General features: G+C 43.1%; 1 annotated feature.

Annotated features, from left to right (window-relative positions):
• Nucleotides 66,633-67,832: an enhancer, noted in NCBI's record as "CDK7 strongly-dependent group 2 enhancer chr2:134575595-134576794 (GRCh37/hg19 assembly coordinates)". NCBI's record gives its function as "activates an origin of replication core promoter dependent on BRD2, BRD4, P300/CBP, MED14 and CDK7 cofactors, with strong dependence on CDK7, by STARR-seq in HCT116 cells {active_cell/tissue: HCT116}" and the evidence as "EXISTENCE:reporter gene assay evidence [ECO:0000049][PMID:35650434]".

Genomic DNA, 72,089 nt, shown 5'->3' with positions numbered 1-72,089 from the left:
CAAACTGGGTGGCTTAGAACAATAGAAATGTCTTCTTTCGCAGTTCTGGAGCCAGAAGTCCAAAACCGAGCTGCTGGCAGGGCCCTGTTCCACCAGAGTCTCTACTGAGAATCTATTCCTGCCTCTTCCAGCTTCTGGTAGTACTGGGTGTTCTTGGGTTTGTGGCCATGTGGTTCCAACCTCTGCCTCTCAAGTCACATGGCTTTGTCGTCACTCCTATGCAGTGATGTAGGGCCCACAGGATAATGGTCTCATCACGAATCCTTAATTTCGTCACATCTGCAAAGACCCTTTCTCCGAATAAGGTCACCTCTACACGTTCCAGGGATGAGGGCTTGACATTTTAGGGGGCCGGTATGTAGGGTACCTTATTTCTTATTTTCTCCTCTAGTCTGAATTTATTAGATTTCCTGGCTTTTTTTTCTAGTTGTCTTTTCCTTAAACCTACTTTGTGTTTTTCTCATTCTCCTGGACTATTGTTTCTCCCCCCACCACCTCCAGGCTCTTTCCTTTTCTCTGGTAAGAATTGAGGTGGTAGCAGTTTTTCCAGGAAAGGAGCTGTTGGGTTTGCCAGGCCTTTGGTGCTATGTGGCCCGTACTGGGGACTCTACTCTCTTCCCTCCTTTTCTCCTTCCTTTTCCTAGACCACTTCCTTCCCACTCTATACCACCCACCCCGTGTGTCCTCATCACCCACTCATCCTTCACTCCCACTCAGCACCAGCACAGCCTCTTCTGGGAATCCTCCTTGACCAGCTTCCCCTTCTCTAGGAGTTCTGCTAGGTCCCCCTCCTAGGGACCCCCATGGCTGCTGCTTTGACTACATGTCCACTGAGGACTTTCTGGCAGCTCTGTTCAAACTTATGTCTTCAGGACCCAGGCTGACAGGAGGTTTATTTTAATATTTGTTTCTAGCACAATACTGACACCTAAAGCCTCCACCTAGAAATGACACACATCACTTCTCATGATTTACTTATTTATGAATGAGATGGGGGTCTTTCTATGTTGTCCAGGCTGGGCTCAAGCTGTCCTCCCACCTCTGCTTCTCAAGTAGCTGGGATTACAGGTACACATTGGCTAATTAAAAAAAGGTTTTTAAAGAAGTGACAGTCTAGCTATGTTGCTCAGAGTGGTCTCAAAATTCTGGGTTCTAGCAATCCTCCTGCCTCAGCCTCCTGAGTAGCTGGGATTACAGGCATGATGCCACCATGCCCTGCTTTCTGCTCACATTTTATTGATCAAAGCAAGCTACATGGCCATTCTTATATTTAAAGGGGCTAGAGAAGTGCAATCATACCCGTGCCCAGAAGAAGACCTGGCAATATTTGGTAGATGACACAGCTGACCAGCTCAAAGATGAACCTTCTGTAGAGTTCAAGTCCAACTCAGGGAGGACAGCCTCTCCTCTGTTCAGGTAACCCTGGGCTTAGTCCATTTCAGTATGTAGGAATTTGTACCAACTTCATAAATTCAGGAGAGATGCAGATGGGGAGGGGGTGGGGGTCCGTGATTGCCCTTGAATGCACCTATTTGATTCCTGGGAAGCAGGGTGGGGTAAGGGAAGGAGAAGCCCACCCACAGGCTTAAGTTAGGTTCGGAATGGGCAGAGGAGTTGCATGGCCACATCCAAAGGATGTGCCTCAGCTTCCCCCTGAACCTGTCTCTGCTGGAGAGATTCAGGTAACCGGGGAAAATGGGTAACTTTGTGCCAACCCAGGCTCTATGGCCTCCCCAAGAAGCTCCAAGAATGCATGGGAGCAAACTCTGCTATGCCCAGACAGAGTGGGCCCAGGAGAAGGGATTAGGGTCTTTCTGGCTCATGGGTGAAGAACATGCCTGCGGACTCCAGATGTGAGCACTGGGGTCCCTCCGGGGCTGCTCGGGGGTTCCCCAGCTTGCCTTTTGTCTCTCACTGAGAGCAAAGTGAAACTTTGGACTTGGTGTTTTTTCAGGGTGTTCAGTTTCCTTAGTGGCAGAAGCGAGCTCCACTTTAAGGACACTAGCCATATGAAACTATAGATAAATTAGGGACTGGCTTTGTGCTCTGCGAAAGGGTTCTTTGATGTAGAAAAAGGATTTGTCATAAAATTTAATAGACTTGAAATATCTGACTACAGAAACTCAGTTTGTGTACAACATTACATGGACACATGTCTTTCTTATCTAAAGCTTATCTGCATATTGGAATCTGAAGTACAGGGAACCATTAAAATAAAAAAATATAGAAACTGCCTGCTTATTCAGAGAGGGAAAAATGCCAGACTTTGGAGCATGCAGATGGGGTATCAAACCCTGTCTCTGTCATTTATGAATAGTCAAGTAGTATTAGGGAAGATGCAAATCTGAGTTTCATTGATGAGCGTGAAACAATATATCTCACGGGGCTATGCGATGAGCTAACAGGTGCATAGCTGCAGCTCAGCGCCCTGCACTGAATTGGCTCTTGGTAAAATTTCATGTTTTCTGTTTCCTGTGGAGGTGATCACGATTTTATCCTCATGGTGAATATGCTGTGTGTAGATCTGGAAACAGAATTGTTCATCTTCAGACTTTACGGGAGCAGGGTAAGAGGCTGGGTTTCAGGCTGTAGGGGTCTGGCCGTCTCTGGTCTCCAGCCCAAGGCTGAGTGAAACCACAGTGAGTGCAATTGCTTGGGTTTCTTTCCAAGTTGCTTCTCAGAGGGTCCAAGGTTTCTTCCTCCGAAAACCTCAGAGTAGAGGAAAATAACTACTCATGAGGCAGAAACATTAGTAGGTTATAAGTTGCTAATATTTAGTGGCCAGAAATTTCCATTTGGGATTGGACTGTGCACAGAGCTAAATGGGAAAGTGCCTCTTGTTCTAGGTCAGGTAGATGAGGGAGGAAGGGTCACCAGAAGTGGCACAGGCTTCTGCTGCCTACCTCTCCAGCATCCTGGATTCATGGGCCTCATCTGACTGCTTCCCATCCTTCTTTGGAAAAAAGACAGAGAAACCAGCAGCAGTGTTCCCAGACAGGTACAGATCATTCTCTGCTGATGTGGCATGAATACATTTTCCTCTCCTTCTTCCTCCCCATCCTCTCTTCCCTATCCTCTCCTCTTTCTCTTTTTCTTCTTACTCCTCTTTTCCTCCTGCTCCTCCTTCTCCTTTTCTTCCTTCTCCACTTCTTCTCCTTCCTCCTATTTAATTCTTTTTTTTTATTGTTATACTTTAAGTTCTGGGATACATGTGCAGAATGTGCAGGTTTGTTACATAGGTATACACATGCCATGGTGGTTTGCTGCACCCGTCAACCCATCATCTACATCAGGTATTCCTCCTAATGCTATCCCTCCACCAGCTCCCCACCGCCTGACAGGCCTGGTGTGTGATGTTCCCCTCCCTGTGTCCATGTGTTCTCATTGTTCAATTCCCACTTATGAGTGAGAACATGTGGTGTTTTGTTTTCTGTTCCTGTGTTAGTTCGCTGAGAATGATGGTTTCCAGCTTCATGTCCCTGCAAAAGACATGAACTCATCCTTTTTTATGGCTGCATAGTACTCCATGGTGTATATGTGCCACATTTTCTTTATGTAGTCTATCACTGACGGGCATTTGGGTTGGTTCTAAGTCTTTGCTATTGTGAACAGTGCCGCAATAAACAGACCTGTGCATGTGTCCTTACAGTAGAATGATTTATAATCCTTTGGGTATACACCCAGTAATGTGATTGCTGGGTCAAACGGTATTATATTAAATGGTTCTAGATCCTTGAAGAATTGCCACACTGTCTTCCACAATGGTTGAACTAATTTACAGTCCCACCAACAGTGTAAAAGCATTCCTTTTTCTCCACATCCTTTCCAGCATCTGTTGTTTCCTGATTTTGTAATGATCGCTATTCTAACTGGAGTGAGATGGTATCTCATTGTGGTTTTGATTTGCATTGAATTTTTTTTCCAGAGGTGATTATTCCCTTCTGAGATTATTTTATCCACTGGATTTGGATGCACTGATTTTTCTTGTCCCTCTTCCTACCTCTCTAACTGTCCCTGCTCAGCCTCCTCTGTGGACTGACTCCTTCACTCCTGAATTGCAAGGCCCCTCTATTTTCCCTTCATATTTGCTCGCCTCTCCCCAGGCAATTAAACCTTCTCCTATAGCTTCAGGAGATGCCCCCTCAAGACTCCTAAATCCTTATTTCTGGATGAGATCTAAGCTCAGCTGCCAAACATGCATCATCAGTGAGGTGTCCCACTGATACCTCAAGTTCAGCTGCCTTTGACTGAGCTCACATCCTGGATCCTACCTACCTAGCTTCTCCATCCAGAGACCTGCATATTAATTTTACTGCTTTCTTTCCATCAACCCTCAAAGACAGTCAATGACTATTGTCCTACTTTCATTTCTTCTTGTTACTTCCCTGGTTCAGGCTCCGGTCTCTGTTACCTGCATTATACCCCTGATAAGCCTGTGGCCTTCCATCTTGACAATGTGTTCTACATGAAACCCTCAAGGTCAATTTCTAAAAACACAAATTGGGACATTTCTTTAATTAAATTTTAGTGGCTCTCATCATCCATAGGATAAGCTTCATTCTCCCTTGTGAGTCAAGCAAGGTCCTCTGAAGTCTAGTTCCTGGCTTCCCCTCCAGCTTTATTTTCCCCACTGCCACACTGTTACCATCAGTCATCTTATGGGTCCCCAAGCGGGCCACACTACTTCAAACTTCTCAGTTTCTGAAAAGTCCTTTGCTCTGCCATATACTTGGTGAATTTGAAGACGTCCTTTGATTTTTACTTTTTTTCTCTAGAGTTGTCTCTGACTTTCCACACTGAATTAATCACTCCCCGCTTTGGGCAATCGCTGTATCTCATACCATTACACCTCTGTTCTTGCACTCGAAATTGCTTTTTATGAGTTCATCGTTCCCATTAGACTGAATGCTTGAGGTCAGGGACTGAGTCGTATTCATCTTTTTATCATCAAGTTTGGGCCCAAGGCCATATCGTCAATATTAAATAGACACTCTGGTTCAGACCTTGAGTGTTTTATAAGAGCCTTTCTGTGCATTTAGTAGGGAAGGATACAGAAAATCATCTGCCCAGCTGTCACGTGGCCCTCCCACATGGCTCCAAGAATTGCCCTGCCACCCAAGAGCTGCTAGGGATCCCCTGTACCTCCTCCCAACCACTGCGTCCCTTTCAGCTCTATAAACTTTCTGAACTCTTCTTTCTTCCCAAACTGTGCTCTTTTGTTTTCCAATGTGATAGATACACTAACTTGGTTAATTTAGACAAAAGTATTGATGGCCAAAGGTAATGATATATATAGGCAGTTTATATTTATATAAGATAATTGCTTCTCATGTTATTTGTTTTAGTAAAAGTTTCTACCATTTGAATTTCTTTTTAAAAATTTGAGCTTATAGTTTGCATGTTATTAAACTAAAAATATCATTATTGATATGAATGAAGAAAAAGAATCTCAATTGCTGAACTTTAGCTGAATGTTTCTTCCAGCATGAGATATTGAAATATTGGTGTCTTGAAAAGCCTTTTTCAATTCATAAAGCAGATTATGAAAAACTGCCAGGAATGAGAGTCATTACGTTTGTTTAACTGTTTCAACTTCAGGCTGTGTCTATTGACGTCCTTGTTATAATTTTGTTCTGGTGTCTCCCTCCTGTAAGTGTACTAATGAATTTGTGACCATTATGATAGTCTCATCCACATAGAGATTGGATTAAGAGTGATCATGTAATTCAGTTCTGGCAATAAAATGTGAGGGAGGGTCTGCAGGAGAGACTTAATTTTTTTTACTCTAATTCTACTGGACACTATCACATCCACATAGATTCCTGCAGTTGTGGCAGCTTTGGGGAGGAGGTAAGCAAGGACTAAGCCAACAAGATAATCACAGGGCAGACACACAGAAGTAACCTGGATTCTCCTTGACATCTCAGCTGCTGAGTTAACTCACCCAGAGCTTCTCCGCATTGGATATTCTTGCAATGTGAGTCAGTAAATCTTCCTTCTTGTTTATGCTAGTGGTTCTTTGAAAAGATGAACAAAATAGACCTTTGGCTAGACAAAATAAGAAGAAAAAAGATGACTCAAATTACTAAAATTGGGAATGAAAGAGGGCATTACTACTGACTTTATGGAAATAAAAAGGATTATAAAGCTATGATTGCAAATTAGTATTTTGCAAATTAAAATTCTGAAAATTAAAATTTTACAAATTGCAACTTAAAAGTTTCTACAAATTTTTAGAAAACTGTGATAAAATAGAAAAATTCATTGAAAGAACAAAACTACCAAAACTTGACTCAAGAAACAATGGAACATCTATAACAAATAATGAGATTGAATTAGTAATCAAAAATGTTCCCCCAAAGAAAAGCTCAGGACCAGATGGTTTCACTAGTGAATTCTACCAACCATTTAAAGGAAAACTAACACTTATCTTTCACAAAGTCTTAAAAAAAAATAGAAGAAAAGGGAATACTTCTCAACTCATTATAAAACAAGATGAAGATAACATACCCAAAAAAACCATCTCTTATATAGACCAAAAATCCCCTATAAAATGCTAGCAAATCATTCCAGCAATATGAAAAGAAATTTATACGTTGGGACCAACTGGGATTTATCCCAGGAATGCAAGGTATGTTTAGAATACAAAAATTAATCAATGTATTATTAGAATAAGGGACAAAAATTACCTTACACCAAATAAAAAATTAATTCAGAATAGATCATAGGCTAAAAGTAAGAGTCAAAACCATAAAACTCTTATAAGAAAACACACAGGAATAAACTTTTGTGAGCTTGTATCAAGCAATACCTTCTTAGAAATGACACAAAAGCACAAGCAACAAAAGAAAAAGATGAGACTCCATCAAAATTAGAAACTTTTGTGTTTCAAAGAACTCGTTTCAAGAAAGTGAAAACCAACCCACAGAATGGGAGACATATTTGCATATTATATATCTGGACAAGGGACTTATATTCAGACTACAAGAAGCACACCTACAACTCAACAACAAAAATTGGACAAAGGGGAGAGTGATTTGAGTAATGATAACTCTGGTCTCCCACACAGCTGGCTCTGCATGAATTACACTTTATTGCAATTACTCCGTCTTGATAAATTGGCTCTGTCTAGGCAGCGGGCAAGGTGAACCCATTGGGAGTTTACAAATTTGTGGGCTTATTTGGTGTTGGCCTTGTGGCTAGCTGCCCTTGGTTCAGTAGCCCCCTTCCGGCGATGGATCCAGAGGCCAGCCCAAGCAGTTGCCTAGTTCTCTTGTACTGGGTGCCGACTCTGGTAGTCTCTTTACTTGTGGGGCGCTGTTGACCCAATGTGTGTGGATTTAATTGCAATAGAGAAATAGTCCTGGGAGATGTCCCATAACTGTAGCCCTGTCACATGTGTCTGTCTGTAGCCCCATTGTGGGGTGTCTGGGTTGGTGAGTATCCTAGGCACTGTGAATACCTCCTTTCTTCTCCTGCCTGGTTCTGTATCTCCATGGTGGGGTGTCTTTCTGTAGCTCCACCATGGGGTATCTGTCTCAGTTTGGCTCCTAGGGAGTCTTGGTTGCCTCTTCCTAACTAGTAGGAAGAGTCTTGGTTTGGGAGACTTCTCAATCAGGAAGATTTTGGAGAGATTTCTCAGATGGAGAATAGGAAGATGGTTTGGAAAGGATAACCTTGGAGTTCTTGGTTAGGGATCTGATTTGGAAGGCCTTCTGTCTGTCTCATCTTTTATGTGTTTGTGGATGTGGAGGAGATCTCAGAAGGAATTGCTGACAGAAGTCCAGCAGGCCTAACTCAGAGAACCCTCCTTATTTGTCTGATCACATTCAGTGAGCCCTGAAGAAAGCTCGAGAAGCCTGTCTCAGGGTGACTATCCACTCTTTGCCTTGCCCAGAGACCACCCATTGTGAATTGCTATTCATAGGTGACCCTCCCCACCTGGAGTGGATGAAAAACAATAGAGACCAACAAGGAGAAAGTTTGAGCTTTGCCAGGTTGATACTGGGTACTGAACAAGGTGACTAGTATCTGTTTTATGTGTATTTTGCTCAGATGGGAAAATCTTAATTCAGTTCCCTATGCAACCTGTTGGGCAACATCTTGCAAACTTGAGAATCTCTTGCCTATGGTTCTATAAAACATAAAAGGGTGATTTTATTTTATACAGTGGCTTGACCCCCACAGAAATGAGCAGAGTCATCAAAAGCCACTTTCTTCTTCTGGAAGGTATAGAGAAAGGGAACCCAGAAACCCAGTATGCCAGCAAAAAGGGTAAGATTACCAGCCAAATTTCTGGTCAGTATGTGTGTGTGTAAATGGTAAATGTCACTATTTGTCTCTTCTTCAAGGGTTTGATTAATAGAAAAAAGGATTTGTGAGACTAGTCTTAGGCTGTAGCAAATCTGGTGTACTTTGTGCTAATAATTTGTCTTTCTTTGTTGTTATGTAATGGAGAGAAGGATATCACAGAATAAAACATGGGTTTAAGACCCATATAAACCTGCTTTTTAAGCCAGCCAGGAAGGCTGGTCATTTACAAATGTTGCTACAGGTCCCTGAAATCAATACTAGATGAAATTTCTCTGTCTTGTTTTGTGTCCTTAAGAGCATAACCTTGTGACTGTGTGGGGATACTTTCTCTTGGTTTCTGCCATCCAGAGGACGGGAATTTTGGGGTTCATGTCATAGTCCTAAAAATTATTTTGAGCAGTTGAAAGCCTTTGCAAGGTTGAAATTGGCTGCTTTAGACTTGTGGGGAAAGCAATAGGAGCTGCTTAATGCTGTGTAGCTCAGTAGCTAAGGCTTTGCCTTTTGACAATGGCAGGCTAGGTTCAATGTTTGGCTTCTGAATGATTCCTTTCTGGTTTGTTATTTGTGTTACTGCCATTTATTGAGAGTTCTACCCATCCCCCTGTCCAGCCATGGAGAACTTCTGATTTCCTATCTTGAATTTTCCTTGCTCTGAACTACCCTTGGGGAGATTCTAAATCTTGTTAAAAACAAAAAACAGAAACAAAAAAAAAAAACACTGCTTACCATCTCTTTGAGACACCTTATGTGTCCATGGTTAAGTTATAACCTTAGTTAAAACTTACTATATTCGTGTGGGATGTTACCTGTCATAGAACTCAAAAGCCAGAAATATTGGCTGTCCTGGCTAGAGTTTGGTAATAAAAAATTTAAAAAGATTTCTTTTTTAAACAAAGGAACTCTATGGTTAAAATCAGCTTAATTAAAAACAGATATCCAAACTATATGTATTTAAAAGGGCTATCTTTTTCTTCTTCTGGAATCATGTTTTTCTGAAAAGTGTTTCTTCTTGGTCGACTGAACTGTTTTTCTCCGTTTTTGTCTTCTTGCCACTGTTGATGCCCACGTGAGAGAACCTAAGATAATTACTAACAGCCTGAGACGCCTGGGGAAAAACAGAGGAGGCACCACAGACCCCATTCTGGGAAAACCTCTGTTTTCCTCATGGAACCCCAGGAATGGAAAGAAAATAGATCTCTCTCAAAATCTAAGACTCTGTTCTATTTTGCATTGTGATGGTTTTGACTTTTGGGGGTATCAAAATTGCTTTGCATTATGGGAGAGCTTTTAGTCTTGGTGTGTAATAACTAGATAAGAAATATACTTTAAGGGATGGCTAATGGCAGTTACGGAGGGATACTCGGCTCTTTGCACACTTGGTTCAGAGAAGCATGCTCTAGGCCATCTGGAAGGTGTGGAAACATCCCCAATCCCCATTGAGAGATGAGACTTGCATGGGGGATGGGGCTGATTACAAAATGGGCTGATTGACTTCGGGTTGCCTTGCAATGAAATGCACAGTGGAAGCGCAGCACTATCTTCTCCAGTAGTATTTCCCTCCTTATTGGGGATCCAGGATCCAGTATAAAATGGTACCCTTAATTTTGGGGATCTGTGTTAGCCTTCCAGTTTTGCCTCATTAGGTCCTAGAAACTGCATGCTTTCCTGGCCCTGTTCCTCCAAGGGCTCCACTCTGAAACCAGTCATCCAATTAAGAAACTGGCAAATGAAAAATCTTACAACTACTGGATCTTCTGTCTGTGTATTTATATGTGTTGTGTACATGATGTTTATATATAAAAGTGCTCTGATTAATTGGCTTAGGAAAATAAGCACTTAAATCATATTTTGTCAGAAAAATAGAAACACTAATGCCTTTTGTTCATATGACTTTAGTAATCTTTCAGAAATAAAGACAGTTTTAATGATCATTGGTAAATAAAACTATCTTCAAAATTTAGATATTGGGCCTAAATTTAGGTCAGATATCAGATTTGCTAAATGGTTTAAGGTCATAAACTACTTTGACTTTTGAAAGCCATTCAGTTTACCTACTTTGGAGCATGAGATTCTAGATAAGGTCTGGGAATATATGGAGTTAGCCATGCCCCCTAGCTATGCTAGGAAGAGTAAGACCTTATCTGCACTTCTGATGTCCTAGGCTTCATATCTAGTACTTAATTAAAAATCGCATACTTACCAGGTTTTTCTCCAAAAATAAAAGTTGCTAAGAGTTAACATTGTAATATATAATTGAGACGACTGGAGAAACAGTTTTACATACAAGGTGTGTAAGCAAAGTAGAATGTGTTTTGGCAAAAGATTATAAGAAGACAATGTGTTTTTGTGCCTAGTTTAGAGGGTTAAAGGACCGTTTTAAGTTAAAATAAAGGGTTCATGAGGGGTTGACCTTGTACAGAAAGTTCTGTGGATATGAGCAAGTTGGCTAAGATTTGAAGGAGATTTATTTAGTTTTTTTTTTTTCCTGTAGGTCGAACATTCAAATGAAAGCACACTGATGCAGGTCCAGAATCTGGGCCCAAGTGCCCGAATAACAGGGTTTGCTTAGAAAATTAATCTGTTGTTTAATGGAAAATTGTAAAGCATTCTAAAAAGTTTATGAAAATCTTACCTTATGATCAAACTAATTTAAAACTGGATAGATTTATAAAATTTTATTTAAAAACTAGTTTTAGCATTAAAGACGCACTAGTGCAAGCATGAACTTTTGTTTCCTCTTCTGAAAAATTTTTGTGTAATATTGAGAGACAATGAAAGATTTTTGTTTGCCTTTTGAGTAAAACACATGCACACACACACACACACACACACACACACACACACACACACACACACACAAAATGGAGGGGAGAGAGAAGAGACAGATTGATTTGGCCTCATGCTATCTTCATCGAGTCTTGTTGTTTGGAAAGTTAAGTCCTCTATCAGAATAAAGGTTTTCATTGTTTAAAATTTTGGAGTTATCATTTTGGCCAAATGAATGACTAATGGTTACCTGGGATTCTATTTTGTGGTATCCAGTGTTTTACAGCTTTTGATATTTAACAAATGTTCCAAAATCAAATTACAAAGTATGTCTTTTTCTGACCTAGTTAATCTTTTAGATATTATATCCCCTAAAGTCCAAAAATGACACATTTGGCTTATTTGGCATAAAAATCATACAGGAAGCATTGTCAAATATGAAATAGTGTAGCTTTCTTTGGGCTATATTTGTATAAATATGTTATTGGCATGTGTTCCAAAATTACGGGAAATGCCTATAATTCTCACGTGACTTAGTGTATATTGTTAATAGTTATAATTGTTTTGTAAAGTTGTATGCCACAGAAGTAACCAAAATTCCTAGTCAATTGTGGCTTTAATGGTGGTTGCCCTAAGACTTTTTGTCATACACAGACAATTGTTGTCTTCTTTTGATTCTCTTCAAAAGGTGGTTTGTAATCAGCTGTAGGACTTTGACAGGTGCTCTTGAATGCAGATTTCTAATAACTTTGGATAATATGACATTAGAATAGAGAAAAAACTTTTGGGACTCTTATGGAAACCTGAAGTGTTCATGAATATCAAGCAGAACAGGAGTTAACTGAGTGGACTGAACTAATAGAAAACCAAAGTAATATTTTTTTGACTTCTATGGTTAAAACCTCGCTGAACCTTTTTGTTTTCCAGAGCCAGGAAAACTTTTCTTTTGAGCTATTTATAGCTTTTAACAACTGAGTAAAATATACTCCTGTGAAAAAAATTTGGAGCATATTTGTTTCTCTCTACCTGATTTCTCCAGAATTCTCCAGAATTTGGAAACTATTTGTGAATATTCTCAACTTATGGCAGTATACTTATTTGCATAAGTGCAATAAGAATTTGTTTTCTTCTGTAACAAGACACAATTGGAGAAACTGGTTATCTTACTAAGGCTTTGACTGGAATGGCATGCTTTCCTTAAAGAATCAAGGTTGACTTGTAGAGCCAATAGAAGTCCCTTGGGAAATCTTGCCCCATACCTTGTCTACACAGTCCCTGTAGAAGGTTCCTGACCTGTGGTAAGTAAGGAACGTCGCTTTCTAATAGGCCCAGGAGCCCCAAGTTGTCTTGTGACCTCAAGAGGAGAGGAATTTACCCAACTGATAGTATTTGAGGGTACAAACCCATGGCTGGGCTTGGCTTTAAAAAAGTCTTGGCTGAGATTGATTATGGAACAGAGTTTCATCAAAGCCAATTTAAAAAGCCTATGTGAAGAATAATTATTCTTGCTGTGCTTTATGTAAATAAGCAGGCCAAGTACAATAAGACTAAAGTTTATTTTGTAAACAAATCAGTTCTATCATGATTTGTTTTTAATAAAAATGGGGCCTGGAGAGAGAAAAATAATGCTTCAAAAGAATAGCTATAGTATAACTGTTGTTAGCTGTTCTTGAGGTTTTTTATTTTTATTTTTTGGAATTTGGACTAAATTCTAAATTCTTTGTGGGCTACAAGTCCCCAAACTAATGCTTTCAAATCTTTACTTTTAAAACTGGGAATTTCACTCCTTACCCTAGTACTTATTATTTTCCTTATAATACACTGTTCCCTTAAATGCAGTACTAAAACTATACATGACAATACTAATTCCTTTGCCATGCAAGACTTGGAACCTCAGCCAGGCCTGCGTGAGTACACTCAGACGGTTGCAAAGTGGTTCCACTCCTCTCACCTTGGGGTCAACACCTACTGCTACTATGCCCCTGATCAGCAGGAGGAAGTTAGTGGTCTTCACTCCTTTTCTATCTTCATTAGCCAACACCTTAAGATCAAGGTGCTATAAAACCCAAAAGGAGGGATTGAAACCGCCATTGCAAAATTATAACTGAGACACTGAAAGAGATCTGACCTAAACAACTCCATCTTACTTCTAACCACCAAACTGTCCTTGTTCATTCCTGGGCATAGGCTGAACTAATTTAGGGAGGAACTTAGTTTCTAAGTTTATTATAGTTTAAAACAAAGACAAGGGGCTTGGCATGGTGGCTCACACCTATAATCCCAGCACTTTGGGAGACAGAGGCGTGTCGATCATTTGAGGTTAGGAGTTTGAGACCAGCCTGGCCGATACAGTGAAACCCTGTCTCTACTAAAAATTCAAAAATTAGCCGAGCGTTGCGGTGGGTGACTGTAATCCAGCTACTCGGGGGGCTGAGGCAGGAGAATTGCTTGAACCCAGAAGGCAGAAGCTGCAGTGAGCTGAGATTGTGACACCGTGCTCCTGCCTGGGTGAGAGAGCGAGGCTCCATCTCAAAAAAAGACAATAATAGTCCTTCCAAAACAAACCTCCTTCTTGCCTGTGGACTAGACTGCCTTAGTAGGACTAACAAATTAGCCATAAGACTATGAGATTCTGACCCTCCCAAAACTGCTTCTCAGATCAGTGCTTGAGATATTTTACAGACCTTATTTACACTTGATGGATCAGCTGGCACCACCCAGATCAATTAAACTGGCTCGTCAGATTTTGTGGCCCTCATCCAGGAACTGACTCAGTGCAAGATGACAGCTTCAGTTCCCCGTGATTTCATCTTTAACCCAACCAATCAGCACTTTTGACTCACTGGCCTTCCCCTACCCATCAAATTATCCTTAAAAACTCTGATCCCTGAATGCTTAGGGAGGTTGATTTGAGTAATAATAAAACTCTGGTCTCCCGCAAAAAAAGGCAAAGGATTTGAATAGATATTCCTCTAAACAAGATATGCAGATGTCCAATAAACACATGAAAAGTTATAAACATTAGTCACTAGGGAAATGCAAATCAAATTATAATGAGTTACCACTTTACACACACTAAGATGGCTAGAATAATAGACTATTGTAATAATAAGAACAGACTATTATAAGTTGACAAAAACGTGGAGAAATCAGAACCCCCATATATTGTGGTAGAAATGTAAAATGGTTCAGCCTTTTTGGAAAGCAATTTGGCAGTTTTCTTCAAAAGGTTACCTGTAGCATTGTCATATGATCCAGCAATTCCACTCCTAAGAATATACCCAAAATAATTGAAAACATGTGTCTGCCTAACTACCTTGGTTAGAACCTATAGTACAATGTCAAATATAAGTGGTGAGAGTACACATCCTTGTCTTGTTCTGTATCTCATAGGAATGATCTTAGTCTTTAAGTATTAAATATGATGTTGGATTTTTCATAGATGCCCTTTATGAGATTGAGAAAGTTCCCTTCTATTCCTAGTTTGTGGAAATTTTTTTAAAATCATAAATGGGAGTTTAATTTTGCCAAATGCTTCTCCTGCATCTATTGCTTTACATTCTTGTTTACACTTCTGTGTAGGTTATGTTTGGCTTTTTAATTCTACCATGTTAAAAATTATACCAGGCTAGGCGTGGTGGCTCATGCCTGCAATCCCAGCACTTTGGGAGGCCAAGGGAGTGTGGATCACGAGGTCAGGAGTTCGAGACCAGCCTGGCCAATATGGTGAAACTCCATCTCTACTAAAAATACAAAAATTAGCCGGGTGTGGCAGTGTGCGCCTGTAATTCCAGCTACTTAGGAGGCTGAGGCAGAAGAATCTCTTGAACCTGAGCGGCGGAGGTTGCAGTGAGCTGAGCTGAGATCATGCTGTTTCACTCCAGCCTGGGTGACAAACGGAGACTCTGTCTCAAAAAAAAAAAAAAGTTATACCAGTGGTAGCTTATTGTAGTTGTAATATGCATTTTCTTTAATGAATCTGGCCACATTTTCATGTTGATTGGTCATTTGGATACTCATTTATGTGAAGTGCCTATTCAAATGTCTTTCCTATTTCTGTATAAGCTTGTCTGTCTTTTTCTTATTTATTGGTAGGAGTTTTCATATTGTCTAGATATGTGTCCCTTCTAGTTATTTATATTATAAAAATCTCCCATTCTTTGGCTGTCTTTTCATACTCCTAATAGTATCTTTTGATGAATGCAAGTTTTTATTTTTAAATTAGCCTAATTTATCACCTTTTCCTTTATGTTAGTAGATTTTGTGTCCTTTTCAGAAATCTATGCCAAGGGCATAAAAATATTCTACTCCTTATTATCTTTTAGAAGATTAATCATTTATATTTCATATGTAGATATGCAATCTGTGTGGAATTAAGTATTTCATATGGTGTGAGGTAGGAATCAGATTTTTATGTCTTTAAATATGGCTGTCTAATTGATCAGCAATACCTATTGACAAGACTATCTTTTCCCATGCTTTCAGTGCCACATGTGTCATGAATCAAGTGTCCATACTGCATGGGTCTGTTTCTGAAATTTCTATTCCATTCTTTTTAACTGTATTTTCTTGCACCAGTACCACACTGATGTTTTTTAGTTTATTTTTAACTTTTTATCATGCCAGTTGTGCTTCCTCCAAATAGTTTTTTTTCTTTGCACATTCTTTTTTTTTTTTTCCAATAGGTTTTCGGGAACAGGTGGTATTTGGTTACATGGATAAGTTCTTTAGTGGTGATTTCTGAGATTTTGGTGCACCTATCACTTGAGCAGTAAACACTGCACCCAATATGTAGTCTTTTATCCCTCACCCTGCTCCCACCCTTTCCCTTGAGTCCCCAAAGTCCATCATATCATTCTTATGCCTTTGCGCCCTCACAGCTTAGCTCACACTTACAGGTAACATATGATGTCTGGTTTTCCATTCCTGAGTTACTTCACTTAGCATAATGGTCTCTAATTCCATCTAGGTTGATGTGAATGCCATTATTTTGTTCCTTTTAATGGCTGAGTAGTATTCCATGGTGTGTGTGTGTGTGTGTATATATACACACACACCTATATATATTTATACACTTGATTGATGGGCATTGGGCGGGGTCCGTATTTTTCCAGTTGGAATTTGTGCTGCTATAAACATGCCTGAGTACCATGCTGATGTAATTCTGTCGCTTTATTATAAGTCTTGACGTCTTCAAAAGTAAATATTTCTTTTTTGCTCTTGTCTGAATTTGTTGTGGGTATTCTTGGTACTTTACACTGCTGTATCAGTTTTAGAAACAGTTTGTCAGATTACACACACACACACACACACACACACGCATAAGTCTTGTTGAGATTTTGATTGGAATTGAATCTATAGATCACTTTGGGGAGAATTTGACACATTTATAATATTGAAACTTCTAATTCAGGAACATAGTATTTCAACTTATTTCAGTTTTATTTAGTTTCTCTCAATAATGTTTTAGAGTTTTCTCTGTAGAGATCATGCATGTAATTCTGTCAGATTTATTTCCTAGGCATTTGATTTTTCAATGTCATTATAAATAGTATAATTAAAACATTTAAAATTTAAATTTTATAATTTAAAACATTTATAATTTAAAACATTAAAATTTTCTAATTATTTGTTCCTAGCATGTAGAAATATAATTTTTTCGTACGTTGACCACTTTTCCAGCATAATTGCTAAGCCCATGTATTAATCTAATAATTTATCTATAGTTTATTTTGAATGTCTATATACACAATTATGTCTCCTGCAAATAATGGTAGTTTTTCTTCTTTCTAATCTTTTTTCTTGCCTTATTAGGCTGGACTTACTAGATTAATCCAGTACAATGTAAACCTAATGGGCTTATTATATTAGTCTAGCACAGTAGTTAATAAGTTCCAATCTTGTTTCATTCTCAGTTTCACAGGGAAAGGTTTCAGCATTTGATCATTAAACATGATAGGCATTATTGGCTTATTGTAGATAGCGTGTATCATATTATGAAGTTCACCTTTCTTCCTAGTTTGCTGAGATTTTGTTATGAATAAGTGTTAAATTTTAACAACTTTTTTCTGCACCTGTTTAAAAAATATTTTTTTCTTTTTATGTAACTACAATAAATCATTTTAGTTTCAAATGTTAAACTACCCTTGCATTTCTGGAATTAACTAGTCATAATGTATTGTGTTTCTCATATATTGTTAAATTCTTTTTGATCATATTTTGTTGTGGGTTTTTGAATTCTAGCATTATGTTTAGGATTCATGAGTAAGTTTAGTAAATAATTTTCATGTAATGTCCCTTATCAGGTTTTGATATCAACATTATGCTGACCTTATAAAATGAGTTACGAAGTACTCATTATTTTGAAAAATCTCTGGAAGCGTTTATGGGAAGTTGATGTCATTTCTTCCCTAGTGATTCTGGCTTTTGGGAAAATCTGCATATTCTATGAAGTCTAGCTCTCACCATCTTCCCTCAACTAGCCTCAGATCTGACAGTTTTGGGTAGGTGTGCTTCATAGTTTATGTTTTGGGCTTGTGCTTGTTTCTTTACTTCTTTGAAAATGGTGTCTTTTTCTTGATCTTTTTTGTATGTACGTTTTGCATTGAAATATGCTAAGTACCAAACCAGTATAATGGGCAAAACATTTTAATGGGTTTTAATGGAGTTGTAAGAAGAGAGTACAGCGAAAATATTTTTCTTCTATCTCTTGGGGAAAATACTTCTGTTTTAATACAGGAACTTTTGCTTTAAGCCAAAGTAATGAAGCTTTTTCTTTGGAAATTTTAGACATCTAAGATGGAAGAATGAAGGAACTGTTTTGGGAGAAACATGGTTCTTAAGGAGAGAAACCATGGCGTGTGGGAAAGACACTGGATTGGGAGTCAGCAGGCCTGGGTATTTGACTACATCCTCTCCCTTATTATCTGTGAGGCACTTAACTTACTTGAGCCTTTAGTTTCTTTTCCCGTAAGACAAAGAGAGCAACACCAGCCTTGCCAAGCTCACCGGATTAGTGGGGAGATCAAATGGGATAAAAAACATATATTATCCTATTTGTAAAATGCTATAGAAATTAAAGTATATTATTTTTATGCTTTCATATTGAGGTCCCTGGAAAGCTGTCAGGGAATAAGAAACAAAAGGCTGTTACAGCTACTCTTGCCTTTTTATTCCATCTTAATGAATATCCCCTAGCTAATCTGCAGTCACAGAGGAGTCACATTAATATGGAACTTATATAATTCATAAACTGCCACAGTAGCTTGGAAAGGGTTTAATCAGTTGCCTTCACTCTCAATTATTTTAAAACCTCGATAATAGTCAAATGAGCTGCATGGCAGTTTGATTAATTTGCATTAAGCCCAAAGGTCTTGAATGAGCAGTGAGTTTATGAACATGAAGTGTAAGGGCTTGGTGGCAGCGTATCAAGCCTGAATGGATATCTGGGCTGCTTTCCATTGGTTCCTCCTAAGTCAGGCTGGGAGTGTGTGTGTGTGTGTGTGTGTGTGTGTGTGTAGCATTCACACAATTCCTATCTGTTTATTACATTAGAATTGGCCTTAAAGCCTCTGAAAATGAGCTCATTTGCTGTCACTTGCTAGTGAAAATCTTTGGAATTATCTGTAAATTGCAATTGCCTATGTTCTTCCTGCTCCAGTTTCTATGGTTAACAGAATTGGCTGGATGTTACTTTTATTTTTATAATAAATTTGGTGCTTTATTTTGCTCATCATATTGGTTCGGTAATTAGCATATGTCAAGGCAAAAAAATCCCACTAGATGACAATGGCATTCCTGCATTGTTTTAATCCGAGCATATACAACAGTGAGATGGCTGTTCATTCCCATTTCAGGAAGCCGCCCTCTCAGGCACAGTTCTGGGAGGAATTTATAACTCACATTACCATCTCTGTGGGTTTGGAGTTATAACCCATCTCATCATGAGACATTTATGCCAAAAGGGTCAAGTGGACAAAGAGGGAGAAAAAGGATGTGGGTAAGTGGAGTCAGTCATTTGACTTGTTTTATTGCTCTGTTTTCTATCGGCACTGGACGACTGCTGGTTTTAAGGAAACAAAGCAATCTGGTGTGATGGTCAGGTAGCCCTGACGCTCACCCACCTCTAATCCCATTGGCAGTATTGGTCCCATCAAGGGACAAAGCAGTGGTAGGTAGAATAAATGGGTCCGGAGACTCTCAGAAATGGAGTGACTAAATGTACCATCCTATCCAGTATATGCTTACCTTGTTTATACTTAGATGCTAAATGTTGACCAAAAGTTGCTGATATGGCCAGTTTAAACCTATGAGGTAACTGACAGACAACGAATGTTGGTGGGAAGTCTCATGTGCTTACTCTAGGATGGTATAGGCATGCACTGCCACAGGTGCATCAAGTCAGGGAGGGCAGGGAACTGCCAGCTCCAGCCGTATGTGGCTAACTCAGCTGGTTAGAGTATAGTTGATGCTCTGGGATATGGATCAGATTTGATCCTAAGTGAGCAAGTCAGTTTCTTCAGATCTACTTCTCTACAAGCCAGTTCTCAAATGGGTGCTCTTGGTCACAAGATGATAGATAGGAATCATTAGACTATAATGTTGCATGCAGGAAACTCGGATCTTTTGGGTTGCACTGCTAAGTTTAATTTCTCTGTGTCTGTTTCCTCATCTACAAAAATGAGAGTGTTATGGGATAAACTGTCTCCTCAAAATTCATGTTGAAGTCCCAACCCCCAGTAGCTCAGAAAAATATGACTGCATTTGGAGATGGGGGTCTTTAAAGAGGTAGGTAAGTTGGGTTACTTTGTAGGACCCGAATCCATTATGACTAATGTCCTTATAAGAAGAAGTGAGATCCGCCTGTAATCCCAGCACTTTGGGAGGCTGCGGCAGGCGGATCACGAGGTCGGGAGATGGAGACCATCCTGGCTAACACGGTGAAACCCCATTTCTACTAAAAATACAAAAAATTAGCCGGGTGAGGTGGCAGGTGCCTGTAGTCCCAGCTACTCGGGAGGCTGAGGCAGGAGAATGGCGTGAACCCGGGAGGTGGAGCTTGCAGTGAGCCGAGATTGAGCCACTGCACTCCAGCCTGGGTGACAGTGAGACTCCATCTCAAAATAAAGAAAGAAAGTGAGATCAGAGACAATCACAGAAAAAGGACCACGTGAGGACATAGGGAGAAGACAGCCACCAACAAGCTGAGGAAAGAGTCTTTAGAAGAAATAAACTCTGCAGAAACATTGATCTTGAACTTCCCTAGAACTTCCCCAATCCCCAGAACTGCAAGGAAACAAATTTATGTTTTTTAAACCACCCAGTCTGTGGTACTTTGTTCACAGCCCTAGCAGACTAACATAGGGGAGTCGTAATGTACTACCAGCCTTCCAAGTTGTGAGGATTTACTGAGATGCTTGATGTGAAGCAGGTGCAACAGAATCTGGCACTTAGTACAAAGAGTGCTTATTTATGGAATGGTTATTGTGTAAGCACAAGTCCTCCTGCTGAGACAATTTTTCAACTTGGTGTATGTTCAAGGCACCTAGAGTAGAGCTGTTCCATAGAACTTTCTGTATTAATAGAAATGTTATGTAGCAATGTCCAGTATGGTAGCACTTTAATTGTGACTAGTGATACTGAGAAACTTAATTTTAAAAATTGGATTTGAATTTAAATAGCCACAGGTAGCTAGTAGCTATTGTATTATGCAGTTTAGATTACACAGATCTGTATTAGACAGATAGTAGAAGATACTTATGTGAGGCCCATTTCTGATTTAAATAGCTAAAATATCATATCTTTCATCAGCATTAGGTACCAGATTCTTCACAGTCCTATAGGCTAGTTTACAAAAGTCATCAATCTCATTTTCACTTAGAATTACTGTATTCGATGTCAACTCTTGAGTGTCCAACACATTAAATTGAGTTCTTTGCTATTTTCAACCAAACATGTTAAAATCCCCTATTGCTGTATGCCTTAGTGGTAGGAAATTGTACTTAAGGCTGAGGTGGGAGGATGGCCTGAGGCCAGGGGTTTGAGACCAGTCTGGGCAACATAATGAGATCCCATCTCTGCAAAAAATTAAAAAAAATTAGCCAGGCATAGTGACATCTGTAGTCTCAGCTTTCTGGAGGCTGAAGTGGAAGGATCACCTGAGCCCAGGAGGTCAACGCTTCAGTGAGCCATGATCATGCCACTGCACTCCAGCCTGGGTGACAGAGTAAGACCCTGTCTCACTAATTTAAAAAAAAATAGTATTGAAAAAAGGACCCAAATGAAAATGGCCCATAAAGGGCTTTTATTTGGATATTTGAGGGAATTTTAATTTATTCTCAGGTTTGTATGGATCTCTCTCTCGTGAAGAAGGAACATTGGAAAGCAAGAAGGATTTTTCTAACTGGATCTGAGGCATGAAAGCGAGGTGGGGTCCCCAGACTGTGGCTCAGGACCTTGTTGATGAGGAATATGGACAAGGACCTAGATTCTTACTAGTTGCTTCTCAAAGCAGGAGCGTCTGCTTTTACCTTAGGGGAGAATGATCACCCCATGACTTCCAGCATACTTCACCACTTCAAAAACACAGAGATAGCTGGAAGAGAAACAGCTCTATGGTAAGGTGAGCAAGATTTTTCTTAAGTCAAATTCATTAGAATGGCTACTGAGTAACAGTTCTCTAGGCAGGAAAGATGGAGAGTGAGCCAAAAGGGAGGCCACCGTTGCCCTCAGGGAATATGCCATCTGGCAATGCAGGCAAACATGAGGAAATAATGACACAAATGGCTGTGATAATGGTAAGAAAAGTTACTGAATGGTATGATAGTGTCTGATAATGATACAGACAGGAGACAGGGAAGTACTGGGTAGAAGAGGGTGCTTTCCCAGCAAAAGACCACCCTCAAGCCTGGAAACCCATGGCCCTAAATGGGAATAGGCATTCCTGTTTTTGCACCCAAAAGTTGACTTTTGGCCTGCCATGCCCCCTGTCCTGTACGCATATAAATTCCAAACCCCAGTCTCCATGAACAGATGAACAGAAAAGCAGAAGAGTGCCAAAAGAGCAGAGAAGGAGAAAAGAGAAGCATCTGAACGTCAAGAAGAGTTCAGCTGGGGATGGTTGGAAGGGAGATTTGCTGGTGGATGGCCATACTCCAGGGTAAGGTCACCTTCCCGCTCCATCCCCTTTGCAGCTCCCCATCTATCCCACTGAAAGCCATCTCCACCACTCAGTAAACCCCCGCATTCACCATCTTTCAAGTCTGTGTGTGACCCAGTTTTCCTGGATGTTGGACAAGAACCTGGGTACCAAGAGGGCACTGAGCTGGTTAACACTTAAGCTGTCTGTGGATGGCAGAACTAAAAGAGCACTGTAGCATGCCCGCTGGGGCTTTGGGAGTCGTAGGCACCCACTCCTAGATGCTACCATGGGGCTGGAGCCCAAGAGCACTCATCCCGGCTCCTGTACCTGCCAGTGTGCATGCTCCCACTCCTGTAAGGGGTTTGAGTGCACACTGTGGCCAAACAGATGAAACACACCCCTTTCGCACATCCTGCAAGTGGGGGGTCAGGGAACTCTCCTATTTTCATCAGGGGCAGCTTCCCTGAGAAAGAAATATTTAGGCTGAATTCTACAGGAAGTCCTTCCAGTCTTGAGGAAGAAAGGACAGGAGATGTTTAACCACTCATTCAATACCTTAATATATAAGTACTACATTAGCCACTGGTTGGAGATGCAAATGTGATGAAGATGTTTTTTTCCTGTGAAGATTGGGGTGCGGCTATGTCGAGGGGTAAATGTGTACCAAATAGATGCCAAGACAGAGGCTAGAGGGCAGTCAATGTCAAATGTGGGGTGAAGAGATGGGGTTCAGCAGAGACAAACATCTGTCCTAATGGAAGCTGGAAAGGCCTCACTGAGGGCAGGCTATGCACTGGATATTGGGGATAGGCAGGAGGGGATGGAGCCCAGTGCTTTAACCTGACCATATGGGTCAGGTGACAGTGAGCAGCTGAGCTGACTCCACCTTACTCAAAGGAAGAGATCCTGTCCATGTTTTCTGGTCCCACATAAGCCCAGTTGTAAGGAACATGGCTGTGCTGTGGCCAAGTGGGTATAGGCCAAGGTAAACATCCTGTGTGACTCTGAGTTTAGAGCCCCGGTGTATAACTCCACTTGTTATCACAGCCATGTAGCCATAACGTGAGAAGGCTCATCACTTGGTTCTAAGCCACTATTGTCTGTAAGATATAATTGCCCTGCTGACACTATACAGGCACACTCATGCCCAGAGAGAGGGTTAAGCTGCTGACCCTGAAGGGAGAGCTGGCCACGCAGCTGTGCATGGGAGCAGCCGGCTCAAGCAGCTGAGACAAAGCAGTATAAGAGAGTTGCTGAATAAAGCCATATTTCACCTACCTACACCCCTCTGAGTGTTCTTATAGCTGTCTACCATTCATCTACTCAGTCCCTTCGGACCTCAGCATGGGCTGGAGCCTGGACTTGAACCCGACGCCAGCATTCTTGTGTAGTCTCATGGTGGTGGTGAGAGGGGAGGTACGAGCAAGCAGCCCAGATGGCTGAAATTTAACATTTCTCCTGCTGGGTGGCAGGACTTAGAACCAATGTAATTTGGTTTAAAGAAAGATTGAAGTGCGTTTTGTTGTATCTTAGAGTTCAGGAGTAAAAGTCAAACCTCTTGTGTTTGTTTTTTACCTTCGGTAAACTTGTTAGGAGGGTGAGTGGATAAAAATGTGTTAATATTTACCACAGTACAATTAGTGCCAGTGAGACATCTTACAGGGCATTCAGAAGAAAAAGCCACTTCCAGCTGGAAGAACCAGAAAAGTCTTACAGGATGAGATGGCAGTTGGAATTGCTCATTAAGAACAGGTTGGGGCTCAGTGCGGTGGCTCATGCCTGTAATCCCAGCACTTTGGGAGGCTGAGACGGTGAATCCTGAGATAAGGAGTTCGAGACCAGTCTGGCCAACATGGGGAAACCCCGTCTCTACTAAAAATACAAAAATTAGCCAGACGTGGTGGTGGGTGCCTGTAATCCTAGCTACTCAGGAGGCTGAGGCAAGAGAATCGCTTGAACCTGGGAGGCGGAAGTTGCAATGAGTCAAGATTGCGCCACCACACTCCAGCAAGGCCCTGTCTCAAAAAGAAGAAGAATAAGAAGCAAAAGAACAGGTGGGATCACATAGAGGCAGAGGGAGGGTATACCAGGTAGGGAAAAGAGTTAGGACAAAGTCTTACGAAACATGGGCTTTGGTTGGGTGTGGTAGCTTCCGCCTATAATCCCAGAGACTTGGAAGGCTGAGTCAGGAGCATAGCTTGAGTCCCAGGAGTTTGAGACCAGTCTGGGAAGCATAGGAAGACCCCATCGCTACAAAAAATATAAAAAATTAGCCAGGCATGGTGGTATCCACCTGTAATCCCAGGTACTTGGGAGGCTGTAGCAGGAAGATTGAGTGCAGGATATGGAGGCCGCAGTGAGCTATGATCATACCACTGCCCTCCAGCCTGGGCAATACAGTGTGACCCCATCTCTATTCAATAGATAATTTTTAAAAAGAAAACATGGACCTTCTTCTGGGACAAAGATTAATACTTCTAAGGCAGACTAACAGAAAAACTGGACCCTTCAGCTCTGGGGCTGATGATCTCCCACAGGGACACATCTCCATTGAGAATCACTACATGTGTGTTGTGTCCCTCTAATTCAAGAATATTTTATCAAGCTATACTTGTTATAATTTGAGTTGTAAAAATCAATACAAATATGTGAAATACAGTATAACATTGGGTATTATTTTATAAACTATAAATGGCTCTCTTAAGGGTGTGATTCAAGCCGGGCGCAGTGGCTCACGCCTGTAATCCCAGCACTTTCGGAGGCCGAGGTGGGTGGATCGCCTGAGGTCAGGAGTTCGAGACCAGCCTGGCCAACGTGGTGAAATGCCGTCTCTACTAAAAATACAAAAAATTAGCTGGGTGTGGTTGTGGGTGCCTGTAATCCCAGCTACTTGGGAGGCTGAGGCAGGAGAGTTGCTTGAACCCAGGAGGTGGAGGTTGCAGTCAGCCAAGATTGCGCCATTGTACTCCAGCCTGAGCAACAGGAGTGAAACTCTGTCTCAAAAAAAAGAAAAAAGAAAAACAAAAATAGCGTGATTCACCACCACTTGTCCTCCACATTTGAAAAACACTAGACTCAATTACAGCTTAAGATATGTGTGTGGAGAGCCATGGGGGTTAGGACTAGAAGGTTTGATTCAGACTAAGCTGTTAATACTGAGTGAACCAATCAGATCAGAGGGCTCTGGTCAGAGAAGGATGGATTTGATCAAGGAAGACATTCTGGAAGATGGGCTATGAACCAGGCATTGAAAAGCATAAAGAAAAGATAGTGGAGGAATAGGTAGGGTTAGGGGAACCAGTATCTACTTAGTGCTTTGTTGAGTGAATAAGCAAATAAGGAATGAATGCATGAGTACAAGGTGATACGAAATTACTCAGGTGAAAGTTCCCTTTGATAGAATTGGTCACCAAGGGACAGGTTCTCCAAAGATGAACAAGCCACAAAAACGCATGGCTTATATTTGAAACTCTGATGGTTGATAGCATATGAAGGAAAAAAAGTTATTATTGCTGCATGTCACATGAGAAGAGAGGGTTTACTTGGGGCTAATTGAAATTGAATGCAGCCACCAGACTGGTTACACGAAGTCAGCAGGAGTGTTTGGCTGACTGAGGTGTCCCCTGGGAATTTTCTCTATCAGTTGAAAATAAGAGCTCTCTTCCCTTCATGTGAAATAACCCCAGAAAATTTCCTGGGCCTTTAGCAGATGAGCTGTGAGCAAAATTCAGGCAGAAAATAGAGGCGATGGGTCAGCTGTTCAACGCAGGGAGTGGAATTGGATTTAATTCAGCAGAAAATAATGTTCTGGGCGAGAAGCTCACGTGGTTGGACTCCCAAGACTGAAGGAGAGTTAGTAACCTTGGTGGCCTGGCTGCCCAGCAAAGACAGGTTGGATCCCTCTTTCCAAAGACAGCCAGCTGCATGAGAGAAGAGAGGGGAGGAGAAGCAAGCTCATTAGTGTCTGGTGGGAGACGGTTTTCTCTGAGGGGCAGGGCCTCCTGCCTTGAGGCACGCAGAAGCCAACTTGCAGGCTGGTTTTTGTGATTTGGGGATAGTCATGGAACCTTTCGTAGGTGCTCTTACTCAAGAGTCTGCTGCTGTTTTTAAAGAGAAGGCAAAGCACAGTAATTTTCCAGAAGATCAGAAACCTGGTCAGCTCCTCTTTCCCAACCCAGATTCTGAATGCTTTGGGGACTAAGACAAAGGAGAAGCAGATAGAAGCTAAATGTTACTTTAGTACCAATAGAAGTCAGGATGGAGGGCATGGCTTTAGGTCTGTGAGTGTGCCCCGAATTAGGCATAATCATCCCTCTCCCCAGCCCCTAACAACTGACGATGCTTGAAAGGGCAGGCCCAACCTCCCCATGCTAGACAGACCCTGCCCCAGGAGGAACAGCAGAAATCAAGCTCCCCTAGGGCAGCTCATTCCCTAGAGGGCAGAAGGAGAAGCTGAGATAGGCAGGCCAATTGTTCTCACATTTATCAGTCTGCCCCTGGAAGGGAAAAGAAGCCAGAACTGTGGTAGCCAGCACAGTGGGGAAAACAATACTCTCCTCTAGTATCCAGCTGAACCAAGAGCTTTTCCTAATTCATTCAGGAACTACACTCAGAGGACCCAGTGGGTAGCAGCTCCTCCGACTCCTCTCATGCCCCACCCTGAGTTAACCTACCGTGGGCTTTGAAATCAACTGGCCTCTCTAGGACTTTAGGGCAAGAAAGGCAGATGCTATTCTAGTTTACAGAAAAAGGCATCCAACAGTGTTTTGGAGGTTGAGACTATTCAATTCAGTGACCTGCTCCAGATCTATTGGAAGAATTTTGGATTCCGGATACTAGGGAATTGGCAATAAACTGGCATACAGGATTGGCTTCATAATTTGCAGGACCCAGGGTAAAAGGAAAATGCAGGACCCAGGTTCAAAAATTAAAAACATTGAACAAAGGTCAGGAACCTGTAAGTATGGGGTCCTATGTCACTGCACAGCTTGTGTGCCGTGAAGCCAGCCCACGCTGTGCTTAAGGATGTTACTTATGGTCTTTGTATTTTTCCTTCTGTACTTATTCTCCAGTTGGGAGCATATCTCTTTCTCTCTCTCTCTCTGTCTCTCTCTCTCCCCCTCCCTCCCTCCCTCCCTCTCCCTCCCTCCCTCCCTCCCTCTCCCTCCCTCCCTGTCTCTCCCTCTGTCTCCCTTCCTCCCTCTCTCCCTCTCCCTCTTTCCCTCTCTCCCCTCTCTCCCTCTCTTTCCCCCAATTCACCCTTCTGCTAGTAGTATGTGAGTATAGCGCGTACTCTAGAGGAAGAATAAAGAGTTCTAGTTGCTGTACATTCTTGCCAACGTTGGTTTTGTTATTTTTTAAAATTAAAAAAAAAACAATTTTTAGCCATTCTGGCTGGTGAATTTTATAAACATTGACTTTTAAAAATAAGTCTACTTCAGAAAAGATTGAAGTGTTCTTAGACATAAAACCACACCTCCTATCTTAGCTTCTCTCTCTACAGTGGCCTTACTCTCTTGCACTGTATTTCTCCTTGTCATGGCAAATAGAGCCATGGCAAATTCTGTTGGGAAAGAAGAACCCTTCAGACTAGAAGAGTCAGGGAAGACTTTATGGAAGTGAAGGAATTTGAGTTAGTTTGAAGAACTTGGAAAAGGTGGGGAGGAGGGGGAGGGAATTCCCAGGAGGATTAGTTAGAGGCATCAAGTCAAGCTATTCTGGCTGTAGAGAAGATTCTAGGGGGAGATGGTTAGTGTGGCTGAAGGTGGCAGGTGATTCCTTGTGGCTGAGAAGCTTGGCTGACACCACTGGTTTGCACATATCTTTTCTAGGGGGTAAGAAAATTAATCTGGCCAAATTCTATTTAAAGGAACAAAAGAGGGAAAGGCTGGAAGCTGGAGACAGAATGGAGGGATGATGGAGGGCCTACATTAGGGTTCAGAGCAGTATCAGAAGACCAAGAAAGTCACACATATTTGGAAGGATGATTTGATAGTCCTTGGCCACATTCCTTGTTCTCAGGCTATCACCGTGGGCTGTAGTGGGATGCCTGGTTGGATTGCTCATGGTGACACATGTGCCATGTCACTGTTTGGCCCTTCCCTCTCCACCTCAAGGGAGAAACACCAATATAAAGATACACACAGTAGGTGCCACTCATGAAATCATTGTCTGAGTCAGCAGTCCCCAACCTTTTTGGCACCAGGGACTGGTTTTGTGGGAGACAATTTTTCCACAGATGGCAGGTGAGGGGCAGGGGTAGTTTCAGGATAAAACTGTTCCACCTCAGATGATCAGGCATTAGATTCTCATAAGGAGCATGCGACCTAGATCCCTCTCACATGCTGTTCATGATAGGGTTCGAGCTTCTATATGAATCTAATGCTGTTGCTGGTCTGACAGGAGGTGGAGCTCAGGTGGTGATGCTTTCTCGCCTGCTGCTCACCTCCTGCTGTGCAGCCCAGTATCTAACAGCAATGGACCAGCAGCGGTCCACGGTCTGGGATTGGGGACCCATGGTCTAAGTCACTAACAGAGTGTGGCAGTGTCTATTAGGCCTGAATATAAAAGAATGTTACAGGATTAAAGTGCTTTAGTGCATTTCAGCTGATTTCATGTCTGTTTAGTGCCCTTCAGCTGATTTCATGTCTGTTCAGGATGGAAAGTTTCTTTTCATTTCCCTTTCTTTCTTTCTTTCTTTCTCTCTCTCCTTCTTTCCTTCTCTGTCTCTCTCTTTCTCTTTCTTCCTTTCTTTCTCTTTCTCTCCTTCCTTTCTTTTCTCTCTCTCTCTTCCCTTCCTTTCCCTTCCTTTTCTTTTTTCTTTTCTTTTCTTTCTTTTCACTTTTCTTTCCTCTTTTCCAGTTAGGATATAGAACTTATTTTGATATTCTGGAGCCCCACAATATATTGACTGTATGGCATGTTTGCAGCTACTGCATGATACAGGATATTTTACACAGTTCTTTCTTCATGGTTGCAAGTGATCTCTTCCTTCTTCCTTGCTTGAAAAATGGCAAGTTACCGTATCAATTTGTTTCTCATATTAATATGTGCATATTATCCTGTGTGTCTATGAAGTTGACTGTCTTGCTATTGAGACACATGTGGTTCTTTTAAATATATTTATTTTAAAAATTTCTATTCTTTCTCAACCCCAAATGCCCATTTTAGGATGTAGGAGACATGTACATAAATCTCTCTTGTGTCCAGAAGATATGAGAACATGCGTAGAACCAACTTAACAATGGTTTGTGCTGAAGGGAGGTGGCGATGGCAGAGGACTGAGCAGGAGTCTCCCACCTTTGCTGTGAGAAGCCCAACAGTGGTTGTTAATGTGTGTGGTTGGGTATGCATGTGAACATCTTTTAGAAAGTCTGTGTGGGCTGAGTTGGGGAGCAGTGTGCTGAAGGTGGGCTCCACTTGGTCAGTGAACAGGAGGGGGAGTCCATTTCTAGACTGAGATTTCATGCCCTTTTCTCCAGAAATATTTGGGAGCCTCCAGACAAATCACCAGCACTCACAGGCCTTGGTTCCCAACTGTCTAGTATGAGGTTGTGGCCAGTCGTCCTGTTCTCCTCTGTGCCATATCATGAGCATCACACATATGTGAGACGTCTGTGCAATACAAAGAATTTTTGTTATTAACCAAATACTCCAGAAACCCTTCAGACATTTCCCATGAGACATTTAGACTCAGAGCATTTGGCTTTGAATAATTAGACAGAAAAAGGGTATTTATTACCACTTCTCATTTAGGCCAAGTTTGCTTATCCTATTTGTCTAAAATAAGAGCCAACAATCTGGAGTGGTTTTGATTGGATCTAAATATTTCTCCACATTTGAATGAGCTCCAACGGCCTGTTCCAGCCCTCGGGCCAGAACACCTGTGTGATCTGGAGGAGACCAAGCTCATCTATGTGTGCAATGGCTTTGTCCTGGCTAGAGATGGCCAGTGGGGCCCTTGTCCCCACCCCACTGACTATAGTCATTCAGCTGCCTCCTGCTGCTCTAAGCACTTGGTGGGGGCCGAGCCCAGAAATTAAATCGCTATGGGAATCAAGCTTCTGCCTCTAGCAACTCAGGCTACTCTGTCTGAACTCTGGGAAGCTGGCTTTTTCTCAGGCATGGTTAACACTTTGAGAGAAAAAGAATAATCATAGCTAATATTTACCGAGAACACGTTAGGCTCCCAGGCACTGTTCTAAGCACAGTCCTTATGATAACTCACTTAATCCTCATAACCCTTGAGGTGTAGGTATTGTTACTATTCCCATTTTACAGATAAAGAAGTGGAGATGTGGAGAGGCTAAAAAACTTAAGTTCATTCTACCAGTAAGTGACAACAGGGGTGATATTGCTATAACACTAGTATCATGACAACCAGGATGATCCAGGCACCAGCCAACAGAGGTAAGGCTGTGACCAGACAAAGCAGATGCTGCCTATGAACACAGCTGGCTTGGCTCTGCAGGTACTGCTGGCTGAGCCCACCTGAGGTGGGGATCCAAGCCCAGGTAGTCGGGCTGCTGCATCCACATTCTTACCACATCTCAACCTTGTCTCTGCTTTCCTGTGGGCCTAGCCCACAGTAGGTGCTCAAGAAATAGTATGCTAAACTAAGTCCTATGTTGTCTAACTGCTCTGTTGTGGGGCATTCCTGAGTTTTCTGTCTCCTGCCCAGAGTCCAGTTGTGCTCTCCTGGCACCACTCATGAGTGGCTTTCCAGTCTCTGCTCCAGGGGGGACCCCTTATCTCCCTCTCTTTTCAGTATCTAATGAACACTCACCTTCTTCCACCCTCTCTCCTAAACAGCCTGTTACTCTGTGTGTCAGCACACTCAACCCCTCTTCCTTCCTCCTCGGACAGCATGTGATGGGGTTCCTGAAGGCGTGGCACATCTGTGGTTCTCAGGAGGTGGCCCAGTCTGGTCCCGGAGAAGTGGGCAGGCCCACACCAAGGTTGAATGACTAGTCCCAGTAGGTCCTTCAAGGTCCCATTCTTCTTCGGGGGAGAGAAATAGCATTTCTAGAGTAGAATTCCTCCATAGATTAAATACTGATACTGAGTCTCTGATTCAGTAGGTCTGGAGTGGAGCCTGAGAATCTGCATTTCTAACAAATTTCCAGGGGGTGATGCTGCTGCTGGTTTTTGACACCACACCTTGAGACCACTGCACTAGATTATTCCTGTTTCTGGAGCCAGTCTTCCTCTACTTCAAGGCAACTCTTATAGCTTTCACATGGGAGCTTCGAAGGACACCCAAGGCCCCTGGAGGGGCTGTTCTCATCCTTTCTTAGTGTTCTTGGCCACATCTTCATAGCAGCCACTTGTTTGAAGAGACTTAATCTTGGCCAAAGTCCCAACTGCCTGGCCTTCTGGCTGAAAATGAAGGGCTGCACAAATGCTGGGGTGTGGTGGTAGCTGTGGGCAGCAGAGAGCATGCGTGACCTATGTCCTCTCACTGGGGGCCTCTCACCCCTCTCTCCACATGCTGGTATCATCCCACTGGGGGCCTGATGTCCAAAAGACACAAAAGGGTGCACAGTGAAAATTCTCCCTCTTATCTACCCTCTGGCCACCAAGTTTTCCTCCTCAGAACAGTCAATGTCAGCTCCTCTCTGAAACCTTCTTCATGCCTCCAGGGAGATTACACCTGTAACCTCTGGGATACCAAGCCTTGTAGGCAGATCTTTACCACCACATGTGAGGCATTGATTTAAACTGTGAGCAACTTGAAGGCAGATCTGTCTTCATATATATATTTTTTTCTTCAGAGATGGGAGCTGGAGTGCTGTGGTGTAATCATAGCTCATTGTAACCCCAAACTCCTGGGCCCAAGCCGTCTTCCTGCCTTACCCTCCTGAGTAACTGGGACACTACAGGCATACGCCACCACACCTGGCTAATATTTATACAAATTTTTTTTGTAGAGATGGGGTCTCACTATGTTGCCCAGGCTGGTCTCAAACTCCTGCACTGAAGTGATCCTCCTGCCTTGGCCTCCAAAAGTGCTGGGATTACAGGAGTGAGCCACTGTACTTGGCCTTGTTTATTCTTGTGATTGTATGGAACATATTATAGGCATTCTCTGAATGCTTGCTAAATGAAAACAAAAGCAATGATTAGTGTATGAGTCCATTTTCATGCTGCTGATAAAGACATACCAGAGACTGAGCAATTTACAAAAGAAAGAGGTTTAACGGACTTACAGTTCCACATGGCTGGGAACTTACAGTTCCACACTGCCCTAAAAGAGGTTCTCCATGAGCACCCTGCCCCTGCAGCAAACTTCTGCCTGGACATTCAGGCATTTCCATACATCTGCTGAAATCTAGGTGGAGGTTCCCAAACCTTAATTCTTGACTTCTGTGCACTTGCAGACTCAACAGCACATGGAAGTTGCCAAGGCTTGGTGCTTGCAGTCTCTGAAGCCATGGCCTGAGCGTTACATTGACCCCTTTCAAACATGGCTGGAGCACCCGGGATGCAGGGCACTAGACCCTAGGCTGCACACGGCACAGGGACCCTGGCCCTGGCCCATGAAACCACTTTTTCCTCCTAGGCCTCCAGGCCTGTGATGGGAGGGGCTGCTGTGAAGACCTCTGACATGCCCTGGAGACATTTTCCCTGTTGTTTTGGGGATTAACATTTGGCTCCTTGTTACTTATGCAAATTTCTGCAGCCAGCTTGAATTTCTCCTCAGAAAATGGGTTTTTCTTTTCTGTTGCATAGCCAGGCTGCAAATTTTCCAACCTTTAATGCTCTGTATCCCTTTTAAAACTGAATGCCTTTAACAGCACCAAAGCCACCTCTTGAAAGCTTTGCTGCTTAGAAATTTCTTCTGCCAGATACCCTAAATCATCTCTCTTAAGTTCAAAGTGCCACAAATCTCTAGGACCGGGGCAAAATGCTGCCAGTCTCTTTGCTAAAACATAACAAGAGTCACCTTTGCTCCAGTTCCCAACAAGTTCCTCATCTCCATCTGAGACCACCTCAGCCTGAATTTCATTGTCCATATCATTATCAGCATTTTGGTCAAAGCCATTCAACAAGTCTTTAGGGAGTTCCAAACTTTCCCACATTTTCCTGTCTTCTGAGCTCTCCAAACTATTCCAACCTCTGCCTGTTACCCAGTTCCAAAGTCGCTTCCACATTTTCAGTTATCTTCTCAGCAGCACCCCACTCTACTGGTACCAATTTACTGTAGTAGTCTGTTCTCATGCTGCTGATAAAGACATACCCAAGACTGGGCAATTTACAAAAGAAAGAGGTTTACTGGACTCTCAATTCCACGTGACTGAGGAGCCCTCCCAATCATGGTGGAAGGTGAAGGGCACATCTCATGGTGGCAAACAAGAGAGGAGAGCTTGTACAGGGAAACTCACAGTTTTAAAACCATCAGATCTCATGACTCATTCACTATCATGAGAACAGTGCAGGAAAGACCCACCCCCATAATTCAATCATTTCCCCACTGGGTTCCTCCCAGGACACATGGGCATTATGGAGTTACAATTCAAGGTGAGCTTTGGGTGGGGACACAGCCAAACCATATCAATTAGGAAGGCACAATAGATATAACATAGTCTGACTCTGGAGTCCTCAGACCTGAGTACAGGTTCTAGCACTGCCATTTATTAATGTGTAGCCTCGAACAGAAGCTAGTTAGCCTAGGTTATTCTCAGTCTTCTCATCTGCAAAATGGGCACAAGAGTATCATCCTGACATGTTGTGGTATTAAATAAGATGACACATAAAGCTCCTGCTGCAGTGCCTGGCACAAAATAGGTGTTCAGGTATTGGTATGTATGAGTGAAAGAAACCATGTGCTGGACAGACGAGGGGTTGGAGGATGAGATGGGCACAGGAAGAGGAGTCCTGGGGCCCTTATCTTTCAGGGTTTTGAGCAATGTTATCTTTTAGCCTGCAATATCGAAGTGGGATAAAGCAAGAGACTCTTGAGGGTAGAAGATGGAGCTGGAGAGAGTGGAATGAGATCAGAAGGCAGATATAGGGAACCCTTCACTGCCGGTTTGGTCTTTGTTCCCATTTCTGGTTTTTATTAATGTATGAATTCACAGTCTGTCATCTTTCACACATACCCCTTTTATCTGTATCCATCAGCTGATCTTAGTCCTGCTAAGGGTAGAGGCAATCACAGTAAAACTTGAAAAGGCCTGTGCTGAGAACCATGAGATCATGGATCTGTGTTTAATAGATGTTTGGGAATGGGAATGAGATTGTTGTTTATTATGTGCACATGATATGTCTGGGCTATTAAAAAACACTCCTGGTTCAGTCCTCCTCTAAGCTGTACTTGGCTTTTGTATTGGCTAAGCTCCCTTTTGTGCTATGGAAAGATACACTGCATGATGTGGTAGATATTACAAGTTCCCACATTATGAGTACCATATCCAGTTCTTTTCCCCTTCCAGGCCTATGGAAGACAGGACCCCTTTGCACGTGGACAAGGCCATGTGCCTGCTTCTGGTCATCTGTGAGCAGAGGCAGTACAAAGCCCACAACTCTCTCTCTGTCTTTCCTCAGGCCTGTGATCATGGAGGAGGCTTTGGTATAGGGACAGAACTGCAAGATTAAAGCAACTGGGAGCCCTGAGCCACAACATGGGGGAAAGATGCCTTGAGGAAGCACCCGGCTTGCTCAAAATTCTCTGTTGCATTAAGCCACTGAATTTGGGGGTTGTTACTGTAAGATAACCTGGCTTGTTCTAATATACGAATCAATGAGAAGACACGACAAGTCTTTTTACACTTTTTCCATCATCGGTAGGTTATATATGGCACTGAAAACCCATGTTTTTAGTATAGTGGTCGAGACTAAACATTTTATAATTATATCTCTGGCCTAGAATTACCTTCCCTCCCCTATTATTGGTTATGTTGAAGCCATGCAGTTCCCAAATAAGATATAACTTTCCAAATTTAATTTTTTAAATTATTATACCTTTTATAAAGTATTTCTATTAATCCAAGTTTATTTATGCTATAGTTTAAATAATTAAACCCGTATTTCTTAGTAATATGTAGTAAGTTAGGATTTCAGGAACATATCTCTATGAAGTCTAATCATATTCATTTTGGAGTCATCATAGAAGTCAAGACTGTTGTAGCTACAGAAACCCAGTGACAGAAACCCAATCCAACTCAAACTAAAGTTTAAAAAGTTAATTTTTTTAAGTTTGAATTTATTGTTTATCAAAGTTAAACTCTAGGGCTGATGTTCATCTAAGGCAAGAGGAGAGTCAAGGTAAGGGCTTGCTGGGGTCCTTGCTTCTTCATCTCTTGCCTCTGGTTCTCTCTATAGTGGAAGAGTTTCTCATCTTTTCAGCTCAGCATTTCTACCTGGTGGAGGAATATGGCTGCCATCCGCTCCATAAGCCTTTAGTTCCTACGCTTGGGTCTTCACAATCAGAGAAGAAAAGAGCTTTCTTCTCCCAAATCTAGTCAGAAAACTCCTGGGAAGAACGCTCTCCTGGCTTCTCCCCCATTAGATCAATCCCTTTACTAGTATTGACCAGAGTATTTTAGGAACACACCTTTTGTTACCAGGGGAGGGGAAGAAAGGAGGCAGTACAGATGGAAAATCTGGGGCTGGGCACAGTAGCTCATGCCTGTAATCCCAGTGATTTGGGAGACCAGGGCAGGAGGATCATTTGAGCCCAGGAGTTTGAGACTAGCCTGGTCGATATGGCAAAACCCTGTTGCTAAAAAAGAAAAATCAAACAAAACAAACAAAAATAACACCTAAAAATTAGATAGTTTCAGAAACGTTATTGGTCACAGAATGGGGCCAATATCGCCATTTTGATTTTAGTGTGAATTTAATAACTTTGCTTTCACTGATAGTTACGATCTCCTCTGAGGTTCTCCTCACCCAACTGATGTCAGACAAGGTGTGAATAAGAAGAGTTTATTGGGGTTGGCACATGATACCTAGGGTTACACAGAACCAAGGTATTAGTGCCATGGTTGTTGAGTTCATGTTGTACAGATATTTGGGGAACTCCATGAATAAGGTTAGCTGTAAAATAGCCCCTCTAGGTGTGGGAATCCTATAAATCTCCAGCTCCCAAGGCAAAATGCTCCTTAAGTACAGTTAGCAGGTACCAACTTGCAGCTATATAATTACCGAGTTCCAGGTGAACATGTTGTTATTCATCCAGCATTGCTTCTTTCTGATGGGTGTCAACTAATGAACTCTGGGAGCTGGTCTTTAGAAGATGAAATCAAGCAATGTTGTACAGGCTTTTGTTTTGTTTTTTTTGCTGACCTACCTCTCTAACGCCCTTCCCTGCCTCTCCTCCCTCATATCCCCTCTGGGACATTAGTTAATTGGCGCCAGGATTGTTACAGGAGCCACTTGGCTAAAAGGGAAAGATGGTAGGCGAGAGAGTGAGTCCAGGGCTGCTGCCCGTAAGAGTTCTTACATTTAAACTCAGCTTTAAAGGAAGAAGGCTGGAGTCTTCCTACCTGTGAGGCTTCAGGATGTGAATTTCATGAGTGAGATCCTGCTTTTGTTGAATGCCTGAAAAGTCTCTTCACACATTCACATACAGCTAGGAGGGTGGAGTGAAAGGGGAGCTTGTGCTGATCCTTACTCTTCTCTACAAATCAGACCTGGTTCGTTCTCTCTCTCTGTCTCTGTCTCTGTCTCTGTCTCTGTCTCTGTCTCTCTCTCTTTTTGAGATGGAGTCTCGCTCCATTGCCCAGGCTGGAGTGCAGTGGTGCGATCTTGGCTCACTGCAAGCTCCTCCTCCCGGGTTCACGCCATTCTCCTGCCTCAGCCTTCAGAGTAGCTGGAACTACAGTCGCCCGCCACTACGCCCGGCTAATTTTTTGTATTTTTAGTAGAGACGGGGTTTCACCGTGTTAGCCAGGATGGTCTCGGTCTCCTGACCTTGTGATCCGCCTGCCTCGGCCTCCCAAAGTGCTGGGATTACAGGTGTGAGCCACCGCGCCTGGCCAGACCTGATTCTCTTTGAGGCTGGGCTTGGGTTTTTTGGGAGGAATCTCAGAGACAGCCAACGGAGGCTGGAATTTACTGTGAGCCCTTCTTTCTCCACCCCACCCTCCCCAGTCCTCCCTGGGAGCTGCTCTCCTCTTCTCTAAATATGGGGCCCTCCAGACTTAAGAGAAAGCACAGCTGTTCCGATGCCTCCACAGGGAATCCCATTGCAGCACATTTCTGGTTGAAATTGGCTCAGTGATACCAATCATGTGTGAGATGTGATGACAGCTGGGAGCATGGCTGATTGTCCAAGGACTGAGGAGTCAGGGCCAAGGTTTCAAAAGGGAGACTCCCTGCACCTCTGCTCTACTCCAGTAAGGGGCTCTTGTGTTGGGGCTTGTCTCTTCTCGTAGGGCCTGCAAGGACCTGGAGGAAGGTGGAGTCAGTTCCCAGACAAGCAAACAAACAAACAAACAAACAAACAAAAAACCAAACCCCAAACCAAATTAGGTGCCTGGATATTCCAGAGTCTCTGCTTCTTTCTCTGTCCCTCCGGGAAACTCCTGCTTATCCTGCAAGATGCAGTTTTAGGACCATGTCACTCATCTTCTCTAAGAAGCCCTTCCTGATCTCCCTGTTAGGGGCTGGTGTCTTCCCTCTTTGGGCTTCCAGAATACATGTTTATCCCAGCACTTTCACGTTGCTTGAGTTACCATGTTACATACCTATTTTTTCCTCCTGAACCACATACTCCTTTATTTTTCCTATTTAAAAATGCATAATATGTCCTAACTCTTCCAAGTGAGGACAAATATTAACTCATTTAATCTTCATGTCAACCGTATAAGGTAGGTATTATTATCATGCCCATTTTGCAGATGAGAATACTGAGTTTCAAAGAGGTTACGTAATTGCCTGCAGCCACAGGTGTCGTAAATGGAAGAGCTGCTGTTCCCACCTTGGCAGTCAGTCTCCAGAGTCTTAACCAATGTGCTACGCTGCTGCCAGGTGAGGGTAGCATTTATGTTTTATTCATTTTTAATTTCCAATTTCTAACAATAGGCCTGGCACAAGACCTTAACAAATGTTTTTGAAAGAAAGAACATAGTATTTATTTGTTACAGAGGGAGAGGAATGAATAACTTTTTGGAGTCAGTATATATATATATTCCGTGTAATAAAATCTGCACTGTACTAATTTATTATGTTGTTTCTGAACTTTTTCCCTAAGAAGATGTATGTATGTGTGCGTGTATGAAAAATCCATTGCAATTTACTGTTATAAATTTATCTCCATGTTTTAAGTGCTCTTGTATACTTTTGCTCAAAAACAGAGTAGAAATTGTTCTGCACACTCTTAGACAATGAGACTGGCATTGTATGATGCAAACTCTCTCTGCCAATGAGCCTGTACCCTCAACTCTCTTGAGTTGAATGTATTCCACTAAAGAGGGTTGTTAATTTTTCTGTTGCCTCTCTTTTTGCCATTTATTTCATATTCTAGAAAATCACTTTAGCCCATGATGACTGGCAGGAAAAAACCAAACAAAGCTGTGTAAGTTAAGGGCCTGAATCTGTCTCAAAGAAACACAGCAGAGAGGATCAAGCTGGGTGGTAAAAGGCACGAAATCATTCTCTAGACCTAGCAATGGCGGCCACCAGTGCAGCTGTAAAGCAATGTCGGCAGCTCTTTATCTGAGAGAAATCAGAGGAACTCTTCAACCACCTCCAAGAACAACAACAACAACAACAAAAGGCCCATGAACAAAAATCTCTCTCTGGAGCCAGAACTGGCTGTCTTGACAGACAGACACACTGCAGCAGCTTCACAGTGTAAAAGGGGAGACAGACAGCAGTGCTGACCAGCAAGCTGTGTTTGGATGCCCCAGCACTCCAGTTACTCCTGAGCCTGGTATCCACCCTCCCGGCTTACCTGCATTGTGGGTAACCTGCCTTTTATTGGAAGTATGTGCCACCAAGTCCTTTATTGGCAGAAAGAACCACGCATTAGTGTGTAAAGACCCCAAGGACAGTTTCGCACCCTTGCTGGGGGCCACGCTTTGGTGGAGTCTAAGTTATGCCTTGAGATTATCAGTAAATGACAACCAATACTTGCTCTCATGGGGGCCACACTGGTTATGTTCAAGCCATCAGTTCCCAAATAAGCATGTAACTTTTCAAATTTAATTTTTAAAATTAGTATGCCTTTTATAATATATATTTCTATTAATCCAAGTTTATTTACACTATAGTTTAAGTAAACCCATACTTCTTAGTAATATGTAATAAGTTGGGATTTCAGGAACATATCTCTATGAAATCCAATCAGATAATATCCCTTTCCTGCACAGATTTGGCTATATCTCCAGTTCACAGAATGCATTTCCTACACTAAATAAGGAACACATTAAATGTGCCACACATTGTGCAAAGCTTTTTACAGATTTTATCTCACTCAGTTGTCATGACTTAAATTGTCATGGAAAGTACAAAGGTGAAATTGGATCCAGGAAATAGAATTTAGATGTTATGCAGACAATTTCTGTTGTCTTCTTTGTGCTTAGAATTGGTAGGTAAATACTGAATGCTGACAAAGTACCAAATATTCCTATTCAGAACCTAGAATAGCACTGATGAAGAAAGGAGAAAAAAAGTCCTTCCTTCCTCCATCACTTACTGGGCAGTTGATTATTCAATAATAACTATCCTGTATCACTTAGGACTTACTTTCAACTCTAAGTACTAGATGTTAAGAAAATATTGACTTATTCCAATGAAAGGTTTTGTTTTTCTGGCATAATGTGAAGTCTGGATGTAGTCAGTCTGGGACTAGGAGAGCAGCTTCACAATGTCATCAGAGATGCAGGCTACTTCTGTCTGCTGTCTTCCATGATCGTTAGTGCATGCTTGTCTCATGGGCATGAGATGGCTGCCAACCTCCAACCCTCTCATTCGCATTTCTAGCAGGAGGAAGGGAATGGGCCAGGGCTGAAAGGAACATACTGGCTGAGTCGGCTCCCTTTTATGGAACTTACCCAGCATTCTCACCTATTACCTTCCTCTTGCTTCCCATTAGCCAGATTCGTATCACATATTCACCCCTAGCTGCAAAGGTGGCTGAGAAAATGAGTTATGTTTTTTTTTGGCGGGGGGGTGTTTACTGTTGTGTCTAAAGGGACGTGAGTCTGCCATACATCTCTGAGCTTTAGTTTACTGTTTCCAGCTTATAGAGTCTCTCTGGTAACTCTTGGAGGTGGGGAGGGCTGCAGCAGGCATAGGCAGACCGCCTACAAGGTGTAGATTGAGGAACACTTGGGAGGCTCAGAGGTCAATTCATATAGGCGGATAGTAGCATAAGATAGACACAGCATCTTTGGGACCCTCATGACCTTTCTACTCTTACACTTCATCTGAGAGCTCAAGCTCCAATAATTTGACAGCTCATTGAACATCTGGCTGGATGGCTGTGGACCACTAAAGGTTCTTTCTAGAACCATATGACCTCTAAGTGGCTGGTGGACATTCACACCCCTAGAGGGGCAGGCTAGGATGGAAAATGTCCAGGGTGCTTCTTACCACCCATCCTCTGGGCAAATGCAACATAGGAATGATCATTCTAGAGACCATTGAGCTGCCATCTGTCTTTACTACAGGCAGATTGGGGTTGGAATATGGGTGGAACAAAGTCCTTTTTATCGCACAGACACAATTCTAGGGCAGAAAGAAGAAATGGACCCACATGTGACAGCAGTATTTTTTGAGGTGGTGCAGTCATCATGATAGACAGATTTAATTTTAGATTGAATTTAATAACATCATGAATGACAGAGTCATAGAGATAAAATTGTGTCCCATCTTTGGGGTTGGCTACATTTAGGAGCTCTACATCCATTAACATATTTAATCCAGGTAACCAACCTCCAAGGCAGTTGGTCATTGCTCTTTTACAACTGAGGAAACAGCATGAGTAATTTGCCTAGGACACAAAGCTCGGGGCTTAATTGAATTAGAGCTAGTTCATAGTCCTGAATTCTTCTCACCACATGATGCAAACCTCATAACACACCTGGAATCCTTTTAGTGCAAATAGGGGCAGGTTGGAATTGGAGAGAATTAAAATAATCTGGGGAGGTGTTTCCTCTGCTTCCCTGGGACTCTGGGAAACTGGACTTTGGCCATGATTGCAGTTGTCCAGCAGAGGGCACCAGATAGCTTAGAATCGGTTCCAGCGAGGGCTGCACAGACTCGGAAGGAATTAGACTAAACCACACACAGCTCAGGTTGCAGGACAGAGGGGAGAAATCTCAGCCGAGATCTGGGTACCGCAAGCAGTTAGGCATTCTCCATCCACTGGGGACCTCTGGGGTGGTGCAGGCAGGCTGAGACGTGTAGCCCTCTGAGGATCCAGGTGACTTGCGATTTGAGAGGTGTTTGGGAAGGGGCTTGACGCTTTAAAGGTGAGGCTGGCTTCTGCGAATGGAGAGATTGACTGCTGAATAGTTTGAAAGAAGCTACAAAACAACCCGCCTTTGTAAGGACATGGACCCCTCTGTGACATCTCCCCAGCGATGTCATCATACATACATCAGCTAAGTATTTCATCTATAAGAAGAGTAGGATGTCCAGGGCCTACAAAAGCCACAGGACAGTGAACAAGTACTAACTCCAATTGGTTCTCTTCCTAAGGCAAAACAGGGGTAAAAAGAAAAAACAAACACCCAACTCCACATCAGTCTTTTTTTCTGGCAAATTTCTCTAACATGTATCCTCCCAAACCACTGCCAACAAAATCCAGGTGGTCTCCTTGGCCTTCACCCTCCCTGCGAGTTTGCTGGGGGCAGTCGACTGCATGGGCACAAGGCAGGGCCTGCTGTCAGCCTGACGCGGGGCTTTCCGGAGCTGCCGGGTGGTGTCAGCCACCTCCCCTTATTCTGGAGCCCCTTCAGGTTCAATTCCACATCCATAAATCAGCACTTTCACCTGAGGCCTTGAGTCACTGGGGAGTTCCCTAGTGGCCCAAAGTGAATGCTCCTTCCCTTAGGTGTTTCCATTGCTCCCTGTCAAAAGTGTTTTGAATTGAATATGAGGATAAAGACTTTTTTTTTTAAACATGTGTTTATAAATGTTATCAAAATGACAGCAGCGTGCAGCTTGATGCCATGTGGAGAACTTAACAATCTTCAAAGCAGTCTAATTCAGAAACAGACAAACAGGCCATTTTTAGTGTCCCATTTTAAGCTGCTGTTGTTTGTGCTTGCATGTCTGTGTGTGCATGTGTGCATTTGAAGCCGAGAATGGTATGTTCTCTATGCCCTTGCTACTCAAAGTGTGGTCCCTGGACTGGCAACATCAGCAACATCAGGGAGCTTGTTGGACTTGCATCATTTTGGGCCTCACTCCAGACCCACTGCATCAGAATCTGCATTTTAACATAATCCCCAGGGGATTTGTGAGTTGCTTAGAGTCTGAGCACCAAATGCTTTCTGTTCCAGCAGCTTTCTCAATACCTGGGGAAGGAGAAGGGAGAACCGCAGAACTGGGCTCTGTCTTCTAGATGGGCACATTATTCCCGCTCATTGGGGACCGTGTCTCTGTTCCTTTGTTCTCTTTGAGAAGGGAGGGTCTGGTTGGTGGGGATTAGCACATTCTGTTGGGCAATAATGGTCTGGGGCTACATATTTGTGCCATTTTATGGCAAGAGGTGTGGACTGGGGACATATGGAGAAAATAGGTCTTCTGATAAGCAAGTGGTGGGCATGGAGTATCCAGCAGGGTGAGGTGGCAGGAAGGGGCAGGAAGACAGTGAAGTCTCAGCACAGACACATTTGGGCAACAGCAGCTCACCTGGAATTATATGACATCTCCTTAGATGGGAGTGGGGGCGGGGATTCTGAACTGGAAGCATCCAGCCTTTTCAGGAAACATCCAGAGATACAAAGGACTTATCAGTGGCTGAGGGGACCCAGGTGTTGCCTCGGACTGTGTCCTGGGACTCTCCCCAGGGACTCTCCATGCTAAGTGGAACAATTTGGGTGGCCAGATTGGATGGCAGATGGAGACAGTGTGCAGATGTATGGCCCTGGAAGATAAGAGATTTTTTGTGCACATTAAATAGGCTATTGTTGTCCCAAAGGAGCCATTCCCATTCTTTTCCTGACCCTCACAAATGTCAGTTACATAACAGAGCCAGATCAATATCTGTTTCTATGTAAGTATTGTAAGTGCTTTTCAGGAAGATCCAGCTTTTGGCTGAGATGAAGACACATACCTTCTCTCAATTAAGTTCCCAACCTAGTGGCATGAATAGAGTGTCTCTTGGTCTGGTTTCCCTTCCTTTAAAATCTGAGCGATATTAATTTCTACTGTTGAAGGAATAATTGGAGTTGATGGAGGTAGTTCTACCCACCAGGGAGGCCTGGTCTAGCTAGATGTGGTGGGAGCAGTGCAGGCGAGTGGTGTTTGGCTGGAAGCAATGATCCATTCCTTCTTCATATGTGTACACGTCACTGGGAGTCAGGCTTCCGCTTCAGAGCATGCTTCATTTCCTGACCCACCCCTGAGCCTCAGAGGCCACCCAAGTCTTTGGAATTTACTTTTGGCACAAGGGCAAGAAAAAGTATCTCTCTCTCTTATTGGCTTCTTTTATTCCCATGTGGGCCTCAGTTACTCATCAGACTCCAGTTTCTATTTGCAGGATAAACCCAGAAAGAAATATAATCCTCAGAGAAAATGGTATCACGTCCCACTGGGCCTCTGTTAGGCATGTTGGGCCTTGGAATGAGTTCACAATCCCAAATCCTAAAGTTAAGGTCCCAGAAGTCTGAGTCTCTTCTGTGTGCTGCTGAGTTTCCAATGCACAATTCGATGCTTCAGAAGTCAGCCAGCCTCACTCCTGCTTTCCTCTCCCCTTGCAGAGTTGGCCCTCCCTGTTGGATGGGACCTTGTCATGATTCTCTGCAAGCTGATTGGTTGGCCAACCTGGTTCTCTGGACCTAGCTGGGGACATCTGAACCTACTGAATGCCTGGGGCCTGGCCAACTGTATTAAGCATATCTTTTAGGCAGGGTGTGGTGGCTCACACCTGTAATCCTAGCACTTTGGGAGGCCAAGGTGAAAGAATTACTTGAGACCAGGAGTTCAAGACCCACCTGGGCAACATAGTGAAACCCCCTGTCTCTTAAAATAAATTAGCTAGGTATAGTGGTGCATACCTGTAGTCCCAGCTACCCTGGAAGCTGAGATGAGAGGACAGCTTGAGCCTGGGAGTTCAAAGCTGCACTGAGCCATGATTGTGCCACTGCACTCCTGCCTCTGCGACAAAGTGAGACCCGGTCTCCAAAAAAGAAAAAAAAACATGTCTTTTGATTTGAATGTTTTGACATCTGGGCCTTGCTGACACTGGAGAGATTTCCCTACCAGCTAGCCAGTTCCTAGAGAAAGTAAGGAACTCTTCTGCAAGTGTGCCTTTCATAGGCAAAACAATCGATCCAGAGACCGTATCCCATGCCTTCTCTATCAGGCTTTTACACTCTGGACTGATAATCACTCCAGGGCCGGGTACTAGATGACTTGGGACAGCCCTTATAACCCAGAGCCTCCCCAAATGATTTAACCTAATCAATCCTCAGCCTATTCATGCTGCCTCACCTGTCCCTTCTCATGCAAACCACAATATGGGCTTGTGCTCGTGTTTTCCCCTTGCTCCCTCTGCGCCTGACCAACGCTGGTTCTTCTCATGTGGCCCTGCGTGGTGTGTTGTGCCGGGCCTCTTTTGTCTGGGGATCTGTGAACACACACATTTCTCCTTGCATGACAGCTATTTCCATACGTTGTGTCTTATCACACCAGATTAAAACAAATCTGGGTGCATTTTAAAAGACCAACCCTCCTCCCCCTAGCTTGGACCATGCTCCTTGAACCCACAGTTCACCAAGCTTCCTGTCTTGTATGTGTAGACCTCCTGCCCTTCCTGACTTCTAACTTGGAATGACCATCCCTCCTCCAAGTTTTTTTTTTTTTTTTAACTGTTACAGATATCCCAAGGCCCGAAACATCTAGAAATTAGGAATATGGCTGTTGTACACACTTTAAATGTTGCACCCAACCCACTGGGATGCACGTTCCTGTGCTGGTGCTGTTATTTCTATGGGAAGGATTCCAAGAGTAAAACGGCTGGGCTGGGGGACACAGATGCCATTAATTTTGATAGATATTTGCAGAAAGCTTTGCAAAAAAGCTGCCACCATTCACATTTCTGCTGGCAATATATGAAATGAACTCTTTCTCCGGAAGCTCCCTGGGATCTTGGCATTCTTGGAGTTTAACCCCCCCAGGCACCCCAGGTGAGCACTGTCAGCTGCCAAGAGCCCAGAGCTCCCAAGGGGTTGGGGTGGGGCTGTGGCCCCTCACAGGTGCCGATGCCACCTAAGAACCCAGGCTGACTGGTGAAGGCAGGATGATTCCCACTGGTCTGCTCGTGGTGGGCACTGGTTCTTTGACCTGAGACTCTGCAGGTGACATTGTCTCTGATCCCCCTCCCTGTTGGCTGGGCCTCCCAACAGACCTCTCAAATTATTTTTGCTATATTTGGTTTCACGATTAGTTAAATATTAAGAATTTCATGATTTCTGGGTAAATTTGTCTTTTTTTTTTTAAGTCTTATCCATTATCCACAGAACTTGACTTACAAGCCAGGAGGCGTCTTGGTGGCAATTAGCTCGTGTGGGGTAGGGGATTTCCTGGTGCTACTCAGGCCATACAGCCCTGCTATTTACTCCTTAAGACCATGTCAGCAATTTTCTCCTTCTATGCTTAAGGGCCCATTTAAAATACACATTTTATTTTTCAGAAAACTGCACAATTATTGTTTTTCTTTCTTTCTTTTTTTCTTTTTGAGATGTAGTCTTGCCCTGTCACCCTGGAGTATAATGGCACGATCTCGGCTCCCTGCAACCTCTGAGGCCTCCCGGGTTCAAACAACTTTCCCACCTCAGTCTCCTGAGTAACTGGGACTACAGTCAACCACGCTCATGCCAGGCTAATTTTTGTATTTTTGTAGAGAGGGGGTTTCAACATGTTGGCCAGGCTGGTCTTGAACTCCTGACCTCAGGTGATCCACCCATTATTATTTTTGTAGCAGAAAATATAGCCAAGCAAGAGAAAAAAATATTATTTAAAATATTGCTAACCAGAAAAAAACATTACTAGCATTTTTGGGTAGGTTGTTTTCCAGGATTTTTTTTTTTTTTTTTTTAATGAGAAAGCTTATTTTTGGCCTGTAACCTGCACATTTCAGTGGAAAAAAAAATGTGTGTCATTCCTTGTCAGTAAATTGGTTTATAGCACCATTTTCTATGGCTGTGTAAGCATTTTGTCACCCTTTACATGGTTTAACCAAACACCTATTGTTGGTTGCTTTTCCTAGATTTTTGCTGTTGAAATAACATCTATAACAAATGGCTTTGCACATATGTTCGTATAATTGTCCAATTATATTCTTAGGCAAAATGCCTAGAAATGAGATTACAGAATTAAAACGGAGTCACTTTTTAAGGGCTTTTATGTTGAATTGCACTCCAGAAAATGTGCGCCACTTTATACTCTCCCAAGAAGGATTTGAGTAACTATTTCTTCAAACTTTTTCAAACAATTGAGAATTGTTATTATTTTTCATCTTGACCAGTTTGATAAGTGAATTTAATGTTTGCCAACAAGGGCAATAAATCCCTCTCCTTCACCATCTCACTGTCAACACAAAGGGCTGGGAGCGTGGAGTCTTCAGTCAGATGGACCATGTTGATGGGACCCTGGACAAGTCATGTGACCCCTGCGAGTCTCAGTTTCCTTAGCTTTAAAATGGGCATAATAAAAGCTTGTCTCGCTGGGTTCTTGAGAAGTTTACATGAAGTACTACAAGGAAAGTGCTTACGAGGGTGCTTGGCACAAAGAGTATTTTCAATAAATAGCCTTTCAAACAGTCCTCAAGATGTCACCTGGTCTGCCTCTTGCCTTAAGCAAACTCCTACTCAAGGCTTACAGAACTCTCATGAAATAGGCAAGACCCCATGGAAAGACGTGCGATCCCTTTGAGCATTGCCTACCATGAGAAGCTCTACACACAACCTTAGCTCTGCTTATAGTAACGTGGAAGTAGTTATATGCACCCCACATGTGAGTTCCCTCTTTCACATGCACAGTCTGTAAGATTTCAATTTCGTTGATCATCCATGAGGAGTCACAGCATGTTAAGATTTGGCTTCTAAGGAAATTTGGGCAAATTACTTTACCTCTCTATGCCTCAGTTTCCTTTTTTTGTAAAATGGGGGTAATCATAGTCCCTGCCTTGGAGAATTACGGTGAGGATTAAATGCATTAATATTTATAATGTACTTAGACCGGTGCCTGGTGTGTGGTAACCCACGTTTGTTTCCTAACGTAACAGGTGAGTGCAGGCGCAGTATGTATGCCATGTGCCTGGTAGGCCCTTGCTACTGGGAGTGTTACAGCCACACAGGAAGTGTGAGCAGGGAGCCGGCTGCAGTAGAGGCTCTGTGCAGTGCACATGAGGATGGTCCATCTGCCTGGCCCTGGATGGAGGAGTGAATGGAGATAGATGTCTGTGTGCTTCCTTTCATTGGAGCAGAAGGGCAGAAAAGAGAGTTAACACAGGGTTTCTTTGAAGGGAGCTCTGCCAGTTGGATGAGGGTCAAATGACTCAATCAAACATCTGTCTCATCCTATCTCCCTCCTTGTCATTTCAACTCCAGGATCATCTCAGGGGAGACAATTCCCCAGTGAAACTCGACACTAAAATCCAGATCAGAGAGTCTCAGGCAGCCTCTGGCTGAGCATCCGGATGAGGAATGGGCATCTGGCTGATGGGAAAGCTGGGGATGCACAGCTCTCAGTCATCACACTCCTCACTGGGGGGATGCTGTAGGGTGCATGTGCCAGGCCAGCCCCGAGCAGAGGAGAGGCCCTGTTCCTGGAGGACTGCAGTCAGCCTCGGGCTGGCTCCCACTGGAGCAGAGGACAGCCTGAGCGAGGGCTGCGGCTCACCCCTGTGCCACCTCAGGGTGTGTCCTAGGGTCCTCATATCTGTAATCTGCCAGCCTTAGGTGATGCTGACTCCCAGAGCCATTGTGTTTGGCCAACAGAGTACTTTTCAAAATTTGTTTGGCAAGCCTTGGGCATGAGTGTTGGGAGCTGGGCTCATACTTCCAGCTACTTCCTGTCACCTGACCTCCTCCTGATGCCCTGGGGACTAGCTTGGCTCTGTGGGCCTTTAGGATTTCCACCTGCATATGGAAGAGACCCTAAAACTTGTGTGCTTCTTACTGAGCAACAGCTGAGCAGACCCAACACACAAGATGTGGCCTCTGCTGTTTAGCCCCTAGCACCCTTTAGGGGCTGTTCTCTGTCCCTGCTCTGCTGGAGGTTCCTCCTCCTATTCTCCCTGGTTCTCCAGCTATGGGTGGATGCTGAGCTCGTGACCACTCGCACTCTGCTGCACTTCGCAGAAAGACCTCGGGAATCCCCTATTGCCTGGATTTTCTTACCACTGAGCCCCACCCCTGGACAGGAGCACCCTACGCAGGAGCATCTGCCTGAATGAAGACCAACTTCATAATACCGCTTTGGGTGACTACACATAGACACCCCTCAGGGTCCAGCCTGAAAGTGAGATCGGATCTCCTGGCCCCAGCCCCAGCACTCCTGCCTCTGCCTCCCCACTGGTCACACTGTGAGACCCAAGCAAGTCTAGGACTCTGAGAATGACCTCAGGCTTTGCCTGAGAACTTATTCACAGTATCCTAGCAGACTTGGGTGTGTGACTCAGCCTGCAGCAGTCGAAAATCAATGAGCTGTATAGCAGGACAAAAGGTATCCAGAAGGAAAAGGGACATTTGGCAGGCAGCAGAAGTCACGGTCACTGGATAGCTTCACTAAGTCATAAACTACACGGGCCCAGCCGAGAGGCTGCCTGTGGCCACTGGTGGGCTATGCGTGAAGGCTGAGGCGTGCGTTCCAGCAGCAGCGCTGGGCAGGAGAAGCATGTTTCCTAGGGAGGTGATTGTGTGCTGGACTAAGGTGGGCATGGAGCTTAGGTTCTCTCTCCACATCTGGCACCGGTAGATCACACGAACTTCAAGTTTCTTATGGAGGGGAGAATAGCCCCTCTGAATCTAGTGGAAGCCACTCTGAAAACCAAGCCTGATGTGGGGCACATGTCAGGCCTTCAGTTTCAGTTCCCTTTCTGTTTGTACTGAACTTGCTTAGAATGGACTTGGACTCAAGGCATGAAATTTTGAAGTTTTGCAGTTGCTGCATTTCTAATTTTTATTTTATTTTGTTTTTTAGAGACAGGATCTTGCTCTGACACTCAGGCTAGAGTACAGTGGTGAAACCATAGCTCACTGTAGCCTCAAACTCCTGGGCTCATGCCTCAGCCTCCTGAATAGCAGAGATGACAAGTGCACACTGCAGTGCCTGGTTAATTAAAAAAAAATTACAGAGACATGGTCTCACTATGTTGCCTAGGCTGGCCTTAAACTCCTGGATTCAAGTGATCCTCCCACCTTGGCTTCCCAAAGTGTTGGAATTACAAGTGTGAGCCACTACATCTGGCCCTATCTCTGACTCATCAGATGTATTATAAGATGCATCTGGATTTCAGAGATGCTAAAATGGCAAAATCAATTTGCATCTTAGAGTCAATGACATCCATTATTGGTTTGGGAAACCTGCTTCCTGGAGATCTACAGTATCCATTTTCCAACTGTGAAAAGTGCTGTCATAAAAGCACCTGCTTAACTTAGGATGAGTCCTCTTTTTCCAGACTTACTTGACCAGAGAATCCCCTCTGTGTAGCTCCTGTAGCTTTCTCTGAAACTTATATTCTATGGAACATATTTTAGGTCAGCTTAAGTCATTTAGAAGAGCTTAAATTGCATTCAATATACTCTCTTCATTGGCTTTAGTTCTGTGATGTGAAACATTTTAGAAAGATTTCCATAAAAATACTCAAAGAAATATCACTTTTAGCTCAGATTTGCAAGAATCCTTTGGTGAGCTTGGGCCACTTCTTGCCTGCTCCAGGGGCTGATTTGCATAAAGGGCCCTAGGTTTTGGGGAAATTGCTGGTTTTTCCTGATTTAAATTAAGATTGTGCTCCCCTAGAGGCAATGTAGAACACCCACCAAAAGCCAGAAGTGCCTCCATGTCCCACCTTTCTCCCATAGCCAGGTACTGGTGCCGGGCTATGAAAGGTCAGCTCCTTTGCCTCCAGGTGAGCCAATTCCTATAGTGTAATTTCCACTGCAGAGCTCCCTGTAGGATCAGGCTGAGGCTGGGACTTTGCCTCAGATTGCACCTTTGCCTGATTTTCTCTTTTTCCCTCACTTTCTTACCAGTTTTTCCAGAGGTACTACCTTAATAGATCACTAGCACATGAATTCTCACCTCAGAGTCTGCCTCCAGGGACCCTAACCACAGGCAGGCACCTGAAAAAATCAACAAGCGTTCTTAAATATGTTCAATATTTAGTTTGCATTGCAATTTCTCCAGTATTTCATTATTTCTTTTAATAATTTGCTTGCTTGAATTAGGATCGATGTGTGGTTTATGCACATTGAGGGGATAACTTTTAAAATCTCTTTTAATCTTTAGGCACCTCTTCTTTTCCATTGCATTTATTTATTTATTTATTTATTTATTTATTTATTTATTTGGTTGGTTGGTTGGTTGGCTGTGGGCCGGGAGGTGGTTTTGTTTTTGAGAAACAAGACTGTTCCAAGAGATTTCCAGAGTCTGGATTTCCCTGGTGTTACTATTTGACATGATCTTCTGTCCTTGTTTTCCTTGTGAATTGGTACCTACCTCTAGAGGCGGGACCAGATTCAGGTGTGATTTATTGGTAGGATTCCTTCATAGGTGGTGTGTTTTCCATCAGCTGGTGCCTAATTTCTAATCGTCTTTCTTTTTGTGATGCTGCCACCTATTGAAGCTTCATGTTCAGACCTGTTATTGGGGGTTGCTAAATGATAATATTCAAATTCTGTTATTTCTTCTCTTTTAGATGGAATATTCTAAGATGCTTCCCTTTACCAACTCTTTGGTTACTTAAAGTACAGTTTGCATAGAGAGAAGAAGAACAAATGTTTGATTTTATCCTTTGTTTATCTGCTTTCAAAATGAGTTGGTTTCCCTAGCATTCTTGAATGTCTTATTAGATTTCTTTTTGTATCCTGATGAGCTCAAAGATTTATACGTATATCATGCTTTTCGATCCATCACAATTATACAGTGGATATATGTTTCGCTTTGTGATTTCCTGTTTAAAAAACTCAGAAGTTTGTCTTGTAGATCTTTTCATGCGTGTGTGTAAAGATCTACCTCATTTTTTTTTTTTTTAAATCGCTACTGAGTAGGACCCAACAGACACGTCTAGGGTTTACATTAGACTCTTGCTATCAGGCTAAGCTTTCTATAGTACTTAAGACAATTCACGATGGAAGTATAGAATTTTTACCTTCTGAATGAAAAAACAGAGCCCAAGGTCACCTAGTTTAGAAGTGGTGACCAGGGATTTGAGCCCAGCAATTTTGGCCTCCAGAACCCCTGCTCTTGACCACTGAGGCTCTGACTGGGCCAACCTGAGCTGCTTTCCTGTTCCAAGGGAGTTACTCAGACATCCCCTCCTTAGTCTGAAGCCAGACCTTCTCTAGGCTGCTGGCTGCACCTTCCAGCCTCCTCAGGGATCCTCCTCCAATCAATTCTCCCTCTTGTGTGGACTTGTCTGCCTCTGGAATCAGCACATTTTCCTTGGCAGTGAGCATGCCCGCATCTTCTCCATCTTAAGTAAACAAAGCATCCTCCTCTTGGCCCTATGTGCCCTTTGAATTGAGGCCCACCTTTCTCCTCCCGTGACCAGTTTTTTTTTTTTTTTTTTTTTTTTTTTTTTATCGCATCAGAGGAGAGCAGGAGGCCTGTGAACTGGCTCTGTATGTTCCCTGTGTGACCTTCGGGGCCTTTGTACCTCACGGGGCAGGGAGAGGGGGCGGTGGGGACGGTCTCAGCCCACCCAGGCCATTAGCTCTTTCTTTGCAGATCCCACGTGGAGGGCTCCCACCTGCCCCTGCTGGGTTAGCCCTGAGGGGCAGGTAAATTTTGGAAAGTCAAACATGGCCTTTGCACTCTTGGCTTGGAAGTATTGGGACAGTAGAAACTGCAAGAGAAAAATTTTGATTTGTAGAGGGGTATTCTTTTGACTTTTATCAGACTCGGACTATTCATTCTTTCTTCATGGATTCTTCCTTGACATGCTCAGCCTTCATTAGTGTTTCTTTTTTCTGTGTAACTATTACCAGTTCTCCAAATGTTTTGCTTTGCATTATTAGCTATTTTTGGATAAATATATTTATAAACTTTTGGGGGGCTGCTATGCCTTCTAATCTTTGATTCCCTTACAGTCAGCTAGCCCACTGGCTACCCTGCACATGGCAGGCACTCTGTAGTTGGATGATGGTCTCATTCATTGTCCTTACTGGCCTGGGAGGAAGAATGGGGTCATATTAATAGACAAACCAGACAGCATAGTCTTTAGCTTCTATCTTCTGATACAAGACATCAGACTAATAATGTCTTACATGTGCTCCCCCAAAAGCTTATTTCTGCCACCATTACTGTCTGATGTTTCTTTCTTGGGATTGTCTGATAGAAAAACCCAGTAATAGGAGCTTAAACCAATAAGGATTTAATTTTGCCATATACAGAGGAGTCTGTAGGTAGGTGTTGGTGCCAATGAGGGAAGCAATAATATCAGGTCAACTCCTCTGCCATCCCTTTGGTCATGCTTGCTCTTCCTCCATCATACTGCTGCCTCATAGTCACAAAGTGGCTGCTGCTTCTCCAGACATTGTATCCATATGTAAGGCAGAAGCAAGATGGAGAAGAGATGGTTATACCATTTCCATCTCTCCCCTTTCACTTGGGAAAATGGATGTTTTCCCAGAATCTCCACAGATTTCTGTTCATGTCTTATTGGCCAGAACTCAGTGAGGTGACCACTCCTACTTTCAAGGAAGGCTGGGAAAACATTTTCAGGTAGGCATATTGACACCCCTACTAATATCTGGGTTCTTTTAGCAAGAAAGAGGTGGGCATGGCTACTAGTTATTCAACAAACACGTGCCTGTTCTGCCTCAACCCCTTTAGCATGAATTCTTTTCTAGAAAGTTTCTGAAAGTCTTTGCCTAAAAAGGGGCTCCTGGCAGGTCTAACTTGCCAGATTGACAGACCTGTCTAAAGCCCAGCTAAAAGACACTCTGAGCCCCCCTCCACATTTGACAAAAGTAGACTCATTTGACAAGATCAAGGGCTAATTTAGAAATACCAGTGTTGCAACTTACCATGTAAAAGGGTGTCATAAACATGACTACATATGGTACATAAAGATAAAAGATATTAAATACCTAACGTAGTGCCTAGCACATGATTGGCATCCAATCAATATTAATTTCCTTCTCCCACTGTCTCTTTCCTACTATTGCCCCTCCTTCCTTGTGTTAGCAGGGAAGGTCATTGTAATGGGTACTGGGCATTTCAGCTCTTTGGCTCATGACCCAGAATTCCCAGAGAAGGATCTCAAAGAACATGCCAACTCTCAGGACTCAAGGAAGCCAGAGATGGAAGCCAGAAATGTCACACGTCTTGGTTTAATTCAATTCACAAGTTGCTTATCCAGAAAACTTGAATCTATAGCAAACCAGGCCTAATTAGCTCTGGCGCTTGCTCGATGGATCTGCTTGTTATCCTGTAATAATGTAATCAATACTGCCCGCCTGGCATGCTATCAGATGTTCTACGAGATGCACAGAAACTCAAGAGGTCATCCAGTCTGCAGCATGACAAAATGGAGCTTACCCGAGCTTCTGTAGTAGAATCACTTCTCCATGTAGGCAGAGAGGATGGCTGCATATATGGTGTAGTTCGGTAAGATCAACAGTAAGGAGTATTTTGCCTTATTATTATTATTATTTTTACTTTTTACCTTCTTGATAGATTATATACTAAAGTGAAAGGAGCATTCAACTAGAAGTGAAAATATGGGTTTGAATTTTGCTCCCACCGCTAATTTGCTTTATGATTTTTAGGAAAATTATGCAACCTCTGTAATTCTCCATCTTTCCTAGGAAAATGGGTTGCTGTGAAGGTTAAATAAGAAAACTTTTGTAAAAGCATATGGCGCATAGTAGGTTTTTAATTAATGCATATTTCTTTTCCTGCCAAAACAATAACAGCAATGACTATGGACCAGGAATTTTTAATATGTTAGCTCATTAGTTCTCAAACTGTTGAAGTATAGGTAAAATCCCCAGTTACAGATGAGAATATTGAAGCTCTAAAATACTAAATAACTTGCCCCAAATCACAGACTGGTTAAGTGGTGGAGCCAAAGTTTGTACCAAAGTTTGTTTTATTTTAGATCTTTCTATTCACAGACATACCAGCTAGTCCTTTCACTATTCTTGGCCTAAAATCTTAGTATCCTGCCTGCCATATTTTTATTTTAATAACAAGTAAAGTCTTACACTAAATGGAAAGCCTGCATAGTGGCATTGCAGGTATCAGCAAGTTAGTTGAAGAAATCAACCAACCAACTAAAGTGGACTTGAGCTATAAGATACTGACACTGTTGCAAATTCACTCTACCCAGAAGAATATCATTGGGAAGTGTGAGTCTACACAGCTTCTCTGGACCCCATGGCCTTTCTGAGGGGCTCACTCCTTCCCACTCCTCTTTTCTTCTGCATGCCTTTGGCACATGGCCCACCCTCCCTTTATGAAAGTGCAGTAGAGAATGCAATATTTTTCTTTTTTAAAATAATTTTTGTGGGTACATAGTAGGCATACATATTTATGGGGTATATGAGATGTTTTGATGCAGACATGCAATGTGAAATAAGCACATCATGGAGAATAGGATATCCATCCCCTCAAACGTTTATCCTTTGCATTACAAATAATCCAATTACATTCTTTAAGTGATTTTAAAATACACAATGAAGTTATTATTGACTATAGTCACCCTATTGTACTATCAAATAGTAAGTCTTATTCATTCTTTATCTATTTTTTTTGTACCTATTAACCATCCCCTCCCACACAACACCTTCTGCCCTTCCCAGTGTCTGGTAACCCTCCTTCTACTCTCTATGTCCATCAGTTCGATTGTTTTGATTTTTAGAACCCACAAACAAGTGAGAACATGCGGGAATGCAGCATTTTCCTTTCTCTCCCATCCTGTTGTTTTCAAAACAATATAAAATCCATTTTGATTTCTCTAAGCCATAGAGAAAGAGAAACAGGTTAACCAAAAGGTGAACTACTTGATACATTGTATAAAAACAGGAAAACCCTGAAACTGTGGCGGGCATCATCCCTGCTGACATGCGAAGGAGGCACTCTCCCACGCCTCCTTGGGAGCATCCAGATTGGTTTCCTTTCATTCTCTTCCCTCCCCTCTTCTCTGGGAAGGGAGTATCTCCCAGTTTCACTGAGATTAGTACAGTTTGGTAGGAAAGAGACTGGACTTGGCACCTGACATACTTGGTTGGGGTTTAGCTCTGCCACTGTATGACTTCACCTCTTGTGCCTCAGTTTCCTCCTCATCCAAACGTTGATAATAGTGGCACTTTTCCCCTGGGTTTGTCAGGAGGATTAAATGAGAGCACACATGAAAAGGGCTCAGCATAGTGCCAGGCATGTGGTAAGCAATTAATAACTGGTAGCTACTTATAATCACCACTATCCTGTGGGGAATTCCAAGTATCTCCATTTTTTTTTTTTCGCTTGTTTTCACTGGGGAGCTGCAACAAAAATGCCCAGCTAACCCAGACCTAGAGTTCACAATCAATCATTAGTCTGCGTGTTCCCAAGGGGAAAGAATCATATTCAAAAAGATAAATCATTTAATTCATGGAAGAAACATATAAGTCCAGAGAGCTAATGATTGAAGGACTGCAGAGGAGTCCTGTAAAGTGACTGAGGATGGAATGTGTTGTCACAATGTCACTGGGTAGGTTAGTATTTTTTTTTTTTTTGAAAAATTTTAAAGGAGGTCAGCAGACAATGGAGTGAAAGATTTGTCTGGATTTTTTCCTCTGTCTTTTCTTCTTTAATGTGAGGCAGGTCTGTTCTTTGAAGGCTTGGTTTCTGATGCTACTGATGAGATGCAGGTGGCTTTCTGAACAGTTGTGTTGTCATTTATCATTCTTTATTATGTAGTTTGCTAACACCAAGGTGGAAGTTTTGAAACCTTTTTGGCTGATTTATGAAAGCTAAATACGAAAGGTACATTGTAGGTCTTTATTTGGGGCCACAGCATGGCTCTGCCTGCTTCATCAGTGAACCCACTCAGATATCTATCAAAACATTAGAATCGCTGGTGGGGATGATGTCTGCAGACCACCCCAGAGGTCATCCAAACATCAGGAATCATTTACAAATGAACAGCTGTGTTCTCTACACAAAGTAACTGTGTGGGTGGAGACAAAAAAGTATAAATATTCAAAATTTCCTTGGTGTGTAGGATGCTATTTTTGTGATTCCTGTAAACCATTTGAAGCGTGATTTTTTCCCCCTATTTGTCATACACATTAGCAGAAAAGAATCAAGGAAAATCATTGGAAATCTTTAGAATATTAGGTAGTACCTGAATTTGTGAGCACACAAGTTTTGGACTTGAAATATCTTGGAATATTCTTTTAGGATATTATTTAGTAATTTAAAATATTTAAGATTTTTAGAAATTAAGATTTTTTTTTTTATTTTCCCAACCCAATGTTTCAATAGACTCTGAGCCCAAACTGATAGTTACTGGATTGCCATCAACAACGAAATATTTTGTTTGGACCAGTTCTATGCAATTGAGCTTTTATGCTGATGGAAATATTCACCGTCTGGGCTGTCTAAAATGTTGCATCTAGCCACCTGTGAAACTGGGTTTTAAATTTAATTACATTTTAATGAATTTCAATTTCAATTGCACACGAGGCTAGTGTTTACCTTATTGGACAGAGCAGGTTTGGGCTATTCTGTGGAGGAGATGTCAGAGGACCACCGTAGTTCTGAGCTTGGCTGAGGACACCTAGCAAAGCCTCAGTCCTCTCCCAGGTCATGAGAAGCAGTGTTGCCATGAGACCACTGGCTCCTGTCTTTCAAGTCTTTCCAGCCCCACCCAAGCGTCTCGTCACAAAGCCTTCCCTGGACTCCCTCTCTTTTTCTGGTTACCTAAAATCACCTGTGCCGCTGTTCAGGTACTCTGTGTGTGCTACCCTGCAGAGCTAACTTTCACCCTGCAGGTCACATTCTGTGTTCTCATGAGACTGTAAGTTCATGGCACCATCTGGCTACTGGAAAGTCCTATCCCAGCAAAGGTGGAAGAACCAACCCAGGCAAAAACAAAGCAGAAACACCACAAGCCCCAGGGACTATGAAATCCATCCTGCACTCACCTTGACCTGCTGTGCACCCTCATCCTCTGTCCCTACTTTACCTCCATTTCTATTTGTTTGCTTGCTTGCTTGCTTCTTGCCTGCCTGCCTTCTTTCCTTCCTTCCTTCCTTCCTTTCTCTTTTCTCTATTCTTTTCTTCTATTTTCTTTCTTTTTTTGAGATGGTGTCCCACTCTGTCACCCAGGCTGGAGTGCAGTGGCACAATCTCAGCTCACTGTAACCTCTGTCTCTTGTGTTCAAGCTATTCTCCTGCCTCAGCTTCTCAAGTAGCTGGGATTACAGGCACCCACCACCATGCCTGGCTAATTTTTGCATTTTTAGTAGAGACAGGGTTTCATCGTATTGGCCAGGCTGGTCTTGAACTCCTGACCTTAGGTGATCCGCCCACCTTGTAAGGCACTTCGGGAGCAAAGTGCTGTGATTACAGGTGTGAGCCACCACGCCTGGCCCATTTCTACTTGCTTTTTTAGAATCCCTGTATTTTCTTGCTCCATTATCCTGTTCTCCTACTGATGTCCTGGCTTTCACTCACCCACTCAGTTCCATGTGAAGACCTCTCTTTAGTTTCCAGTACCTTGGGACTTTACTGTTGTGCTTCCAGTAACCGACCTCTTTGGCATGAACACTGGTGTCCTCCTGAGGTCCAACCCAGGGCAGACCCTGCCGAGGCGAAGCCTGGTGTCCTGGGATTGTCCCCCTCCTTCATGAAACACAGGAACCCATCAATTTTTGTTGAGTGCTTAATGTTGACAAGAACCTATTTTAAAAATACATTTATGTTTTGTTTTGTTTTTAATTGCTTCTCAGATGTAAACTGGGTGTAGTTGCTTTGAGAAAGCAAAACCAAATGGCAACATGATAATCTAAGCTGTCTCTCCAATCTGTCTTGCCTCTCTGTTTTCTTTGACCTGCAGTGAGGTTCATGAGCCTTCATAGTCTCTGTATCTAGTAATAGTGTAGGGGTTTGTGAAAAAGGTAAATCATAGGGTAAATGATTTCATTCCTTTGTCTTCAGTGTATGGACATTATGGCCCCGGGTGGAGGGAGATTTTCCACCGTAAAGGGTTAGGAAAGGGACAGAGATGAGAGAAGAAGCTTTGCCAGGTTAGGGGGTGAGTGGCATTCCTGTGCTGTATTCTATCGGGGCATGTGAGCAGGTGGTAAATGCTTTGGATACAAATGAAAAAGGGCCATCAGAGGCTTCCCTGAACAATTTTAAATCAGAGATAATACCCTTCTAAAATTTAGGCAGCATTCAATCCTTCCTTTGAAGGAATAGCTTGATTGTAAGGCACTAGATGGTCTTACACAAAATATATGTATGTACACATACTTATAGATATACGTGCTCATAAAAGATATAGCAGAGCAATGGATTACTCTTACGACACTCAGATTGCCAAAAATGTGTTTTTCTTATTTTGCCTGTTACTGATATGATTTCCCTTATGACAACCATTTCTATGGGAGGTGGGAAGCCCCAGAAGGGACTTAATGTAGTCCAATTTAGAATCTTAGCCTGAGCCAATCAGGTATTTATCTGAGTAATTGTGTTTTTTAAGGATAAATGCTGCCTTTCCTATTCCTGCCCCTCCCTGCCTGCTTCCCTTCTCTTTAACAATATATCTCCCATGTGTGTGCAGGGAGAGATGCTGCTTAGGTGCTCAGTGCAGTGGAGTGAAGTCTGGGCCCTCGCATCCACAGGCATCCTCTGGGGACTCCCTGGCCACTGGTACAGAGCAGCAGGACTAGTATATGTGAAAGTGGAACCAATGAGGTGTCCACATGGTTTGATGTGTTGGTATCACTGCTACAGACATTGGCTCTCACCTTTTGAATCTGGTTTCTAAGTTTCCCCCATCCTTAAGGACCCCAGGCTTCTGCTGAGGCACTAGGACTTGCAGCACCTCCAAGTCCCCTCACTGGGGCAAATGGCAACCTCGGGGGCCCTGCACACTATGCCAGGGGAACCCACAAAGCTGACTAGGGCTGCTGGTGCTGGGAGAGCACACCCAGCCATGGTCCAAGGTGACGTTGGGGGTATATTCGTCAGCTCGGGCTGCCATAACAAAATACCAGAGACCGGGAGACTTAAAAAACAGAAATTCATTTGCTCACAGTTCTGGGGGCTGGAAGTCCAAGGTCAAAGTGTCAGCAGGGTTGGTTTCTGGGGAGACCTCTCTTTTGGCTTGCATTTGGCCTCCTTCTTGCTGTGTCCTCACACGGCCTCTTTTCTGCAGGCACACTCCTGGCACCGCTTCCTCTTCTTAGAAGGATACCAGTGCTATTGAATTAGGGCCTACCCTCATGATCTCATTTAACCTCAGTTACCTCTTTAAAGACCTTATTTCCAAGTAAAGTCACATAGTTGATTAGAGCTTCAACACAGCTCCCTGCCTCCTCCATATCCATTTGGGTGTTTCTAAATGGCCTACCTCTTCCAGAGAAGTACAATAAATGAAGACCCCGAGATTAAACACAACATCCCTTTCTCCCACAATCACTGAGGAAATTCTGTCCCCTGAGTCTGCCAGTCTTCATCCTGGATGTGCTAACACAAATGTAGGTGCTCCTTTTTTTCCTGCATGATGTTGGGCTTTCAAACATTTAGTCAAACAAGAATCTGTATTGACTTTTCTCTGTTGGGAGCTAACTTCTCCCTGAATCTCTGAGACCAGTTGTCTGGAAGCCTCAGGAGAGGGAGAGTCATAGGATGAGAAATATACATGAAATTATAAAAAGAAAATTCTCTTTTTTACACATCCAATTATATTTATTACATAAACACACAACACCTGCAATGCCATCTCTTCTGCTTTCCTTGAATTTGATGAAATTATTTGTGTGAGTGTTAATGTCAGTATATGTAAATAATTAGTTATATTTTAACACTTATGGAATTTCATCTTCTTTCATTGTGATATTCCAAACTGGGGACAACAGGGATGTCCAAAAGGAAAGTGGAAATTAATAAAGACCAGCCAAATGCGAACAGGCAAAGGCTATTTATTCAGAGCCTGCTATAGCAGGGGTGTCAGCCACTGTCACTTTTTGACAGAGACTCAAAGGCAGGCAGAGTGGGAAAGCTTCAGGTGTGTGCCAATTGGGCTCCTGGCATGGGGAAGCTGCAGGCTGGCCAACTAGAAGCAGAGTAGCCTATGTGATTTGTTAGGGGTGTATATTTGACTTTCTCTGGTTGGCCTTAATTTGGAAGTGGGGACAAAAATTAGGGAAGCTGTCAGTTATTAATCAAGGCCTGGCCATTTTGGGCCAACTGTTACAGGATTTATTGCTTGGATTCCTGGACTAGTAACTAGAGATAGCAATCTGACTTATAGACAGCAGGCTGGCTATCTATAGCTAGATAATAGGTTGGTTTCTTGTGCTGGTTGCTGCAGGTTGGGGGTCAGTTATTGACTTTTTTATGTGGTCTACCCAAGGTCATTTGTATGTTCAGTGTCTCAGGAGTTTGTTAAACTCCCTGCTAAGCCCTCGTGTTTCCTTCAGGTACATCCAAGTGAACTGATGCTGAGTCTCAGAGCAGGTACCTCGTGTGGCTCTTATGCCTGAGAACCATGAGGTCTCGAGAAGACACAGTAGTGCTGTATTGTCAGGTCCCACCATGTTCCCTCTGCCTCTCTCCGTGCTGTTCTCGGGGTCCAGGCCCAGTGATGCCTCCACTTCTGGACTTGACATTTATGAAGAAATGTGTTCGTGTTTTAGGTCATAACCCATTCATAGGGTTCAAAATGCCAAACAATAAAGGGACAGGCCTTCTCCCACCTGGCGTCCATCTATCTCATAGCCCAACAGTGTCCCACATAGGTAAACATTTTTTTATTCCTTTTTCATGTATACATGAAAGACCTTCTAGAGTTTTAGAAAGCCAAATGGAGGCTGGGCATGGTGTGTCATGCCTATAATCCCAGCACTTTGGGAGGCCAAGCTGGATGGATCACCTGAGTCGGGAGTTTGAGACCAGCCTGGCCAAGATGGTAAAACCCTGTCTCTACTAAAATACAAAATTTATCCAGGAGTGGTGGTGGGCACCTGTAATCCCAGCTAATTGAGAGGCTGAGGCAGAAGAATTGCTCGAACCTGGGAAGCAGACTTGCAGTGAGCTGAGATCGTGCCACTGCACTCTGGCCTGGGTGACAGAATGAGACTCTGTCTCAGAAGAAAAACAAACAAAAAAACAAATGGAGCAAACATGGGTAAAGATTTTGTTTTTCCTGCTTTCATATAGAAAGTTAATACACTATACATACTGTTCTGTACCTTACTTTTTTCACTTAATTTTTTAATTTTTCCCCGTATACATAGAAAACACCACATTTTTTCTTACTGCTTTTAAAAAATGACATAGTATTCCATTCTTTGTACCACAAACTATTTCTTGAGAAACATTGGATTATTTCCAATCTTTTTCTGGTGTGAACAGAACTGCAGTGGATAAACCTGTATACATGCCATTTGGTACCTGTGTAGTTGTACCTATAAAATAAATTCCAAGAAGTTGGACTCATGGGTGAAAGCGTAGATTCTTTGGCAGTTTTGCCAGTGAAGGTCAAGTTGCCCTCTCTTGGAGACGCACCAATTTACACCCCTTCCAGCAGCCTGTGACAAGTGTGTAGACTTGATCTAATAATCCCTTTTGTGAATAACGTTGATTGAGGGTCTTCAGTGACACATGGAGCTGGGTTTGATGGAGGCAGCAGGCTCGTTGGGGACCTCACCTTCCCCATCCTTAGGCACTAGTTTCAGAGACTTCCATTTTTGGTTTTATGGAGGAGAGTGCCCCCATGTGAGTGGGATGCAGAACCTTCTAAAGGCAAATCCCCCAAGTTAAGGGAATTTATTCCTCTAGTCGAGCCCTCACAGCTCCTGCTTGCCTTTGGTCTTGATGGCTTTTGACCCTGACTGCTCATTGCTTCTGCTTGGGATTTCCTGGCAGCCATTCCTGAGGCCTGGCCCTGACATCACTCCTGCCCCATGGGTATGATTTGGTACCTACTGCTCCTCCGGAAGGGAGCGGGTCAACATTTACATCTGCATGTCTTCGGCAGGAAGGGCCAGGGAGGAACTGAGGAAATGCAAGTCTGGGCAATGGCCAATGTCAGTTTGCTGGCTGTTGTCACCTTTGGTCCTTGGAGCTGCCTTGTGTGTTTCTTGGCTTATCCTCCAAATCGTTGCTTCAGCACTGGAGGAGAGGTCCCAAACTCAGCTGCATACAGGAACCACCCAGATGAAACAGATGAGGGCCATGGGCTGCAGGTACCCGGGGAGGAGGAGAGAGCACCGCTACCCTTTGAGGCTCCAGCGAATTGCTGTCATGTCGAAATCCTGGGCCCAGGAAGCCAGAGCTTTTGCTACTTTCGAAAGAAGTTAGAAATGGAGATTTTTATGTTAAATTTCACAGTATTAAAATGCTGGCAACGAATTCACATTGAAATAACAACAACATCTATGATAGCTCTAGGGACTCTAAATAGCACATCCAAGAGTAGGGGTTGGTTTAGGGGCTGTCAGTTTGCAACTCTGCCTTAGCTCTGTGTCTTGTGTCTCAGAATGGCCCAGCCTTTCTGTTCCCTCAGTCTCACTATGGGCCTGGTTGTGAGGTGCTTGCTGCTATTTAGACCTGTAGACCTTGAAGGTGCTGCTTGTTTGACTTTATTTTATTTTAGCGATGGGGTCTCTCTCTGTCTCCCAGGCAGGAGTGCAGTTGGGCGATCATGGCTCATTGTAATCTCAAACTCCTGGGCCCAAATGATCCTCCTGCCTCAGCCTCCTGAATAGCTGGGACTACAGGTACACATCACCATGTCTAGCTAATTTTTAAGTTTTTTTTTGTAGAGATGGAGAGTTTCCTTGTGTTGCCCAGCCTCGTCTCCCAGGCTCAAATGATCCTCCTGCCTTAGCCTCCCAAAATAATGGGATTGCAGGGATAAACCACTGCGCTGGGCTAGCTTGTTAATATTATTGGTTCGTGGTAACTTTTCTTGGGCAACCGTCTCTTCTATAAAATCTAGATCCATTTTAAAGTCAACAAGTTACAATCAAAATGTTATGGCTCCCAGGAACTTTTATCTGGGAAAGCCTAGTTCTCCCACCTACCCCTCCCATCTCCATTCCTGTTGGGGCTTGACTCTCTTCTTGGGACGAGAGGCCTGCTGCTCCCATGTGTGTCCGTGAACCTTCAAGGAATGCTTCTCACAGGGAAGATCAGTGCAATCTTAGTCTCTCTGCTTTCAGAGACTGAAGCAGTCATGTCTTCAGTCATAGCCTCATTTGGTTCTTTCTAGAACAATCTTCTGAGGAACCTTTTGCTTAATCATCCTCCTCCTATTAGTTTTTCCTACAGCAGCATCTCCTTTTCATCTGGGAGGTAGAGCCAGTAATGCAAAGAATGTATTGATCCTGGAGCTGGTGTTATCTCTCCAAGCCTCGGTTTCCATAGCTATAAAATGGGGTCAATAACAGTGCCCTCTTTCTGGAGCAGTAGTAAGAATCAAGTGGCATATGTGAAAATGCTCTGTGAATTGCAAAGTGTTGCAAAGGATATATAAAGGTTTTTATTCTTATTTATTGCACAAGAGCATTTATTTATTGCACAAGAGCATTACAACTATAAAAAAGGAGACATTGAAGATATAAAAAAGACATTGAAGACCCCTGCAATCTCACTATGCTAACCCATGTGCAGTTATATTTTCCAGTATTTTGTATTCTGTTCCACTTCTTACCCACATAAAAACAATCAGAGCGATCCTGAGCTGAATCACTTCTCCCTCCAGGCTGCTCTCTGCCCTTCTGTTCTCCAGCATATGGGAGGGAAGCAGAACCAGCCCACTTGGAAGATGCTGGGTGAATGATTTATTCACTGAGCATTTTTAAAGAGACTAGACATTTTATGCAGATGAGATGTGGAGTTCACCTAACACCAAACATACAAAACAGCAAAGAAATGAAACTCAAGAAAGTCTTCGGCTGGGTGCAGTGGCTTATGCCTGTAATCCCAACACTTTGGGAGGTTGAGGCAGGAGGATCGCTTGAGGTCAGGAGTTCGAGACCAGCCTGGCCAACATAGTGCAACCCCGTCTCTACTAAAAATACAAATATTAGCTGGGCGTGGTGGCAGGTGCCTGTAATCCCATCTACTACGGGAGACTGAGGCAGGAGAATCGCTTGAATCCAGGAGACAGAGGTTGCAGTGAGTCGAGATTGTGCCACTGCACTCTAGCCTGGGCAACAGAGCGAGACTCTTTTCAAAAGAAAGTCTTCATAGCGATAGTGATGCCTTATTTTACAGAGTATTTCAGAGTTTTTAAAGAGTTTTCATGTGTATTATTTCTCTCCTTCTAACAGTGCTTTGAGGAAGATAGGATGGAGTGAACATATGTATTATTTTATGGCTGAAACAAGTAGCCCAAAGAGGCTAAGTGATTGTTCAGGGTTATGGTTAGTTTGTGCTAGAGTTGGGCTTGGAAAGCAGATTTCATAGACTCTTTTTCTGTCCTCTTAGTTTCTGTCGATTTACTTCTCTGTGTTCAGTGACCACGTATTAATACTTTTTATGTATTAATCCCTCCATAATATCAGTTACATAATAACAAATCCTCACTGATTATTTGATTAATAGGATATGTTGAAAGCCACATGTAAAGTTGTTTGAATATCGTAACAACTGTAAGATATAACTTACTATAGCTCTTTAAAATGAACTCCAGTGAGCTACAAATCTTGCTTTACATTTGCTGGGAAGGAGTAGGTTATAGCCTGAGATGTAAAGATCCACTTGTTATTCCATGAGTGCCTTACTTTGTATGTTATTGTAAAGTTTGCTAATTACTTCCACATCTGTTATTTTATGTGGTCCCCAGTGCATCTCTCTAAGGTGTGTCAATCGAGTAGCATCTGTTGCCTGTTATCAGGATGGGAGTCTGAACTCTTCCTCCAGTGTCTCGGTATTGGAGTTGCCAAGGAAAACACAATGCAGTCAAGCCCTGGATGGAACATGTTTTGCTCATATAGAGAAGAGATAAAGAGCAGCTTCAATAGAGGGCGTCAGTCCCCCATGGTGAGTGGGGCCCTCCAGCAGCCCATGAAGGCCCATTGGCCTGTGTGCACTCATCTTGTGCTGCAGCAGAAGCATCCATTCCCTGCCCAAGGGGACAGAAATAGCAGTGGGGTTGGCCAGGTGCCATATAATGTACATGCTTGTGCAGAACAAAGGGGTACGCATTGAGTCTGAAACAGGGAAAGATATTCCGTCAAGCCCAGCTCAGGCTGTGAGGACTCTACCTCTTGGTAAGAAAGTATGCTGGGCCCAAGGCCCATTCCCTTGCACCTGAAAGGGGGTTGGGAGACTGTGCAAGGGAATATCTTTCTCAGCAAGTTGGTCAGCACAGCCACGAGACCGAGATGTGCACAGACCCTCCAGACTTGTGGTGTCACCTTCCACTGGGATATCCAAATCAGAGGGTTCCTGTCTCCCTTCTGTATGTTGCAGGCAGGTCCACCCAGTGGTTCCGTGAATTTCCAATGGAGACAAGCTTGGCGCTGGGGATGGAGGGGTGACAAATTCCGTTTTGGGCTCCTCAAGGAGGCTTACAGCCCCTCACCAGCCTATGCTACTGTCATCTGCTCCCAAGATACTGCCCGGTCCTCAGAATTGCTTGAGCCTCTCCTACCTGTTGTCCCATCAGCAGCCTTTCTTCATCGTGACAATTCATCTCTCATACCTGTTGTGTGTTGCAGACTTTATTGATATTTTGGGGAAAATAGAAGGTAATTACACCACAGGCAGAAAACCACTTCCAATTCCATTCAGATGTTCTTGTTCATAGAAATCTACTGAGCAGTTTTCTCCGTGGGGAATTTCTTATCTACCTGCTGCCATGTTGTGAGGGCCTTCTTGCTGCCTATCTGGTCTGTGTTTTTCCTTTCTCTCACTTCTGATGATTCTCAACCCCTTTCTTTGGGGCTTAATTTTATTTTTCACATTGATGTGCAAAATGATTCCTTTCTCCCCACTTTTTAATTTTTTTAATGCTTCCCTTTCCATACCATGCTCTGGAAGTTTTTACCTTTTATTCTCAAAGAAGTTCATTGAGGTATTTTATACAAAAAGAGATCTCTCCAGATTTGAATTCTAAATTATATAAAAGTGGCTGCAGCTGGTTCTTATGTTAAATACCAATTTTCTTTCTTTTTAATGAATATTTCCATTTTACAGATGAAGAAACTGAGGCTTTGAGTGTTTAAACGGTTTGTATGAACATCAGAGCTAAGGCCTTGTTCTGAGGTTTTCCCACTCTACCCTTCTATTTTTCAAGAGACTGTAATGTTAATAGCATTTGTTCTAACGATATCAATCCTTATCTTCATTTACTTTTTTCTGTCATAAGTTATTACATCAAATAATACTTCACATTGACTTTCCACTGCTCAGAATTCAAGGAGCAAAATCTTAATGCTTAGGAGCAACGAATGTTGTGGATGCTGTTAACCCAGCAGAGCCAGGCTGTTTATATTCCTTGTAAAAATAATTGTCTCATTAATCTTCACCTCAACCACCTAATCCTGTTGCCAAGGTCAAGGTGAGGATGCAGGTGAATTGCAGATATGTCATCATGCACGCAGAGCACGGTGCCCACGCCTGTTTTTTGAAGTGGCAATGAGCGTTGAGGGTCAGCAGAGATGAGAGAGATAAAGGTCCCTTCTTTGCGATTGTGCAAAACGGACCCACTCTGAGTCATGCCAGAAACATATCCTGCATGGTAACCAGGCACGGAAAGGCCTGTCTAGCAAGGGAGGTGTAATTTCCTGTGGAATTCATTTCTACCAGATCTACTCAATGTTGAATTAACTGGTAAACTTTTACTCCCTTCCTAGATAAACATTTCTATTTTAGTGGTCAGCCTGCTATCAGAGAGGCAGTGACTTAAGTGCAAGAGAATCTACACAGACAACAGTTTTTGCTTCAGTGCACAAATTACATCACTGGATAATAACTGGAAAAGAATGTATCATGGCAGATCATTGATTTATGAGCTACACTTAGGAGAAGAAAATGAAGATAAAGGATCCTCAGGGGTTGATTATACATTTTTAGGCAAGATGAATGAGTTTCTGTCATTAATTTGGCTTTCTTTAAAATTTTCTTATTGACACATAATATTTGTACAGATTTATGGGGTATACGTGATATTTTGTTACACCCATAGAATGTGTAATGATCAAGTCAGGAGACTCAGGGTATCCGTCATCTCAAGTATTTATCCTTTCTTTGTGTTGGTAACAATAAGCCCTCTCTTCTAGCTGCTTTGAAAGATATAATACATTGTTAACTATACTCACCTTACTCTGCTATCAAATATTAGAACTTATTTCTTCTGTGGAACTGTGTTTGTACCCATTAACTTACCTGTCTTCATCCCCCTCCTACACCTCCACATCCACATCCTTCCCAGCCTCTGGTGTCTATCATTCTACTCTCTATCTCCATAAAAATCAACTTTTTTAGCTCCCACATATAAGTGAGAACATGTGATATTCGAATGTGCCTGGAATATTTCATTTAACATAATAATCTCCAGTTGTATCCATGTTGCTGCAAATGACAGAATTTTATTCTTTTTTATGGCCAAATAGTATTCAATTGTGTATATATACTACATTTTCTTTCTTCGTTCATTGTTGATGGGCCCATATGTTAATTTCATATCTTTGAGATTGTGATTAGTGCTACAATAAACATGAGGGTGCAGGAATTCCTTTGATACACTGATTTCCTTTCCTTTGGATAAATACCCAGTAGTGAGATTGCTGAAATTGATGGTAGTTTAGTTTCAGTTTTTTGAGGAAGCTCCATACTGTTTTCCTAATTTACATTCTAATTGTTATACTAATTTACATTCCCACCAACTTTCCCTTTTCTCCACATCCTTGCCAGCATCTGTTATTTATTATTTTCTTAAAGTAGTCCTTGTAACTGAGGTATGATTATATCTCATTGTGGTTTTGATCTGGCTTTCATTGATGGTTAGTGATATTGAGCATTTTTAAAATATACCTGTCAACCATTTGGATGTCTTTTTTTGAGGAATGTTTATTCATATACTTTACACACTTTTTGATTGGATTATTATTATTTTTTTTTTTTGCTGTTGTTTGAGTTTCTTGTATATTCTGGATATTTGCCCATTAGATGAATTGTTTGCAGATATTTTCTCCAATTCAACATGTTGTCGTTTCACTCAGTTGATTCCTTACTTTGCTGTGCAGAAGTTTTCTAGTTTAATATTCTATATTTCCATTTGTCTATTTTTGGTTTTGTTGCCTGTGCTTTTTATATCTAAGCCATAAAATCTTTGCCTAGACCAATGTCCAAGAGGGTTTTCCATATGCTTTCTTCTAGTAGTTTTACAGTTTCAAGTCTTATGTTTAAATACATGGATTTATTTCTGGGTTTTCTATTCTGTTCTATCGGTCTATGTGTCCATTTTTATACCAACATCATGCTATTTTAGCTACTATAGCCTTGCAATATATTTTGAGGTAAGATAGCATGATATCTCCAAATTTGTTCTTTTTGCTCAAGATTGATTTGGCTATTCATGTTCTTTTTTGGATTCCATGTGAATTTTAAGGTTGTTTTTTCTATTTCTGTGAAGAATGTCATTGGTGTTTTGATAGAGATTGCATTGAATCTTTAGATTGTTTTGGGTAGTATGGTCATTTTAACAATATTCATATTTCTGATCCACGAGCATGGGTGCTGAATGTGGTGGTGGCGGCTGAGTGGTCCTGACCTCAGGCCCCTGGAAGGAGTGCACAGATGCCAGCAATGGTGAATGGGGTGGGGTTACTCCCAGGCCCCAGGCAGCACACTTGTGCACTAGGTGGGTGGTGACAGGCTGGGAGGGCCTGTCCTCAGGGCCCCTGGTGGTGCACATGGGTGCTGGCTGCGGTGGGCAGGGTGAGGTGATCCCAGGCCCCCCAGCAGACTACTTTGGTGGCAGTAATAGGGAAAGTCAGTCCTCAGGCTGTGTAGAAGTGCATGGCACTCCTGCTGCTTAGTGAATGGGGTGGGGTCTCTGGCAGTGACAGCAGCCATAGGCAGGTAGGTCTCAGGCTCTGAGTAAATGCTTTAGCTCCAGCAGTGGTGGCAGAGGAACCAGCAGGGAAATCCAGCCCCCAGGGTACATGCAAGTGTGTCATGTTCCTGATGCTGGAGGGGGACAGGGTCATTGCCAGTGGCATGTGCTTTGGCCCCAGTAGCAGTGGCAGTAGCAGGGAAAGCCAGTCCTCAGGGTGCATGCAAGTTCACAGTGACCCTGCTGCTGGAGGGGGACAGGGTCATTGCCAGTGGCATGTGCTTTGGCCCCCAGCAGCAGTGGCAGCAGCAGGGAAAGCCTGTCTTCAGGGTGCATGCAAGGGTGTGATGGCCCTGCTGCTCGAGGGGGATGGGGTCATTGTCAGTGGCAGCAGCCATATGCAGGTGGATTTCAGGCTCTGGGGAGCATTCACTTTGGCTCTCTTTGTCCTGGAGGCAGCCTCTCCAGGGCACTGCACTGCCCATTCCCGGGGTGCATGACGCTGTGTATGCTAGAGTGCTGGGGACCCTGCTGCTTTGCTGGGTCCAACTGATGTCACACTGCTAAAGCCCTCCAAGTAGATTCAGGGGCTGTCACTGGGGCTCCAGGGTGTGGAGATGCAGGGGATATTGGGTCCCCAGGCAGTATTCAGTCTGGTCAGGGCTGGCCTCTCCATATGGCACCTTGCTATAGCTGCTTAGGTCTTCAGTGTATATGGGAACCAGGGTGAGTTTCCTGTCTGGAGCAATGCCATCATGTGGTCTCCAGGCAGCTGCCTATGCTAGTCTCTGGGGCCACGAGGGTAGAGGGTTCTCCTGTGGGTATGGTTGCAGGATTCTGCAGTGGGAATGGGGACCACTGGGGATTTCTCTCTTACCCTTTCCCTGCACTGGTGAGCCTCTCTCCGCTCCCAGCCAGTTGCAGCTGAGCCAACTACCTCACTTACTTCCCTCTCCTTCCCTGCCTCAGGGGTTTCCTGTCCCTTCTCTGTTGAATTCCAGTGTTCTCTCTTAAGTGCTTTATTCAAAGTGTGATTATTGTGATTATCTATTCACTATTTTGGTTATTCTTTGCGGAGAAGGTGAGTGCTGGATGCCTGTAGTCAGCCATCTTCAAGCCTTCCAATCTTTTAATTCGGTTTTCCTATTCAACAGTTATTCACTGGGCTAGGTACAGTGTTAGATAAAGAAGAAACAACAGTGAACAAGAAGACATTGTGCCCGTCTTTAAGGAGCTCATGGTAAATGAATAAATTATGACTGCACAAATCGTGCTGTGAAAGAGGTAAAAAATCCAGGGTACAGTGAGAGCACAGAGAAGCATAGTCTTGGTGGTCAAGAAGAGCTCTTCTTTCAACAGCTTCTTTGAAGCTGATATCTGACAGATGAGGAGTTTGCCAGAGAATAGAGAGGTAGAAGTGTTGGCTTTATTTCAACCATTAAAATAACAAAGTTCAGAGGTTGGAGCAGTGGTGATGTCAGAGGCATATAAACCAGAGCAACTCCATCTTGAATAGGCGCTGAGTAAAATAAGGCTGAAACCTACTGGGCTGCATTACTAGACAGTTAAGGCATTCTAAGTCGCAGGATGAGACAGAAGGTCGGCACAAGGTACAGGTCGTAGAGACCTTACTGATAAAACAGGTTGCAGTAAAGAAGCCAGCTAAATCCCACCAAAACTAAGATGGCCATGAGAGTGACCTCTGGCCATCCTCACTGCTGCACTCCCACCAGTGCCATGACAGTTTACAAATGCCATGGCAGCGTCAGAAAGTTACCCTACATGGTCTAAAAAGGGGAGGCATGAGTAACCCACCCCTTGTTTAGCATATCATCAAGAAATAACCATACACATGGGCGACAAGTAGCCCCTGAGGCTACTCTGTCTATGGAGTAGCCATTCTTTTATTCCTTCACTTTCCTAATAAACTTGCTTTCGCTTTACTCTATGGACTCACTCTGAATTCTTTCTTGTGTGAGATCCAGGAACCCTCTCTTGGGGTCTGGATTGGGACCCCTTTTCTGTAACAGTGAGGGCAACTAGATGTGGAGTGGTAGAGAGAGAGAACATGTGGTTTAAATTTCGGACATGTTGAGATTGAGGTGTTTTTGGAATACCCAGGTAGGGATGCCCAAGAAAAGTTGGAAATTCATGTCCAGGGAAAGGAACAGATTAGGATTAAACATGCGGGTCAAGGGAGTCATGACCACTCAGCCCTGTGAGCACTGAGTTGAAATGAGCACCCAGGGTGTGGTGTATAGACTGGGATGAAGAGGATCCCAAAGGACC

This window comes from Homo sapiens, chromosome 2 (genome assembly GCF_000001405.40).
Source record: "Homo sapiens chromosome 2, GRCh38.p14 Primary Assembly".
Classification (NCBI taxonomy): domain Eukaryota; kingdom Metazoa; phylum Chordata; class Mammalia; order Primates; family Hominidae; genus Homo; species Homo sapiens.
Note: the sequence above shows the minus strand (reverse complement) of the source record. Positions and strands in the feature narration are given on the sequence as shown.